Genomic DNA, 72,089 nt, shown 5'->3' on the forward strand with positions numbered 1-72,089 from the left:
GAGGAAAAAGTTCATATCTATGCTGCTGTAAAACTGGTATTTCATCCACATTTCTGCTTTGCTGCTAGAACACAGAATTATATAAGGTACCTGGAGAGGTCACAGAGGTCATACAGATACAGCAATGAAGCATGAATCACACTTATGTCATCTGTGATCTAACGTTAACTACTTCCAACAAGAGAGGCTCCACAGCTTCCCTTAGACAGGACATCCCTTGGCAACCCTTCCTGCAAAGGATGCTTTTCCTACTGCCTAACTTGAAGTCTTCCTTGCTTTGATTGCTTGTAATATCTCCGGGTTTATTCATTGTGGACATGAACAAGTAACCACCTTTCTCCTTAACAACAAATCTACGCAACTAGAGGTCTCTCCCTGTCTTTTCTCTGGGCAAAAGAACCTCTATTTCTGTCTTTTCTTAGAGGTCATGTTTTCCAGACCCTTCAACATACTTATTACTCCCCCATGGATCCTCCCCAGGGGATGCACATCATTCTTGCAGCTCTGTGCCCATGCCCCTAAGCCAGCATCTCCTGTATGCTGCCTGTCAATACAAAAGTGATACCTGACTTCTCAGCAAGTTATCCAGGTTGGTCACAGTCCTGAAACTAACCTTTCCCTTCTTTTCCCCAAATGTGGTACCAAAAGTACCTGATCACTACAGCTGCAGATTGATAAAACAGAAAATTCAGCTCAGGCAGAAGAAAGATTAAAATAAGAAGCTTTAAAATAGAATCTAATATAGTTCACTGAGTTTTTTTCCTCCAAATCTTCTATGCATAACATCAACAGCTTCCTACAAGATCCCTGTAGGCCCCTGCAAAAGGCTCTTTTTTCATCATCGTGGCTAGTTTGGCATCTGCTCTACACTGCAAGTTCCCAGCTACCTTCTTGAGCTTTTCCATATATCCTTGTGCAATTGAAATCCTTGTGCAAGAGAAAGCTCTCAATTTGCCTCCAGAATTGTCTCCCAAAGAGCACCCACAGTTGGTCCCCATGAAGTAGCAGACTCTTCTTTCCTCTCTAGACCTCATCTGGCCCAAAATGCAGCAGTCAGTACAGCCTGCACAAGCCACCATCCTTTCAGCTGTCCAGCCACACCCATTGTAACCCATAATAAAAAGCTGCATACACTGATCCATGAACATATAAATCAACACTTCCATCTAAAACAGTTGTGCTCACACATCAGGTAGGTTCACAACCTCGTGGGAAGATCTGGGGGCAAGATGCGTCTGGCACAATTTTGATACAAGTTCTGTCTAGTAGATCAAAGTTTAAGCTTTGGAAAGAGCTGGGTGTTTTCATACTGGTGAACAACCTCATTTTGGAGGGGTCTGTAGTGTCCTAGCATAGACCCAGCACAATTAATTATGAGACTTGGATAAAGAAAGCTGCCTAAGATCAGGAAGTGAACTGCAAAAGTGTGAATTGTCCTTGGGTACAGGTTAGCTAGCTTGGCTACAGTGGCTCTTTGAGCCATACCTATGCAGAAGAACTACAGAGGTCTCTGTCACTCGAGCAGACCTTGAAGGTATTAAGAAAGTGAATGAGTGCTTAATATCACTCTCCTCCAAAAACATCCAGAACAACCCTGGAATATTATAAGTAATTGCATGGATAACGCCAAAATGGCCATTATTTTAATCCTGACTGGACTGCAACATTACATGGAGGAAACGCAACTGTGCCTATTCAGTGTTATGTTTGACATTGGTATTATCCAGAGGATGCATTTCAAACAGCCTGTGTAAACCCTTTTCTGGTAAAAGTTGGAAGCATGATGTGCTGTTGGCCTTCAAAGCATACTAAGCAAGCTGTATTAACAGAGGTAGCTAAGCGTACATCAAAAGAGAATAGTTAAAACTTGACTTAAAATTTGGTATCGAGCATGCAGGATTTCAATTAGTGAGTCACTGCATAAAAAAGATGCACCTCTAAAAGTGAATATTAAAGTGTGACTTTAGTTCAACTGAGAACCTCATTCTACTTCTACCAGATTTTTGCCCTGCAGCCAGATTGAAAGATTTAGGTCAACTTTAAAGAAAAAAAAAAGATGATTTTGGTCACAGTTTACTACAGAAACACTAGATCGTTCACAACTTAATTTTAATCCACTGCCTTTCTTGTAACACCAGTATTGAATACTGGGGCAAAGTAGTACCTTTACCGTAAGGGAATTGCAGTTTTCAAACAAAGAACCTGATTTTTTTCAGCCCTGCAAATAGCAAGTTACAGTAGTCCATTTGCTCTTAATACTTTGAAATGAAGAACTGTTTGAAGATTCCAGCGCTACAAAGCAATGGAGCCTTCCAGTGCCTTGCCTGGCAGGAGCAGTACAGAATTTAACAACTAAGCAAACACAGCTTCAAAAGAAGAAATAAATCCATAAAGTCCTCTTGACTTTTCTATAGAGGTGGAATTAGTTTAGTTGCATCAAAAGGAATCAGAGTTCCTATCCCACTTTCCTTGCCAGTAGTAACTTCTGAGAAGCAGAAAGGAGGCAAGGAACTGGAGAAGGGGTGTAGAAACAGAGTCCTGTAACTCCAGAAAGGGCAGATGACCGGAATGGCAGATTCAGTCTGTTTTGCTTTTGCACTCACTTTGTTGTAGCAGTGTTGGTGTGGGGGTAGTTTAATCTCTGCACATCCGCAGCTCCTCTCCACCTGTGTTTCAGTTCACTTCCTGCGCACACCAAGGGGAACGGTGCTCTCGCCCTCACTGACACAAGTCCACATTTGGTATTTTTAAAGCTAGTAATACAAGTGAGCTTGAAACTCTTAAGCCAAGAGATTGGGAGTGGTTGATGGAACACTGCTCCATGCAAGTGGCAGCACATGGGTACAGGGCACTGCTCCCACCTTATTAGAAGATGCAATCGAGTGCAGGTCTGAGTACAGCCAGGCAGGAATAGGGTCAGCTAGGTGTAATACTACACAAATCCTTCCAAACTTTTCATCATTACTGCTACCACCAGTAACTACTGCAGTGTTGGAACATGTTACAGCACTTAGATTTAAGGGTGTAGTTGTGGGGGGGAGAGGGCTCTGCTTACACTCCATGGCATACAGTAGAAAGGAATCTTATTTCTTAACCTGAAGATTGAAGATCCATCCAAGCTACCCCAGAAGATTTTGCCAGTAGGTTTTTAGATTGCTCATACCTTTCTATATAGATGATAATTAAGATGTTACCATGTGAGGCAGTTAACATTACATCATTGCTCAAAAGCAAACACTGGTTTTAAAAGAAATATTCTGGCCCATCATATTATATTTGAGAGAGTGAATTTTAGTTGAAGACACTTCTGTGTGCAGCACAAGACAAAGAATCACAGTCCAAAATAGGGATTTTATAATTCAGAACTGTTCCACATAGCTGCCCATTCAATTCATATAATTCATTACCAAATCCCAACCCTGCTTGCTCATTGTCATGTACCAGCTATGGGTTGGATTTAGTTTAAAATGGTATTTAAATGGACACTAGCAGCATTTAAATATGAATCTATAGAAGTTTGGCTATACAAAGTCCACATGTCTGTAATCTAAAGACCTAACTCCATTCCAACACCTGTTTTGTATTTAACAGCAGGTCACAGAGGGTCACAGCTATAAAGGTTGATGGAATACCAGAATAAAACAAAATCCTGGGTGAATATGCTCTCTCCATTGAACTACTAGCAGATGAACTATTAATCCCATGATGAAATTAACAGGACACTTGTATTTCAAGAAAAAAAGATAGCCTTTATGTTCATAATTTGCTTTGGTTTATATTCCATTAACAGCGCAGACTTATTACCTATCTTGACTAGATCTGACACTACTCAACCCCCTCCAAAAAACAACTTTTAAACATCTGGATTAAATAGTCTCTTAATAGCGTATTTTCCTGAAAAAAGTTTCCAGTAGAGTCTTACAGATCTCATGGAAAGAGCCTTATAAAACTTGGAGAGCTAGTAACAGAACCAGTTAGAGAGCGCTCCCCTCATTTTGGTTTCTGGTCACTTTGGTCAATCATTAACTCAAAGACAGGAGAATGATTCAGACTTGACTGCACTAATCCTCCACAGCGAGCGCTCCTGATTCTACAATGCTGAGTCAGAAAGACACGAGGAGCAGACACATGGCCCTCCTGAATGGTGCTGCCATCACCAATGGGAAGTCCATGCCTTTGGCATCAATTCCTCATCTGGAGCTCTGGAACAACTGTTCTGCCTGACACAGTGCTCCTGATCCCCAATCTATGGAATGAGACAGGCCCACAGGTGAAAAGCAGATGATATCTATGCTGCTCTTGGTTACATCCCACTGCTATGGGACCTGCTGTTGTACTTCTAAGATGTGTGCAGGGCAGTTGAGTGGCAAGAGGCCACATGTTTCAAGCTAGAGAGTTATGTGAGCACATAGGCATGAATGCCTGACACATGGCAAGCCAGGAAAAGCTCCAGATACTAAGTGAGAGAGATACCGCTAGCCTGCTCCAGAGCAACATGTACCACTACATACCACTTGGTCTGGGAAAAGAAACAGATTTCTTTAGCATGGCTAGGCATAGTCAAAGCAAGTCTAGAAACTAAAGTGAGCTTAGACAGCTTGAGAAGTGCAAAGTACACTCTTATTCTTCCATCCATCTGATCTGAACATAAGCAGTAGGGTCTTCTATTTCTATTAGCAGATTAGAAGCAGCCAGCTAGACGTTGACCAGAGAACCTTTTTTCATTTCATTAGAAAAACTAAAATACAACACATGCCTGCTCCTCCCTGTGAAGGAACCACACCATAGAGTTTGCTGTCCTAGCAAGGACTGGAGCCTAAAGGCTCAGCCTAACCTTGAATCTGCAATACATGTTGCAGCCTTCACTCATCTGATAGTCTGAGAAACACTGAATCCAAGTGATTGGAAATAAACATGCCCTCACAATGAAATTACAAATTCATAATGAAAATTATGCATTATGTTTATAAATCTGTTTAATGTATTTATATGTGTACATACACATGAAATTATAGTCCACCACTCTAGAGGAAGAACATCTAGAACAAAAACCTAGTGACATTCCTCCTGAACTTCTGTCCCTGTTAGTTACCATTACCTACGCTATAGCTGACACACTTAATGTTTGTCCACACTGACACACAGACCAGAACTGTTATCTTAAAAAACAACGCAAGAAGTGGACAAAACTTAACTTCAACAAAGCACCTAATCTGCAGCAAAATAGTGCACTTTGATTTAAATTGAAGTAGCCATTCCGCCTAAAATACATACCTCAGTCTGAAGTACTATGCAAATGCAAGACTGTCTGAAGATAACTGTATATAAGGCAAAGTCAGGAACAATAAAGACAAGGTTCTACTGAAATGAAGATTTGGAAAGTTGGTGTAAGTCAGAGGCAAGTTCTTGCCTATTTCTGTTCATCCGTGGAATTCCCTACGGGCAAAAATGCCTGAGTTATTGCATGTGTGATTATGTGATAAAATGAGAAAGGTATTCTGTACCAACAGCTCCTTAACATGTCTGCATCACTGAACAATATGAAGGCAGTTTAGATTCAAAACATCCTACTTATTTTTGGGCATACCTGGAAACACAGAAATCACCTGACAAAACCCTCACACATTTCCGTCTATTGAAATAAAGTTCCAGCATCACATTTGTAAAATATCTGAAGAGCAGAGCAGGAGGCAGTGTTGTCTTCAGAGAAGTAAAGCATCAGAAACTCAGGCTGACAACTGGCTGGATTTGTTTAGTGTTTGGAAAAATCTGGTGGAAACCAAAGGAATTTAGAGCCTGGAATTGCTTTTGATTGTTATTTTCCAACTAGAGCATGAAAAAGTAACACAAAAGAATCCATTGGGAAAGATGCGACACTATCAGTTTTGGATCAAAATCATTGTCTGGTTAAAACTGAATGTTATTTCAAAATCATGGTCAATGAAAAGAGCTCAAACACCCTTTTTGTTGCAGGTGCTCTGCTCAGGTTTTTTATTCAGTAAAGTTTTACTAGTTTAGTGAGGGTTTTTAATAATCTTATCGAGGGTTTTTGTAAAAGTTACAAAGGGGTAACCTGACATCTAAATCAAAAAGATTGAAATTTGGAAAAATGAAAGGGTTTTTTGGTTTGGTTTTCTTTTTATACAGCACCTGTGTATTCTGACAGACAAAGAAACAAGTCAAAATACCACATATCACTCATGCCCTGCAGTCATGCCCTGAAGTTGAAGGCTTAAGCTTCAGCCCTCATCCTGCAACACTCATACATTGTGTACAAGCAATTCCCTTTGAATTCAGTAAGGCTCAGCCTGGTGGTTTGGGGTTTACTGTGTGCAAAGCACATCCCGGCTCATCTAGTGCCACAGATGCCAGTATATCATGGCAGTCAGAACCAGAGTTTTTACAGTGACTTTTTAACTATATCTTTTAATTCTTTCCACTGCAACTGGGAAACAGTTTGCACTTTCCATTAGACAACCTGGACTACCAACTGCTTTGGTGCTAAGCCCATACCCCTATCCCTCCTGTCCCGCCATACACTCAATCCCAGCACTCACTGTGGCTGTTGGACAGTGAAATTCAGGTGTTCACAGTCATCCTCTCTCCAGCTACAAGCCCTCTTTTCTACTGTAATGACACCATAATGCATCTAGACTGGGGGAAAACCACTTGGAAAGCAGGAGCTCCAGAGCTGTTTAGACATTGCTCATGCCCTCTTTCACTTTTTAAGCAGAGAGCTTGGAAGGCACCTGGAAGGCAAATCCTGAATCATCAAAATCAAAAAAAGTAGTCCCCGACATTCTTGGAGAGCAGCTGTGCAAAGTTACAGAGGCCCCAGTGGAGGCTGCAAGTACATAAAGACACTTTCCATGGTCAGGCACACACTTCACTGCCCTCACCTTCACAAAACAGGGTTCATGCCTTCAAATGGTACCACACACTTCCATCACCCTAATTCTGCCCAAGTCTGATTACAAGGGACACAACTGATCTGGAGGATCTAGAATTGCCCAAATCCTACTTTTGCCCTAACTCCCTACTGGGGAAATCTGTGGTGCCACGAGAAGAGATTAACCCAAAATGGCAAGGTGCACATATTCCCAGAGAACACAACTGCTGACTCAAAACCACTTCCCAGTTTTTGTAGGGATGCTCAGTTTGTCCCTTCAGCCTACTGCATGATTGTCCCAAAGTCTCCTTAGGAGTAATAGCCAGCTAGCTCAGATGGGAATGCACTAATGCTCTGCTGGTACTCCTCAAGACCAGGAAAACACCCTCTACCCCCTCACAAAAAAAAAACCAAACCAAAAAAAGACAAGGAGACAGGGTCTCCCATAGGAACACAGGAGATAAGCTTCTAGTTACAGCCTGGCTTGGCAAAGAGAAATAACAGCTCTAGAGCAGAAGGGAAGAAGTGAACATGAGAGTTGTTATCTCAACTACACAAGGTTATAAAAGGCAACTGGCCTTTCCATTCCTTCAATAAATAATATCAACAAATATTTATTCTTTTAAAAAATTGATTGGTGCCTAGCATAAAAACAAAAAGCAGTATCTTACAGGTTAATGTGATGATTTAGAGCTGATACAGCTGCGCCACTTCGTTATCTGTTGCTTTTTAGTTCATGCAAACCTCTCAGGCCACATTGGTCATCATCACACATGGACAGGGTGGAGGGGCTAAGTTCTTTACTCCACTTAGCTAACTTGGATTTCAGACACCAATATGCAAGGCAGTGAAAGCATTTCCAAAGAACAGGAAGACATCAAGTATTTGGACTGCAGTGGTCTTGTATCATTGAGGAAGTTTGTTTTTTAAGTGATAAAACCGTATGACAACAGCACAGCCAGTCTGAATCTTTGGAGATTTATAAGTAGGTAGCTATAAATTGCAGTATATTGTGACGTTCTTTACCAAATACAACATTAAGCTGACAAATTATACTAATACAGTATGATTTCAAGGTGTATCCACATTTGCAACATGTGTAAATTTCTCAAACAGAATCCGATGTTTGCTAATATGGTACGATCTAAGTTAATAAGATCAAATTATGTCTGATCATACTACATTAGTAAATGTCACATCAAATTAGTCATTTTCAGAATTATAATGAAGCACAGAAAGCAACCAAAAATAACTTGTCCAACACAAGTAAGCAGTGCTGAAACTGAAAACTGAGCTAAATACCAAGCCCCTAGAGAATGCTTTTTGAATTCAAGGTTAGCTGAACTTTCTTTTCAGTCTTATTTCAGAGACCTCTCATACATGATTTAAATCAAGTAGAGTCTTGTCCAAAAGTCAGTAATAGGGGCTGGAGATAAGGTCAAGAACTAGGAGAAGTTGGCAAAATCTCTACTGAAAGGCTGTTAGTTCAGGGGTAGTCATCTTTCTGCATGGTTGTGCTCACTGCAACAGTTCCAAGTAGGAAAATTCATGAAAATCCACGGAACAGAAGTTTTGAAAGAGTAAGCACTTTAAATAGGAAGTTGCTTGAACAGTTATTAAACTTTCTTCCTTTCAGGTGTGTTATCTGAACTGTTGTAATAAGTAAGGCCTCGTAAGATTTTATTTTTCTTTTCTGTCACTGAAACCAAGTACCTGTCAGGCGTACATTTGGTATAATCTCAGTTATTTGCAAACATACAGAGTTTGGTTTCTTTGAACACAGTAGGAAAAACAAACAGCTTCTTGGCTCAGAAAGCCCTGAGCCTGCCCTCAGCAAGTTCCTCAGCCCGACGGTCCCTGGCTATATGCTGATTTCAGAGCCACAGTTATCTTTTTCCATGTTCTTCCGCCAACTTTGAAAGCTTCCTACAGATTTCCTCCGTGTCCCTACATCTAAAGGTAGGGAATATCTCTTGAAATGCCCACATTAAAGCTGACCTGTCATGCAGCAGAGGCTACCCAAGTAGGGTGCCTATAATCTCAAAGCCTACTCTAAAAATAGAAGGCTGAAGTGAGTCCTGTCAAGCCTCAAGGATGTCTCACACACAACCTTAACCAGAACATTTAACAACAACAACAAAAAAAAAGATCCTGGCACATGGCAGAAGCAGAAAGAGCAGGAATTTGAAAGAACATTCAATGGTCCAACATTCACTGGGAACATGGGGAACATCAACCTCTCCAAAGCTCCCTATCATCTATTTCATTGTGAGAGTGCAAAGAAAAGAGGAAAAAAAAATAAAATCAACCCAAGACAGTCTAGTAAAGGCAGCATAGGACAGGAGAGATTTCTTTTGTAAGGCTGAGCACAGTCTCCCTGATGGGAAGGAATTTTGCCCCTTTACCACCAGGTAAAGCAGAGTCTAGGATTTTCCTAGGCCATTGTATCAACTCCAAGAGACAAGGCTTTTGTCCCTTTTGATGAACTAAGAGACACTGAAGGGAACAAATACTTCAGTGATTTCATTTCTAACTTTACTGAGTTAAAATATACCCAGCTATCCAAGTCTTCTGGATAAATCACCTTTATCCCCAGCTGAATAAATTAGTGCCAGCTGAAAGCATTTCAAGCTCCAAGCAAGAAGCATTTTTCTGTGTACAGAGTTTAGGGAATTGAAGGCTAAAGTGGTTGTGAATACCTAAGTTAACAGTTCAGTTTTTTTTTTAAAAGTAAAATTTAAAAATACACTAAACAAGATGTCCACTGTTGAAAGGAGGATTTCTAGCTACTTTCTCAGAAGATAGAACATATGTTCATTATTGTGACCTGTAGTGTTTAATATTAATTTTCTTGATTTAGTATACACTGGCATATGCTTCAAAGACTATTTTTCCCCACAATGGCTTTACCAGGCCCTGTTGCTCATGACTTTTGTTTATTTGCTTGATATTTGTTTCTTTTTAATCCAAGCTGTCTGCATGAATTTTAACTCAATTATGGGTGTTTATATAAGGCAGTCTGTTCAGGGACAAAGTTACCGATCCCCAGAGAAAGCATTGTTCCTATCCTGTCTGTATTTCAGCAGATTATGTTTAAACCAGACCTATCATCAGAATACACTCACTAGCACACAAGCTTTACATGTGTTTGGTTTGAATGGAGTTGTTATAATAGACTTCTGTTGGATTCTGGTATGTCAGTGGACTAGGAACCCTTTGTTGTCTTTAAGCTAATGTCTACATTATTCTGCATTTTCTTCTTCTAATCCTTCCTCTAATAATAGACCAGCCTTTTGTTATTAGTAATTATGAATACTTTTGTTGGATTCTGGTATGTCAGTGGACTAGGAACCCTTTGTTGTCTTTAAGCTAATGTCTACATTATTCTGCATTTTCTTCTTCTAATCCTTCCTCTATCCTGGAGGATTTTAGCAACATTTTACTGTCATTCTGTTATGAAACTTGTTTTCCCTTGAGCTTGTGGCAATTTCATTAGGTACCTGAGGATTGTATAAAAAAAACCAAATAACAACATAAGCTCAGCCAAAGGAAAAAAAAAATGTTTCTACTTAGCTCAAGACAAAAATAAAAGCAGATGGGAGGAGGAGGGGAAAGAAAGAGGGGGGGGAAAAAAAGGGAAGCATTATTTGCTGCATTTTGTTTAACTCCTTGCTGGCTATGTTTTGTGGTGGATCTCAGATGGCTGTGCAGTAGAAGCAGCCAGGCATCTCACTCCTGCTGCGCTCCGCGAGCCCTTCTCTAGGCTGCAGCCTGGGATGGGGCACTCCTGAGGCCAGGAGCATCCCCTGGAAGCAGCAACAGTAAGTGTAACTTAAGGGGGGCAGCCGTTCGCTATTTTTGTATGGGTGTCTTTACCTCTTTCACATGGAAAGAAAAACTATGTCCTAAGAGTGATGTCTTTCCTCCACCCTGCTCTCCCAAAAGAAAAAATATCTTCCTTCTGGCTGAACACAGCTTGAAAGAAAAGTGTTGGAGAAAGCCAAGTGTTATTACACTCCTGACAACCCAGGAGACCCTTCTGATCTTTTCCCAGGGAAATAGGCTTAGCTAATCCCAAAAAACACACATTAGAGTCACATGTCACAGACTATCCTATAAACTCCAGTCTCTGACTAAATCAGACTGCCTGGGACAGTCTAGCCATTTTGATGGGACAGGAAGACTTTCCACCATTTTAACAGGACAACAAGCTATTCTTCTCACTATATCAGGTCAAACAAGAGGTTCCTTCTTCTTGGGACCTGTTAATTACATACTTGAGCATTTTCTGAAATATTATTTGGCTATACATGGGCATGACTGATGAGAGGCATCCTATTGACCTCTGCTTGTAGGACCCAAGCACCACTCTTATTATCACCTCATTCATATTCATTTGAAGTAGTCATTCAGAAACTCAAGAGCTTGGACATGTAGTGTTTGCATTTACCAGGTAAGTGATCTGAATCTAGCTAACGTCATCTAAAAATGGGTATAAATAAGGAGTAAGCCAACTCAAGCCAACTTTGTGTAACATTACTGTACAATCAAAAGTTTGAATATACATACAAGTTCCAGCTAATTAAGCACAGTTCATTGACACCAATACAGTAAGCAGCATAGTGAAGCTGGTAATGAAGAAAACTACTTGGCAGAGAAGGCAATGTGTGCTGCTAACACTGTACAAATAGCATTTTAATCAAAGGCAGGTTTCCACAAGTCACAAGCCCCGATCTCTTGGCTTTGGCCTTGTGTCATTTTTCTGTTACACCCAAGCCCATCTCTGTAAAATTATAGCAGTATTATATCTTCACACACACTCCCCTGGAGAAAAGTAACAACATCAGTAAAACAAGCTTTTCATACATTTTTACATATACAAAAAAATTTAATTTATGGCCACAACGCATGGACAATACCACACAGGCCTTTGCCAAGCACAGGAAGATGGAACATAAATTGGTCTTTGGAGCATGTCAGTACAACAGCTGTGATATATCACTTCTTTCCAAAAAGGAGATTTTAAAGTTGAAAATGGCTTATATAAAATCGGCTTAAAATTAGTTAATGCCAAATTGAACTGAATAATTTCCTTTTTTTTTTTTTTTAATAGTGTTAAAAGATAGCAGAAACAGTTTTGCCTTGTGTTTGAGTATCTTGACTGGAAGTTTCAAAGCAAAAGATATTTAATTGGCCAATGCCCATTATCCCTGAGTGATAACTGGGCAAATGAGTCCTTGAATTGGCTTTGATTATTGCAGCTTAAGATTTAAGAGTAGAAATAAGACTTCTTTTGTTTTTAAAAGGGAGTCATGCTTATGAGCAAGAAAATTAAAACAGGACTTTGTTCATCACAGGAGAATTAAGATATATTTGAAGACAGAAACATGAAAAAAACCTTCAGTTTTAATTCCTCCAGGGTTACCCACCCTCAGTACTTGCCCTGCCTGACCTCTCTCAGAAGCAGTCCTCCCCTCTAAAGTTTTTTACACCCCTTGGACATGGGGGATGCCTGCATCAAGATAGACATCTAGGAACAGACCAGCATTCAGGGAAAAGCAAGATTTACTGAAGAAACATCTTAGTGAACCGAAGAGTTTTCTTTACTGCAAGCTCTGCACTGGTTTGTGTGTCCTGGCTAGCCTATGCAGACACCACGAGATCTCGATTTTATTATCTTCAGCATTATTGAACAATCGATTCCAGTCTCACCTGGTGCCCTTGAATTAAGGCATGTAACAGCATTTTCATCTTCACTTCCTAATGAGCAGCCCTCAGTGACCTTCATGAGCCAAAGCTGGCCAAGTGTATTACTCTTTGTCTGAGCACATTACACAACTCAACAGGACAGAGAAGACTAGTTCTATTGCTCCACTTACACGAGCAGGATCCCAAGCAGCACCCCAGAGCTTACTCTGTAATAGGCTGCTTGTCTTAAAACTCTTCAGCCACTGAAGCGTCTTTCCATTTTAGCATTAGATGAGATGCAGACCTGTGTTTAAGGCAGTGGTAGGCAAGGGTAGTCTAGGATTTAAAAGGCCATCCAAAGCCTAATTATTCTTCTATTTCTTTGCCAAGGCTAATCCACAGCTGACCTGTGCCTAAAGCACACCAGGCAGCCACAAGGTTCAGCCCATTCCTTGGGCATCTGCCCCAGGGTGGGATTAAACAAACACATACAGCACCTGTTTCCTTCTGTAGAGCTGTTCTGCACAGAGACAAAGAATCTCCCTATTTCCCTCTTACACATGTGCATTGATAATTAATGACCCCTATACAGTCAATTGCTCCTTCCAAGAGACAGAAAAACCAAGATTACCCACTCTTCACTCACACTGTAGAGTTTTTGCAAGGCAGAGACAATATGTGGCCAGAAGAGTTAAAATAAAGCCCCTCTCCCAGCCTCTCAGCAATTCTGAGGATTTATCTGTACCTTATAAAACTCCACGATACCAGAATGCTTTTGAAAATCTGCTTTCTGCTTGCAGAAATGAGCAGCCAGGTGGACACCAGCCTCCTTCCCTGCAGGACAGATAAAGCACAGAAGGGTCACTGTGAGGTCTTGTTACCAGGACTGAGTCCTACTCCGGGGAAACTACCTCTTTGCTTAAAGACATAAGCATCAACAAGGACCACTTATTAAAAAACAGAAAGCTGAAGCCTGGAGATATTTTTGCGTAGAGGTTTCTATTCAGATACCTTAACTTGTCTCAGATCTATTGGGCTGTTTCATCAATATTTGTTTCTTTTCCTCCCATTCCCTTCTCTGGTTGAAATCTCCTAAAATGTCTTCTAACCATTTGATTTTTTATTTTGTGGAAGAGGCACAGGAAGCAAACAGAGCTTCCTAGAATCAGCATCCAAATAGTCCCCCCCCAAAATGAGGCAACTAGGCTTAGAGCACTGCAAAAAAAAGGCAACTTCCAAAAAAAGACTCTGCTACTTTACCAAACGCCAACCGCCCTCATAAGGGGAAAAAAAAGGGGAGGAAGGAAGAAAGCACAATTTTCTCCCTACCCCAAATCCTCACCACATCCAACCTCCACACACCTCAGTTTCAGTCAAGCAAGCTTGCTGGAGCAAAGCCATTTTATGTGTAAGGGAATCCCTTAATTCAGGACAGCTGTCCCTGCCCTGACACCCCCATGTACTTAGGGCATGCAGCTGTGATCTCTCTTCTGCTAAAGAGAAGCACTTAACCCCTTCCCTGCTAATCCCAAATGAAGGCTACAGACACTACAGCAGACAGAAAGTGAATGAGACTGATGACTTTTTATGAAACCTTGTGCATATGATTGCTATCAACTTTACAGCTGAAACAGATTCAATTTCTAAACAGTAACAGTTGCCAGACTTTGCTCTTCCCCTGCAGAGTGACCACACCACATGCCATTCTGGTTTCCCCTTTTAATTTCAAATTTCTTATTTTCTGGGATTTCATAACCTGGCAATGAAACACAGTCCCCAGAGGTTCCTGAACGATGCTGAGTTCAGTAGATCTGCAGCATGCAGAACAGAGATAACAGATGGTGCGTTTGCACTAGTGTGATAGTTCAAATCAGATAGACACTTTAAAGACAATGCCCCAAAGGTCCCCAAATTCGGTTCATGCTGCAGAGGGATGCAGGGGCATGTGAACTGGATTGCTTGGGTAACTTCAGAAGTATTACTCCATGTGCCAGAGAAAAATATCTCCCTGATAACAAGGGCGTTGCCAGTAATTGCAAAAACCAGGTGGCAGAGGAAGAGGGGGTAGGTATTGATATGGAATGGACCACGTTCTTTGGTCAGGTTAATGTGCTAGCTGAAGAGGGAAAGGAGGTTTATTAATGAGTGTGCATCCCCCACCTTCTGTGAAGGCATTTTGCTCCCTCAGCCTCAATGTTTCCCACACACATGCTCACTTCTAAGCCTCCTGACCTGAATCTTCTTTAAGGACCATATCTCACCCTCCACCACACCACTGTACGTGGGGAAATTTATTGTTTTACAGTGGTTTTACTGGAAGGACAAAGAGCCTTATGTAGAATTACAGAGAAAGGATTCTGAAAAAAAAAAATTCTTACAAAAACATGGGGCCCAGCCTGAAGCTTACTGTAGCCTACGTGAATCAGGAGTAACTTGGTAAGCTGGTGAAGTTAAATGGACAGAAGTCAGAGCAAAGAAGAAAGCAGACCTTTTAGCCTCGTAAAAAGCAGTATGTGTGTGTGTGGATTTATCCAAAGGCATTGAGGAGGGGGTCTAGTCCCCCATTAGTGCCACCAGCTGCCACACACTGTCACTTCACATGGCAGCAGTCATATGGCCTCAAGACACCTTCACTCTTCCATCAAGACAGAGCTGCATCTGGCATTAGCACATTTCAGATATGATTTTGGACTCTGTATGTGCAGGTTTGCCCTGCAAGCTTCTGCATGCCATTTGGCAGGGGTTTATGTCATTATACACAATTAATCTGTAGCCTTCTCCCTTTGGATTGGGAAGAACAAGCTACAACTGTACTCAGCACACACCCTCACTGGGCTGCAGCTTTTATCCTACATCTGGATCTGCTCACTAAGGAAGTCAAGCCCTGTAATATATTTTAAAAACACCAAGACTTGTAAACGCTGCAAGAAACGATTACTGTCTCTAAGTGATCAAGAAGAAATATGCCCTTTCATAAATGTGAACCATCTGACCCCAGAAAGGAAAAAAAGAACAAATGAGGGCAAGAAACTGCTATTGCGTACAGTTGGCTTAATCCTAACTGCGCTACACAGAGACCTGATGCTGTTAGGGTTACACCGAGTGTGTGTTGACCCCACTTATAGATGTAAGAGGTGGGTGATCCCTTCATATTTTTCAACAGCTGGAACTTGCATGGGCTTAAATACTGTAGTCAGGTGGGCAACAATACTAGAGGCTTCCTGGTACATGGCTACACGGGAATGATTAGTTTAATTTCTGGGTCATTATAGGAATCAATTCTGGTGTTGTGGACCATTAAGCCAGTTTGGTTTGTCCCAAAGCACTTGGTCATTATTAGCTCAGAGTCAATAAGCCACATCACACAACCATAATCAATAGATGAAAAAGAATTTTGAAGGAAAAGAAAGAAAAGGATGGATTTTGATCTCACATAGATCAATAATTTCCCAGAAATTGGTGGAATTCCCTGATGTAAAATCAATGTGAGCAAGTTCAAAATTGAGTTGTTTTGCTTTGTCAAGAAGATAAAATGGAGAGCTTGGGCTGTGCCTTTAAAGACAGACATTATAGATTAAATTTTATTTGCAATAACTTGCACTCCAGAGGTTTTCTCCCTATCTATAACCTTGAAATATCTATGTTCAGGGGGAGAATAGAGGGATTTTGCACATCTGCCTGAAAGGAACCTTTGATAGTACTTCATGTCAATCATTCACAAAAACATTTACCCTCTGTCCTCGCATAGAGATAGACTAACTGGTGCACCATTTAAAAACAGTATTTTCATTTAGCACACACGATTGGAGATGTCTGACATTTATTCCCCATTTTTTTAGCATTGACCAAATGTGTAGCCCGGCCCAAATTTCACCCATGGGGATGTGAACATCTTCAAGCGAGCAGCCCCGTTGCCCCATGCATTTTGTGGAAGTATGCTATCATTGCAGATGGGCTTCTGAGCGCTGTTAGCATCAGACTATCCCACCCTGGGCTATAACACTCCTCGGGGGATAAATCCCAGTGTGACAGAGCTGGTGGCAGCCTTTAGGGACCCCTTGAGAGAAAAGCTGTTGAAGGATATATAGGTGGACCAAGTCCATGCAATAGGAGTTTCCAAATCTTAGACTGAAATATGTATGTAGGTAAAATAAACTTTTTTGCTAGTGATCCTTCAAAAAAGTTCCAAGATGGTTTTAGATTACTAATTGGCAAATATTGAAACACATTTCACATAGGACTCCAAAATGTGTGTAAAAACACACATAGTAGGTAAATGCATGCTCTGCTGAATTCAGATATAATTAGTTTGTATGGCACCATTCAGTAAAGCAAACAGCAGGTTGTAAAATCGTGGTTATATGTATTAACTCTTAGGCTATGCACAGGCAAAAGAGGATCCCTTTATGCGTGCAAGTTAATGAGTTATAGAAAGCTCTTCTTTCAAGTCCAAGCAGGACAGGGGATTAGTGAAACCGGTTTTCACCTCCAGAGTTTGAACTTATGTTTGACCAGTCATCCAAGCAAGATGTGAGTAAGTCATATGGTCTCACCCCTGTGAATGTAATAAAACCAGTGAATGTTACAAAACAGCGAAGCACACCTTGATGTAATGATCTGCCTCTGCTTAAAATTTCAAAGGAAGCTTTTGGTGAAAGAATAACATGATGTGCTGACTACAGTCTCTGAGAGCTCAGTATATCTCTGAGTCCACGGTATCTGTGCAGCATGTCAGAGGCTGCAATCTTCAAAGAGTATGGGCAGGGGTTACTGCAGGGTTACCCGCAGCATGAACCTCTGGGCACTCAGTTATTTTGCAGTAATTGCCTGTTTCTAGCTGCTACAGCATTTCCTGCATATAAGAAAGTTCACTTCTTAACTGAGGTATTGCTCATTTACTGGGTAGCTGGTAAGAGGCAGCTCGTAGGGGTAGTCAAAGAGCTGCAACTTCAGCGCCCCATTTTCCCTACAGTGACCTGTTCAGATCCTCACTCTGTAAGAAAGTTACAGCTCCAACAGCAATTTATAATCACTGATAACTGGTAGTGTTGCTCCTCTGAGCTTCTCTAAAAATCCTAGCCAAAAATGGTCATCTCCTTTGGCTATCAACTATCCCATTCACTTACAATGTAAGCCCAGAAGATGGAAACACTAAGAAAAGTCACTCCACTAGAGTTGGATTTTTCTTTTTGCTGTAAAATATTACATCTGTGCCTGGAGTAGTTCATTTTAGAGTTGTGACATTTGGCAAGCCCCCAGAAGCCCCATGTTCACTAACACCACAAGCTAAATGCTCAGCAAGGGGACTGACAATGTTACTCTCTGAACCCACCTCTTCAGGCTAAATCTTTTCAAAGAGGGAGAAATGTGATAGCTTAGAAGAGACTCAGATAGAAACTTCACACCCATTCTGACCACCTAACTGAATATCTGTTCCTGTCCCTATTTCAACTCTTCTCCAGTTACTGGTTGCTTTTTAATGAATGTCGTCTGCTAGGATGGGAAGCGCTGTCAGCATGGAGTAAAGGTCGTGATTAGGAGCACAGATTTGTTTCCAAATTATCTGTAAAAAATACTGGAGCGTCATTACAAACCTCCAAGGGCTTTAGGCAATTCAATCTCCAACACCATTTATAGACTGCTTTGCTACAGCTACCCAAAGAACGATAGTGACAGCGAGATGTGATGACAATTTTTGCTCTGTGGACACTTGTGGTGGGATTCTTTGCCTCTACCTTTCATCATCTAAGGAAGATGGAATTATTGCTGTTGTGAATTTTATGCGATTGAGGGTGACAACAGAAAGGTTGAGTGAGTCCAGCTTTGAAGGTAGAGATAGAAGTTGGGCACAATAAGGACTTTTTATCAGACATTTCAGAGTGCCAATCAGTGCATGAAACTGAACTCTGCCATGAGGCAGAGCAACAGCGCTATTGCCTTGCAGGTGTATCTATTACTGATGTAATGCATATCTGTGCTTCCAAAAAGTCACATGAATTGGTATTGTGTACATTTTAATGTTTTGCTTGTTATTCTTCCCTCTAAGAGAATAATTATGGTCTTACTTCCTCTCATTCATTAAACAAAACCTTGTTCTCAGCACAATGAAGAGTATTCCCCACCGGAGACACTTGCTCTTGTGCTGAGACCTTGTCAGCTCAGTTTCAGCCTAAAGAAAAATTTTCTGGCTGGGTTTATAAGCTCTTCAATATAAAGGGTTTATAATGGAAACTGCAATTTTGCCGCAACTCTGAGAGCCTGTCTGCCCTGCAATGAGGCGTTCAGTACCCTACCAGACTAGCGCACGTGCCCTCGGGCAGTATGAAATGACCACTTTCCTGTGTGACAGCCAACCTCATGACTCGATACAACTGTGTGGTACGTTGCTCCACTGATTTGTTTTTATAGGAGAATAATTAATTCACAGTGACTGACATTGTTTTATTTCCACCCCATCACTGACATCTTGTCTGAGTTACATCATATCCCACAAATTGCGTATCTTTTTTGGCCGCTGATGCTCTCTATTCCCTCTTCTTTAGTATGATACTCATTATAATCTGCTCTCTTATACTAAGGCCAAGACTCCTGCTGTGTTTCCAGGTAATGTATTCTTTTACTGAGTGATTCACTGGGGAGGAGAGAGGAAAGAGAGAAGGAAAAACCTTGACAGGAAAAATGTCCAAGTTTCATGATTTCTGATTCTCTGAAATAGTTCCAAAATTCCTTGGTGTTCTGGAGCTCTTTCCCTGCACGATGAAAGCACTGGGCTTTTGTATTGTTTGTTTTATTTTGCAATATTTTATGATTGTCATATATTCTGAGTTGTGTTGATTTGTGACTACTTTTTCGTCATTACCCTGGGAGGAATTTTCTCTGGAAACACAGGAAAGAAACAACGCCCTGAAGTGAGACACTGCAAATGAGCAACTGCCATCAGACGATGGATTCCTTTATTTACCCGGTTCTTGCAGAATACGTATGACTGCAGCATCTGATCACCTCCCAAAATGATAAAGTGAAAATAAAAGTATCTTTCTCCCCCTCCCTCCCCTTCCCATTTACCTCCTGCATCAGCTCTGCAGGCTATTGCATACTGAGGAAGAGCCACAGTCTTCCCCAGCCGGGGAAGCAGGCTCTGTGATTAAAGAGGTAACCATGGATGCAAAACATGTCAGCTCAATTCCATCCTCCAACACACATTTTCTGGAGCAAACTGCCTACTACAGAGCATCTAAAGTCCCTTGATTTGTAATGAAACCAATAGAAGTTATAGATTTAAATCCTGTTAGACTCCAGTCTCTCTCTGTCTCAGATGCAATCTGTGAAATGAGGATATTAGCATCTACCCAGCTCACAGGCAATAATTGATCCATGTAGATATAGAAAGCACTCAGATTCTGAGGCCATGGGAGCTGTAGAACATCTAAGAATGATGACTCCATCTCCTTGCTCTGGGGTTATTCTTGATTTACAGAAATATAGATGAGACCAATTTCTCACCATTCATATTTGAGAACAACTCCACAAAAACAGTGATTCCTTGAGCACTAGGATTCGGAGACGTAATTTCCTATGGATTTCCATCTCTATGCTAGGAGTCCCTCTGGATCCTCTAATAAGCACTGAATTCATGATACAGCGGTTCTTTTAACTGGGCACTAATAGGATTTCTCTTCTTTACCCAGCTGCCTACATTCATGAAATGTGTTGAGCTTATTCTCCCTACCTGTCTGTCTAACCGGCCACCAAGGCTCGTTTCCACTAAGAAATTGCCTTCACTAATTTAAAACATTCATATCCTCAGCTGCTGTAGCAGAAAGGGTATAAAACCTAATACAATTAGTTTCAAGCCAGCTTTACTTACATCGGAAAAAAAATACACTTTGCTTTCAGTTCTGATCTCCCAAAAGATTTTCATCATTTCAAATTCTGTTTGTATATCCATGGAACTATACTGACATCAAATCAGCATAAGTTGTGAGAATCAGTTAATGGAAATTTAATCTATATCACTTAAAATTTTGTTTATCAAAATCTTGGCTTCACTATACAGCATAAGGGGTAGATACAGAGTATTCTCACTACAGCTGGTAGAACTACTCCCAATGTGCTAGTATAACTAAAAGCAAAACTGCAAATATATCCATATCTAGGGAAAGTGGGTAAAATCCTGGTTTCAACTTTGTAGTTGAATGTACAGGGCAATAATTTCACTATGAGTTTTCTCTGGAGCAAGAGTGATTCCACCAGCTTAGAAGGGTGTTTTCATGTACCATATTGTTCCATAAAGGAAAAAAAAAAGCAGCAAAAGCTAATTTTCATTGGAATTGGCTTGACTGGGTTTATAAAGGCTTGTAATAAAGAAGCACCAACTTTGAAACATGTATACAAGCCCAGTTTTGAACAACAAGCTTCTGGTGCAGTCTGCATTTTTTACCCATTCTTTTGCTTCAAAAGCAAATGGGCCTTTTTTTGGAGTATATATGGAACAATGTCTTTTGGACAGCTTTCACATTAGGTGTCATTTTATGAAGCTGAGTTTCTTATTCTTGGCTACTCACACTAAAGCTGCAGTTCTTATGAGCACATTTTAATATATCAATTTATATTCAGAACAAAGAACCTAGGGTTATCCCATCATCAGAAATCCTTATGAGCTTGATTTTTTACTGTTTCCATCATGTAGGATTATGGTTTCCATAGAAAAAGAAAACAAGGTTTTCCTTTATTTTCTTTTTTTTCCCCTTCTTTTCTTTCCTCCCACAGTTTATTTTTAGAATAGCAAATACTTGTGGGTTTGTTTTAAAAAAAAAAAAACAACAAGCATTTGTTGTATATTATAAATTGGAATGGAATGTGCCTTTTCCCACAAATGCTTTAACCTGCTAGCCAGATGTGTAGTTTGGCACACTGACTGAATGCTGGTTCTCTCATGTAAAGACCCACAAGACAGTTTGGGTCTGATCTATGTTATCTAGTAGGGAAAATTTCCTGCATTATCAACCAGTACCAGGTAAGGGTTCCTTTCCTCCGTGTTTTTTTCAAAGCATTGAGAAAACCCTATAAACTCTAAACAATTTATGTGAAAGTATTGAAGTGCCTATTAAAGATGCTCAAGTAGGGAAATTTTCACTAGCATGAAGTAGCCAAAAAAGAATCATCTGTTTCTTCTCACCGATACTCTGAAATCTGCTACTTATTCACAAGACAATGAGATGACATGTCAGTATTGTACCATTTGCCAGAATGTATATGTGTGTTTACCAAGACAGCATGAGTCTATAACTCTCAAGGCAATTTTTTTTTCCAATGAAAAACTGCAAAAAGGCATCGATTCCTCCACCTTCAGAAATTATATTTTCTTTTGAAAAAGCATTTTAATGGAAAATTCCTACTCAGCTCTTCTTTGAATAAATTCTTATAGGAGTAGAAAGAGTAGTGTGAATTCTTTCATGCTTCTCGGTGGGTGATAGCATCCCTTGAGGGCAGAACCTCTTTGCAGCATTTCTTGTACAGAGCTACACCGACCTCCGGGGGACGGCTCACCAGCATATAGCTCTGTGTGTGTCATGGTCCTTGAAGGCACAACCAACTTGGTATTTTGGAGTTTTCATTTATATAAGCATCTGTGAAGGAACATGCTCTAAGTATTTTGCTCCATTTAGGCCGATAACCTCAACTGAGGAAAGGGGAGCAGAGACAGAATTTACACCAAGATAGAAAGGAGCTATGCTTTATAAATGTCTCTGTCCATCAACTTAAATTTGTTTGTCTTTTTGTTGCCTCCTACACTATAATTCCTTTGCACAGCAAACTCCTTAGGCAATACCTTCAGATTTTAAGCTGTTTGGGTGTAGTAGCACTCTGCATTTTTACAGGGTGCTCCACCTCTTTCCTGGAGTCTTGCCATGGTTTTGCAAGTCAAAAGAGATAAGAATGGACCTGGGAATCAATCCAGCTGTGTATTTTACATCAGATAATGCTGGAAAGATTTCATCCTGAGACTATACTCCCCACTCACTATGCTCAGGAAAGAGAATATATGCTGTATCTATGGGGAGAAAACACATTGTACAGAAAGCTGGAGTCCAGAAAAAGATTCCTAAACCCCACCCATAACCCATTTTAAGTGAAATAGCATTCCAGCTCTTAAAAAAAACCCCAAAACTACTCAAATGTACCAAAGATCTTCAGGTCCATTTTCCAGATGTTTGCTTTGGTTGTTTTCAAATCCCAGGGCTTGCTTGCTTTGCTATGTCTCACTGTTAATCCTTTAGTTACTGAAGCTGAGATAGAGTTTGCAAGAAACTTCTTGAATGATGCCACCTAGAAAAATCCACGTGCTGTCTTGATGCAGTTCATTAGGAATTTATCCAACACTGACAGCAGAAACAGATACTCAGCATTCAATCCAAACATGTGACACTGCAGGAGAGAGCAATGGATGTTGAGTATTTGTATTTATGAGGAAATGAAAATGGAGAAAACCTCAGCTTTTGGCTTCTGTCCACTACTTTCCTTCACTTTAAATGTTTGCCCAGGCTTCACTGTATCTCTGTATATTGTATTAGCCCTAGACTTACATACCTCTGTTTTCATTATTAGCCTACAGAGGAATTACTGGAAGACTGTGGTGTGTTATGTTACATACCTCTGTTTTCATTATTAGCCAACACATGAATTACTGGAAGACTGTGGTGTGTTATGTATCACATAAACCCTCACAGGGCTGCTATGGCAATAGGCTGTACACCAGCATTCATTTTTTAATGCTCTGGGGAATGGACTGATATTTCAGAGAGACTAAAAAAGTTGTCCCAAACTAAGTTACTTAGAGCTCAGTATAATTACATTTTTCCCTGCAGAGGTGGTAACAAGAGACTGTTTGGGGCTTCACATTCAGTAACATCCACTTTTCTGCAAAAAACAAAGTCAACTTCATTGTTTATCCTCATTTAGGATTACAAGAGATGTTCAGGTTTCTGTGCAAGATGATTAATGTCTTCAGCTGCCAGCGAGGCAAATGGGAGTTGAAGATGCTCAGGTTTTCACTTTAGTTAAATGGATTTCTGCCTGGACACAGCCACTGGACTGCGATATCCGCTCCTGTGGGATTGCCAACGGCTGTGGTTGCTTTGCAATTAAGGAAAAGCTCCTAAAACCAGCCAGGCTGCACCAGAACAGCATACCAGGACTACCTGTTTCCAGCAATGCTCAGCAGAAGATGCTCAGGAAAAGTGGCTAAAAATGAGGACCCGTATGGACCCACCTTTCCCAGATACAACCTCCCAGCCGCCATCCAGAGCTTTGATTCTGCTTTGTGAAGGTGATGCTATTCTCTCAAATGTCCAGTCTGTTCCATGTTCATGGGGCAATGGCATCTCCCTGCAGACAAAGGACAACATTCTCCATTTTGATTTGTCCCTCTAACCTGCACTGCATGTTTGAATCTTGTACCATGCACTCAAAAATCTGTCCTTAGCACCAGCAGCGCAGATAAATAATATTTCCAGCCTTCCAAGAAGAGAAAGGGAATGAAGGACAAAAATGTCCCTTCATTTGTCTTTTGCATGCTGGCTTTTACTGCAGATTTATTAATGTCTGGGCAAAATCATTAGCATTCTTTAAAAAGTCTAACTCTCCAGCCAAAACTAAAATTAATTTGATAGATTCTCCTTGACTCTCAGTTATTAGGTGAGTGCAGAAAATGTTCATAAACATGAAGGACCTTGACACTGCAAGCTGAAAATTGCCCTTGTAATAAATTAAAGATTTTTTTATCATATAATTGCTCATTGCACGTTTTGTCCTGCTCCTTCTTCCAAAGAAGTTTTTTGTATATATTTCAAGCTCCCTCACTTTCTCACAGTTGCAAGAACTTTTATGTGACTGAACTGTGTATTTTGAAATATTATCTTTGCCAAATAGTTCTAACAGCAAACATGAAATAAAAATGTGAGCAGTACTGTTCAGCATCACTTCAAGACTTCATAGTGTGCTACAGTTTACTTCAGATGTTCACGAAGATATTCTAATTAAAAATCCCAGTGGATTTGCTTTCTAAGAAAACTATCATTTACATGATAATGTTGTATGTCTCAGAGAGAAACTGCAAATAGGCACTGAAAAGAGAAAGAAAGAAAAAATGCCTGTGCTGCAAGGACATTTATATATGAAAACTGGGTCAGAAATCACTTAAAAGATTACAGCTATAAGAAATACTGTGTTTTCAGCTGGAAAATTGGGTTTATCAAACTGCTTTTTAATTTTGATGATCTGATTGGAAATCTGACATTGTAACCTCTGTATGATATCCTTCGGTCCTCCCATTTCCATGTAAATGAGAAGAGACTTTAGCCCACTGACTGTGATGGGAGTTTGCCTTAATAAGCAATGAAAGTTTGGGTCCAATATGAGAGACAAATCTGCGGGGGAAAAAGCAGGATCTTGCTGGGTACAGGTATGAGATGTTGTCACTAAAATAATCCTGAGATATATTCTTCCTGAATTTAAAACTGTAGAACCAAATTGTACTGTGTAGCCACATACATTTTATTAGATTATTCCAAAGTCCCTGTAAGTGGAATTTAATTATTTTTTCTCTCTCTTTTTATATTATCCTTGGTGATAGTATCCATATGTCTCAAATATAAGATAATTTTACAAACTCTGTTTTGTCTTTTTATAAATATTTACATTTTCTCATAGTGCTGTTTCTTTCGTGTAAGTCGCACTGTCTCTGTCTCACTGTTGGTCACACACTTCCGTTGCTTGTAAAACTGTACAACATTTTCACATATAGGATGAAAACGATAACATTTCCCTTTTGCTGGTGTCAAGAGCACATCGAGTTAATTTACTTCAAGATTCTTGCTTTTTCAATTTTTAACAGTTAATAAATTGCTATTTTGCTTTAGAGATTCTAAACATTTTGCTTTCTCTGACAGAGTGTCAGAGGCTCAGTGTTATCCTTGTTTACCAGAAACCACTGGAGATCTATTGACTTAGGTGGAGCTACATCACTGTAACAACTGAAGACCTGGTCTCTAATGTGCTGTGAAAATCAAGTTTTCCCGGAAACGCAGTACAATGATCTTACAGGCTAAATAGGGAAAATGTGATCCTTCGCTGCCTTTTTTACTGCACAGTCAATTCATAAGGCACCTAGCATTATGGCAACCCACAAGCTTTATGTGGCTGGTTTAGAAGCTGAAAGAGACACCCCAAGTAATAAGCTTAAACTTTCAACTTGATCATATCTCAACCAGTTTCCCTACATTTTCAATACTTTTTTCCACAGTGAAGACTCATACTACGATGCTTTTGTCTTGAGGCATTTTAGCCCAACCACTCTAAAACAAAATTGAAAAACCTATATAGACAGAAGTTCAACCTGTATATATATGTATGGGAAAGTTATTCTTTCTCCAGGCTCTGCAGTCTTCAAAGTGGCTGAACTAGTTTAGTTCAAGTTGCCAGAAATGGCCTTTTCAGGCACACAGAGAGGTCGTAAAGTGGTAAGTGAAGTTTTGAGCAATGGCAGCAGGGGACTGGGACAGAAGCTGTTAAGCCACCCTGGCTGTTTTCTGTGCTTGTGCTCCCACTGTGATTAACCAGTCAGCTGTACTGAGCTGGGATCCCAAAGCCCACAACATCTCATTTGCTCCAGCAGTTCTTTCAAATCTGCAGAAGTTGGAGACAAAATAGAAGAATGAGTCTGGTGACTTATTGTAGGTGGATGATTAATTGTTCCGAGATTGCAGCCATGATTACAGAGCTTTCATCTCAGGTGACGCTAATTAGGTTTTTCATTCTTCTGCATGCATACGTGATATCAGAGCAAATTCACTGCAATAGCACTGGGAAGGCCACACGCAAAGCCCCTCTATCATCACCAACCAATCAGCCTTAAAAACTACTCATCACGTACATGGTTTATTGAAATAAGGCACTGTCTCCGTTTATGCGGTGTCTAAAGCCCAAGGCCTCTGCTCAGGACAGTTTGCCAGTTGGGTTTAGGAATCACCTATGGTAAAGCTATGCCCAGGTATGCCAGTCCACCCTGCAGCCAATCCTCCAACTGCAGAGCAGACAGACAGACAGACAGGAGATAAATCTGGTGTGTATGCAGCCCAGACAGAGTAAACACAAGCACTTTTCTTATCAGCGTTTGGGTAAAGCCCAGGCAAAGCCAGAAGCCCTAGGAGACATCCACTTCTCCCTGCTCCCATTGAACTTGAAGAGGACCTGGGGTAGGTTTGTAAGGGATCCAGAGGAGCAGGCAATTAATGCCTCCTAGGCTGGGATCCACCGGTCTCAAAATGCCTGGCAGGGGGTGAGCGTGCAGTCCCTGCCCCAACTTGCAAATTCAAGTACAGTCAGAGGGAGCTGCAGAGGAGTCGCATGCCCTAACGGGGACTGGGATGGGGCTGCTCTCTGCCTGCACACCCAGAGGTCTGGAGAGCACAGGGAGTTAAACTGGTTACGCCACTGATGTGGAATCAGGCTGCTAATGCAGGAAAACAAGGAGGAGGGAGGAGGGCAAAGCAAAGCATTGGAAAGCACATGGGAAATTTGGGAAGAAAAGAAATAAAATGGGCTATAACTGCTTAGTAAACATAATTATTTCTCACCCTGGGAGAACCCTGTTTTTCTGAATGTATCCTACATCATAATGGCACATGGAACAAATTAACTTGAAGCCATGACCTACATTAGGATCAGAAAAAGACTGTTCTAGCTAAAACAAAGTTGAGAGCTGATGTTGTCAAAATACTGAGCTGTTGTTTTCTTACAGCCTTTAGGATGATCCCCTGCAGCAAAAGGCTTCAATGTATTCAACAGCAGAGCATGTCTGCTAATAGCTTTCAGGCATTTAAGTCCTCAAATCCCTGGGAAGCATGGCTATCCCTCAGTCATTAGCCTCATTTGATCTAATGGGACAAGCACAAACAAGAGCAAAAACAATGAATTGCAGGAGTGGAAACAACGTTTCCCAGAAACATCCAGTAGGTGTGAAATATCTGTAGTCCCCAGCGTAACCACATCAAACTAGTGAGATATATATGTACTTGGCACATCCGTACTAGTTTTGAAATTGCTTTAGCCCTTTTGGATCATATCCAAAGTAGGAAAAAGCCAGTACAATCTCCTCTTATGCAGAAGAGGCAAAGCAATATTTCTTTGTTCAAGTGGCCCTTGCACATAAACGAGTGATGCACACAAAACTTGCTGGCAGAATGGCTGGATCCTATTTTTGAAGCCATATTTTTTGCAACCTAAATATGCAAACCTAAGAAGGCAGAGATGGGTCTCAACCAGGATGTTGAGTCCCAAGCCCAGGAGCAAGCGCAGAATCTTCCCCTTCCCTCTGGCTGGTTTTAGTCTCGGTATGTTTTCAGCAGTCTGGCTCCTGTGTTCTCTTATATTCCCCATGTCCCAAATTCAGCCTACACCCTGTATGTGGAAATTAGCCTCTTGTGAAAGGATTTGCAGCAGTCTCCCATAACAAAAAGCTCCAGCGTGCTCTCCCTGTCACTCTATTCTCTGAGGCTGTTGAAGTGGATATACTAACCCATAAGCAAACAACCTTTGCCAATGAACTTAAATATCAAATCACAATTAGGAGGCTGCGGTTGACGACGCATAGCACAGAAAAGCATGACAAGACTGACAAAACTGAAGGAATGCCACAAAATGTCATCACACATTATCAACTGCCGTTGGGCCTGGAGTTTTCCTGGGGAAGCCTGCCAAGGAGGCAAGAGAGTACGATGTCTGAAACTCAGTGGCAAGTAGCCTCCGACAGTGTAAGAGACCCAGAGTTGTCATATATAAATCTCCAAAGGCTGGTGAAAAACAGCTAGTGAAAGCAAGTGAAGCAGCAGAGAGAGAGCTCTGGAGGCAAATGTTAGAGCCTCACCGAACCATATGCAACCCTACAAAGATAATGGCCCTAAATTACCTCTCACTTGCATTGGTTCATTAAGAAGTTGATAGAGCTCTACTGGTGCCACTGGAAGCCTGTTCAGAGAGCTAAGTGGACTCTGCATCAGGCCCTAGGACTGGAAAATATATTAGGTCATAAAGTACACTATTACATATTTTATAAGGGAACAGCTATCAATGTCTGCTCCACCCGGAAAACATACAAAAAACAGCTGGAAATAAGAACAGCTGTGCATATCCCAGCCTCTCTTTAGCTGCAGCTTCCTCCAGCTACTCCTCAGCTCATGTTAGAAAGACATTTCTATGGCTCCCTATCTGTAGGAGGAATCTTAAAACACTGAGAAAACAATTATGTTCAGTGACATATGTGAGTAAAATAATTATAGCATAAATAAGATATGCTTGACATTATTGTCAATTATTTGAGCTAACCTCTGGGTATGCAAATGTGGACGATGAGAGATGTGTTTGCAGGCATTTTTAATTAGTGCTTCTTACATCACAACTTTTCAGCCAAGATTTTGGTATTTGCTAGCCAGATTTAAAACTATTCTATGAATACAGTCCAAATCAGAGCATCCGTTGCTTATACATAAGATTCTTCTGTTAAGGTCTTCACAGAACAATGGGCAACAGGGATAAGTAGTGGGTGGAGGTATTGCTAATGAGACTACTACTTATTCCCAAGGCAGAGATTTTTAGACCTGTCTAAATTACCTGCCTCTTGGGCAAAATTCTTCACTCTCACTTGCATAACTGATTTTGATCACACGTTCTGTGCTAGATCCATTTGCAAGTCTACCACAATGTCATCTGCACTTCCAAGAGGGAAAAAGAAATATATTAATCTGTAGATGGATGGATCCATGGTGCAATCTGGACAATTTTGCGTTTAATTTCTTTTCCATCATGTCTGGGAGTTGGACCCAAATGGTCTTCTTTCATCATGATTTTCCTTCTCTTTTAATCATATAAACTAGAATATGTGTTGCATTGAACTGGCTGCTTGATCATTGAATCTAAATATCCTTGATCATTGAATCTACATACCCAACAATTGATAAAGAAATTGGTTTACTTTTCTGGCATATAACCCCGGCTCCCTGGGAATAGCAGACAGGTGTTTAATTGTTATAAGGACTTCTATTTATTTTCCTAAAGATAAATGATAAAAAATATAGAATGCTGTACTTCGCACAGTGCCCTTGTAAAATATAATGTATCTGAGTGGAAAACTTACTCAGGGTTTTCCATAACACATCAAATTAAATACAATCTCTGTTTGGAAAAGATTTACAGTGTGCCTAAGGCTGTTTTTAGTACTGCTCACGTGGAAACATCACACCATGCAAGTCTCCATTGTAACCCACGTGAAACTGATATTGCTCCCCAGGAATGCAATCTTATGGCCTGTGCTGGTGGACTAATAGATGTCAGTCTGCACGGATAATTGGAAGATTCCTGGGTTTTTAGTTCTCTGGAGTAATGCTAGCCTCAAGTTGCATATAGGACAGATTCTAGTAATTCACTGTCTCTTTGACTATGGCAGAACTACAGAAGTCTATACATAAGAGATGACTTTTGGAAACTAGTGTTGCTAATGCATATATATCACACATAGCTGTCCTGAAGTTTTAGGTGAAATGCTTCTCCCGTCTGATTTTATCCATACGATAAGAAGTAGAACTAAAACAATTGCTCAATCATGATAGAAAAGCCCGAAGGTGATAATATCTACCAATTTAATGTGAAAGTTGCTATGACGTAGAGGAATTCTTGGGTGACATAGTGCTGTGATGGCAGTACCCCCTCCCAACGCTTAATAGGAAAGCTGTTGCCACTGAAGAGGAAGGGCACAGAGAATCCCAGTGACGTTAAGTGTCTGGGCCACAAAGATCGAGCCTGTTGAAATTAGTTTTTAATAAATATGCTAACATAAAGGAAATTCCTGAACACTGGACAACAGCTAGTGTGGTGCCAAGAGTCAAAAGTGGAGCTGAAGTGTGAGCCAGCTGGCCATCATCAATGCCAGGCAAGGCGATGGAAAGCTGATAAAAACGTCAATTAATAAAGATAATTAATTAAAATAATAAAGTATAGAAATATAATTAATGCCAGTAATCACAGTTTTATGGAAAACAGGCCTCATCATATAAATCTGATGTCATTCTTTGATGAGATTACAAGTTTGGTTGATAAAGACAACTGCATAGATGCAACACACTTGGAGTTTGGTGAGTCATAGAACTCAGCAGAACACAACATGTTGATTATAAAAACATTATGAAACATCTGTAGAAGAGAGGTTGTTTGTAGCATGATATGGTTGTGGGCCAACCACAGTCAATGGTTGCAAAGCTTCAGCAATGTGACATGCAGGAATCAACATCAGAAAATAAGAGGTTAATCATGGAGAGCAATGTGCATTATTTAGCAATTTTGGGCACTTAGGATGCATTTTAATCCAGCCAAATGCAAAGTTTCACAGCTATCAATGAGGAACGCAGGCCATACTTGCAGCAAGGAGGACTACATGGAAAGCAGTGAGTCGGGACAGAGTTAAGCAACTGAATATGAGCCCTTATTCTAGGAAAAGAAAAAAAAACCCAACAAATAAGCAAATTTGACCTTTGGATACACTAAAAGAAGAGAACTGGGGGGTGGATTTTTACCTCTGCACACAGCACCAGCAAAACCATCCTGTTTCAGAACTTGCATTTTTTAAGGCTGTTGAAAATTGGAGTAAAGAAAGAGTCTAAAATAATTTAGCAAAATGTTTTACATATTATTTATGGAATTCAATCAGTTTAATTAACCACCAAGACAATGGACAGGTAACTTGGTTGCAGCATGTTTGAACACACAAAAGAAGAAAACACTGGGTATCAAAGGACTCTTCCATCTAAAGGAGCAAAGACTAACAAGAAGCAAGGTCTGAAATGTGAAGCCATACAATTTTAAGTGAGCAATTGACAACACGTTTTAATAGGAAAAGTTATAAATTGCTTGTAGAAAATACAGAAGAAATAGTGGATTCTGCAGTTCTCAGCATATACAAATCAAAACTAGATGCTAGTTGCTTTTCTGGAAAAAAAATTAACCAAATATAAGTTTTCAGGCTAAATATAGGGGTAACTGGCCTTCATTAAACAAAATGTTGAAGTAAATGATCTAATGGTCCTTTCTGGCCTTAAACCAAATGAATCTCTGAAGAAACGGAGACCGATTTTTCTTTAAAAAATCGCATGATGACTTCTGGTTTTCAGCCAGTTGAAAACATGCTTTAAATTTTTCAGAGTTTTGAGTGGTTTTCCCATTTTGCCTTGAGTATTTCAAGCAGATCGGTATAAATATTGATAACACATATTTCCCACCAAAAAGGAGATTGTTCAGCCAATAATTTCCATTGGCATTCATATATTTTTACACGTTTATGACTGGCTTTACAAAGTGCTGGATTCCTCTCAGCATTTCCTGGTGAAAACCAGAACACTTTGTCATTGTTCCATTTGTCCATGCAATTTTGTTTTGTATTTTTTTCTTACCTGTATTTAATATTTTGTGAGTAATCGATGAAGAGAAAGAACTTGTCGTATGAAGTCATCATTTATTCCTATCTTTGCAGCCAGAAAGAGTTACATCAGTGCCATATGCTAAAGTTTTTTCATTTCTGTAGCACATGACGGGATCATATTAATGTGGAGCAGTTTCTCACTGCAGCACTGTATGTGGTGTCACATTTTTTTGCATACCTCCATTGCTATATGATACATTAGCTTAACAGACAACTACATGGATTTGTGCAAATTTTGGATCCAAAGCACATGAAAGAAAATGGATTAATTTAATTGACCTAATGGGGTGGGACCTCCAGGACCAGTTTTTCCCAGCATTGCTTACGGTACATCTTAGTCCTTCCCATCATTTTGCCATCGTGATGGGAAGGCACTGTGCTGCTGGACCACGTGGCGCTGATTCACATGGTCTGAACCGCTCGACACAGCTCACACCCACGTAGCAAAAACCTAAAGAAACAACACCCTTTTGTCTCACCAGCAAGGTTAAGGCTGCTTTTTTTTAGTGATATGGCCAAATACGAGTTGGTTTATCTCACTAAGGAATTCCACTTTGGGAAAAGAAAGGATGAAGCAGTGTTTCCTAATGAAAAGCATACACTCTGCTGCGACCTACAGGCCACAGCCTGTATGCGTCTGCCAAGAAATGCCTTTTTTTTTTTTTTTTGGTAAGAGATTTTTCACTCGGCTTTCCTCTCGGTGATCTACTGATTGTAATGGAGTTATTCCTGAATTGTTCAATATCAATGAAAGGTGAATTAGGTGCAGTCTGTTTCCAAAACTCTTCCCTAACAAGTACCAACATATTGTCCTCCATCCATCTCCCACCCACACCGGGCAATTACAGCCACTGTCTTTATCTTTCTAGCACTATATTCACAAAGTAAAAAAAAAAATAAATCCTGCTCCATACATTTGCTTAAGGTATATTTGAAACAAGTACACAGCAGAGTCGCAGTCAGAGCTACATGCTTCATACTAACCTTCCTCCAAATGAAGTGAAGGACCCAGGGGGCCAAATTACATCCCAGGTGTCAGTTTGGAGTAACCTTGGGCACCTTCATGAGATTTTCCCCATCTATCAACTTTGAGAAGATAATTTGTCAAATAGCCAAGTCTGTATTTCAACTCTTTTACTACAGATGTGAAGAAGCACTCTCCTCTACCCACGGGGAGTTGACAGCCCCTTGGTTTTGCTGATGACAGTCAAAACTCATTCCACATTCCTGGTCAAAGCATCAGTCGTAATTATGAGAAAAATCAATCTGGGACCCCAAGGAGCAAGCCACAGGCTTTGCCCGGCTGGTAGTGGTCTGACTCGCCATCTGTTCTTCCCTTAGCATCATCTTCGTGTTGGGGGATGGCTGCAACCACCAAATTACAAAGTAAAAAACAATGTGGCCAATTATGCTCCACAAATAATAAATAACCAAATCACCTAGAAGATGGTACACGTAGGACGTGGAAGCTGTGCTTTTCTGGTCTTTCAATGCTCGTTTGTTGCTCACGTATCCTTTGTGCTTTTGAACATCTCCCTTTGTACATGAACACTTCATTAGCTGTCAATGATTTGCTTGAACCATACACATTTCCAAATAACTACATGGCCCAGCACCTAATGGTAAGCTCAGAAACCAGAAGCAGTTTGTAAATCATTCACAGATCAACCAGAGAACAGAGCCTTGTAAAGTACTATTTGAACAGCTATAATACACTTAACAATATTGCAACAAAATGTTGATACTTGGAAATCAATAGGGTCTGACAGACTAAGTATAACTCTGCGGTCACAAACATGAGTTTAACTAACTTCAGAAATATTACCTAGGCTGGATGAAGATGAAAATTGGCCTTTTCCTTTATTGAGGGAAGAAAACAATTATTTCCTGCACTGTGGTCATGTAGAGATTTCACCTCCCTGCTGCCGCGCCGCTCTCCTGATAAGAAACTGTTTAATCTCCCTGATCCAGGGAACACCAATTCTGCTGATTTTCTGAAGAAAGTCAAGACATGCAACATCCCTTCATCTCAGATGTGTCCGGAGCCCTGAACAAAGCAGCATGACAGGACGTGCAGCAGAGCTGCAGTGAGGCATGAGTCAGCCTCCTCCGGCCATAAATCTAAGTCATTGCAAAACTCCCTTCCATTTATTCCATCTGATCCTCTCCCCTGATTAATTTTGCAATGGTGTAATTTTAAAAGCACAGTGACGCTCTCTGAAGGAGGTGGAGGATCTCTCGGGGAGTCTTGGAACAGTGTTGCCAATTCACATGACTTTTATCTCGAGTCTTACGATTTCTGGGCGTTCTTCAGCTTTGGCTGCCAGAAGCATGCAATGACATGAGAAACTCAGCGAGCTCTTCCCTTAATTTTTATTAATAGTATTTTTCTAGGCTTTATGATTGTACCCTAAAGACCCAGAAATCAGAACGCAAAGGAAAAAGGGGCAAATTTAGTCATTTTAACTGTGATTTTCAAGATTACTGTGTAATTCATGAAAAACTGACTCAAGATATTTTTCTATTGAAGTTGGCAGCACTGTTTGCTTTTCATCCTCACTAAACCACCTCTTAATATTGTTCTAATTTAACTAAGTTATTAAAGAAACAGGGAATACAAACTCTCTGTATCCGGAGGCAGAACAGCAACCCAAATAATTTTTTTCAGGTGCTTGCAAAGGACTTGTCAGGACTGGATGAGGAACGGGGCCATCGGGATGGTGGGGAGGACAAGGGAAGGAGCTAGGTCCTAACTGGAAAAGCAGGGAAGAGAAAGAAAAGATGAGTTTGCCCTCCCTTAAGGAAATGCCGCTCCATAGAGCCTCCTGGAGGCAGGACAGCCTCTTTGGCTGCTTCCTCCAGGATGAGATGAGATAGGCTGGTGAGAAGCAAAGGCACCTTCTGCAAAGCAGGTCCCCATGCACGTGGCTGAGTCTGCTTTTCTTCTGGTTTCCACAGGACTGCAACTAAAGCCAGCTCAGAGTCAAGGAAATACTGTTCTTGGGGCAAAGAGGAGTCTGTATTTAACTAGCTTTGAACCCAGAGGGGTAAATTATACATATTCTTGCAGTTATCCAGCCTCCAAGCTGGGTTTCTCCTTTGCCTTTCCAGGTGTCAGGGGCTGTACACACAGTGGGTGCATCCACAGTGTCACTGCTCTTCAAAACATAAAGGCTTGCAAATAAATGGGGTGTTTTAATACTCTTCTTGGGCATTCGGAAAGGGTTTTGCTGAAGTCTATTGTGGCCAAACCATGCTGCTGAGAGGGCCAAAATGTCTATGTTGTTAATACAGCAGGCAAGCTCCCATAAAGGAGAGCTTTGTTAGGGACAACTAGTTTTGACCCTGAAGAGGCATATGACCATCAGAGCCGCTGTGTTTTTCAGGGGTAGGCAGGAAGTTGTGCACAAGTTGCCTTTTCCTCTCTAAGAAGAGCTGCTTTGACACCAGTTAGGCAATAGGGACCGTCGCTCATAAAGGAAGTGCCTCTGCCCAAAAACGTCGTGGCAGAATATTCTGTGGGTGTATGTTCCCTTGCTGAGCTGTAGCACGGTTACTAGCTGGTGGCCACAACATGAGTCCTGTTATACTTGGCATCTTTCTGAAAGTGTTACCTACTGAAAGCATTTAATTAACTGATAATTTTAACCTTCAGAACAAACAAAACAAAACGCAACTGTTTAGCTCTGATGACTTTGGAGAAAACCTCAAAAACATAACCTGGGCATCCCCTGTAGGCACCAAAGGCAAGTGGAAAGGTTGCCAGACTTTGTATTTTGCTTTCAGATACTGTGGTCGTAAAGTCAACCTCCTACTTTTAGAGGACCTGACATCATTTTTGCATGGGAGGAGGCATTAACGGCTTATCTGGGCATTATCTCTGAGAGAAAAATCATTTAGCAGATATTAGCTATGTCTGGATAGTAATGGGCCAGTGAAGAAAAATGTGTTTTGCTTAAGTGTTCATTACCATTGCAAGTTTCACTTGCTTTAAAACAACTTGCATATTAAGTAGCAATAATGTAAGCCTCATTAGGGGCTGCCCATATGTCTGGCAGTGGAAGGATACATAGCTCTGGTACTGTGAAAAAAATAGACTTGCAACAGTAAGCTCTTCCCAACCTTTTCCACTGGCAATCCCACCCTGCCAAGATCCTCATCCAGGTGGAGGCTCCCACTTCTGCTACTGGGTTGACCTGCAGTCATTCCTCCTCTCCTTTACGAATAACTGCTCACATATCTTTCCATCTGACAAGTGGTATATTACTCTGTAAGTGCAAAATAGATTACTGGTATGTCCATTACTAGATTTGACTACTAGTGAAATAAAGTGATATTCAAGGAAGATGAGTAAATGTATCAAAATGCAGCACTAAGAAAGCATTCATCCCAGTACAAGTGGAGAATTATGCTCAGCTGTACTGAGCTGTGCCCCAGAGAGGAGGAGAGAGACCCAGAGAGCTAAGCCTTATAGCTTGGTAATATATATAATATTACTGGGAGAAGGGTTTTGACAAATTGAACATGTAAATATGCAAATTTGCATTTGTAAATTTGCAAATGTAAATTTGCACACAAAGATGTAGATTTCTAAGTGTACTGAATATTCTGGGAATGTGGAGATTTGGCTCTGAGTTTAAAAAAATCAAGATTTGGTGTATTAATAGCCAAACCCAAACCAATAATGGAAGAATTTCACGCAAAACTGTAAGATGTGTTGTATTTTTCATGCCTCTAAGCAATGAATATTGGTATTTCCTGCAATCTATAATACAAAATAACTTTAATTTCTTCCAAGCATGCATTTTTATGAAGTTAGAGGAATAAAAATTCTGACCTTGAAACACAGTCATACCAGCAGTAATAAACTACAAAATATGTACGATCCAGTTTATCATTATGCCTCAGTTAGATGAGATTAGCTAATCATGCAGCTTATTTTCCAAACATCTATATGCTGCTATTGTTTGTTTGTTTGTTTGTAGTGCTGGCAGACAAGCCTCAAAAGGATGAAAAACATGATTAAGGATTTATTTACATTTTCTTTAAATATCAGCAGCATTATATTATGAACGACGCTTTTAATCACCTACCCAATTCCGTGTTTATAACATTGCCCATAAATTCTGAGCACTGATTTATTTTTTGACAAAGCATTGCTGGGTTTATGTGCAAACCTACAGAGCCTGATCTAACCCTCATTAGAGTCAAGAATCAATGGCTTTTATAGACATCTGGGCATTCAACCAGGTCCCATTGGTATCTTTTCAATCACTAGCAATCACGCAAGAGCAACAGAGACCTTGCAGCTTCATCTCAAAATCTAAAGTCATTGTTCAACCTATAGTTTTAAAGTCAGTCCTTGGAGAGGCAGAGGTGAATGCACTCGCTTTTACAAAGAGCAGATCTATTCTTGCGGGTGGCTTTTTAGCAGTAGCTCTGAAACCAATGTACAGAGGAAGCATCTTTATCCCTAAATTTCAGACAGGCAAACTAAGCATGAAGTTACATGGCACACCTGAGCAGATCCATCTGTTTACCATTGCTGACTGGGAATCCTGCTCCCTTTGCCATCACTGTTCCTTCCTCCCCTCACCCCCTGCTCCTGCCTGCGCAGCTCCAGTCTCCTCCTTGCACAGCCTGTCCCTCGTGAGACACCCCACTGAGCCAGTTCAATCCACCAATCCGGCAGAAAATGATCCAATTTTTCCATCCGGTTAGCAAGGTTGCAGCAGTTACCTTAAACCCACGCTTTTGCACCCCCAAAGCCAACTTATTGCCGAGGACTGCCATGATATTATCACAACATTATGTAAAATTATCAGCATCAAAAGCCTTGAGCCTGATTTTACCCCCACTCACACAAACCAAGAGGAACCACACTAGCACATAAAAAAAGCCGTAAGTTAGGGGAGTCTCAAGGCTTCGAGATCCCTGGGTACCCCAAATTGCTCCTGCCTTTGTGGGCTGCACGCAGGCTGCCCACTCAGCACCTTGGATGCTGCCTCTGAGAAGGGAGGGAAAAAAATCAAAGGCTGAGAACAAAGAAGGTCATTCAGCAGCTGTTTCAATCCTATCTTTATTTTAACCATAGCCCCCAAGAACTAAGAGCTGGAAATACTTATTAGGTCATCCTAGTCAACTGCCTGCCAAAGCAGGAATACGCTCTGTAGTATTTTTTTGAGGGCTTTTATCCAGCTTATATTTAAATGATTCAAGTAGTGCGGATTCCACGATCGACCAGACTTTGCTGTTTGGAAAAACACACTGACAGCCAGCTTACATTTCCTTCTGCTCATTTTCATGCCATTCCTACTCACCGTACCTCCTTCTACCAACCAACACAACTTTTCCTGTGCTTTTGGAGCAGCTTCCCTGTCCCTGCTGTGCTGCACTAGGGACGGGACGGACTGAGGGGAAAGGTTGACTTGTGAAATGCAGCTTTAAGCACAAATTTATCTCCAAGATCTTGAGAATATTTGCTCCTTGGCTGCTGGCATAAAACACAGCAGTCTTGGGAATGTCCTGAGAGGTTTAAAGCACAAACTGGTGATCTTAACAAACTAGATACCCTGCCCTGCTGGGTGTCTCCAATGTCACTATTGACAGCTGAATTATGCCCCTCCCTTCAGCTTTTATTTAAGCCATTCAGGCTTCTTTTAAGCATCCCTCCATTTACAGCCCTCCCGCCCTAACTGACATCCTTCCAATCTGTCCAAGGGAGCCTTTGTTCCCCCGACCCACTCCAGAAAAATGAGGCCCTTTGCAAATTGCAGACCATCCTTTCAATTATATTTCTATAGTAATGCTGGCACATTAGTTCCACTTATCCTTGGTTAATAGTTCAGCTTATATTCAAACAGCCATTAAAATAAAATCAACACAGCAATTTTGTATGAATTCTTATATCATTAATCCATTTAAAGTGGATACACAGTTCACACTCCAAATTCACTTAATTATTGACTTAATAACATTTAAAGAGCCCATGGTCTTTGGCTCCATTGGAATGCAATCTTCCCCCCCCCACACTTTTATAGGTTTTCTGCAGAAGTTAATTTTGCAAGGTTTGGGTAATGCGTGGAGTTGTGTCACCTAATTATAGGTTCAATCTCATGAGGAATAACCTTACAGAGCCCGTTGGCTGGTTGGTTGGCTCAGCTGGGGGAAAGAGGGGAAATGTTCATGATGGGCTGCATAAAATGGACCCCATTTGCCCAAACCCCTCTGCAGGAGGCAGTCCCGAGCATCCAGCCTGGAGCATCCCGGGGGGGCTCCTTTCGGCCTCCTCCATTGCCGTGGGCTGCAGGAAGCCCTAACCTTGTCCGCTCTGGTGGCAGCCATGAGCCCTGCTGAGGAAGGGGAGATAATTATATCTTCCGCTGTATCTGATACAATTAGCTCTCTAGCTCTGGCACGGACAGTGGATATATCATGATAATTTCTAAGCACTACACACAAAATTAATAGTTTAATCAAAATTGTCTGTGGAGAAGCTTGTTTTCCTCCATAATTTGATTCAATACTTCTTTTTTCTCACTCCTTCCCCATCCCTCTCTTTTCTCTCCTTGTCATCATCCATGGCGAATGATGTTTGCGCTTCAGCTGCTGTTACAGGGCAAAAGCAATCAGCAAGCAGCAGGTCTTGCATTTCACTTTGAAAAAGGACTTGTCTGAATCCTTGCATAATTTGTGCCACTGTTGGAGGCCTTTCCTGGAGACTTGTCTTCCTCCAGTGGCTCTGGTGGGATTTGGGAGCACGAGTGAAGATCTGGGGAAGATCAGAAAAATATCTGAGAGCCGTGGAGAAATGTGTGCATGGCTGACACAAACCATTGTCCCTTCCAGCCTCCCCGTGTGGCCTGGGCACTTCCCTGAGGGCCTCTGGTGACAGCAGAGGAGGCTGCCCAGCACCACGCGGTGCCCTGGGCTGGATTCCACCTTGCTGTCATGCAAAGCAGGGCTATCAGACTCAAGCAATAGGTAAGTGCATGCTGGACATGCTGTTTGCCAGAAGTCCTTGAAAACTGCTTTGAGCCATCCCTGTGATTATGGTAGCTCATTTCATTACCTTAAATCCACTCCTGTTTGCCCTGGCTACATGGCAAGCCGCATCTCACAGTACAGACATATCGTAAACACCCTTTCTTCTCTCCAAGATATCAGGGCAAGCCAGGCATCCCCGCTGCCTGTAATCCATTCATAGCCTATATTGGCAGGAAAACTTCACTATAATAGACACCAGTGGAGACTAATTGCATTAGGCTTTCTGCTGGAGAAGGGTCATTGGAGCCTATGAGGCTACTCTGCTTTTCCCTGCCTTTCACAGAGAAGTGAATGCTTGGAGAATCATATCAATGGAGAGGAGCCAAATTTTATTAATGCACTCTTGCCACAGACATCAGCAAAAGCACAATGAGATGCACAGTGCTGCAGGTTATAAGCAAAGGTTTTAATTCAGATATTGTAGTAAAGAAAAGAGCAGAACATCCCAAGACAGACGATAACTGTAGTGTGTGGTTTTTCTTCTCAATTGTGCCTTAGGGTGTTTCCCACATCTTCACCACACTTAACACTGTTCCCTCTTAATTCAGGCACATGGGAATTCCCAGGTAGGGTTTGCTTGGGACTGCCTTTAAAAGAATGGGTAGGTACTTGATAAAACTAGGTGCAACTTTGCACCCATTTTATTGCTTGCTTGGTTATCACTCTGAGAATACGTGTTTCTTATTTGAGATTTGAGACTTATTTGCACCAGTAAGAGCAATGTTTCTTATTTGAGACTTATTTGCACCAGTAAGAGCAGTCCTTTTTTGTTTAATGTCTCCTAATGAATCTACTTATTTTATAAGGTAACACTAATCCTGCTTTTACTATAAAATGCAATAAAAACATTGAAAAGTGTCGTAAAACTGCCCCTGAAACTCTCTCTGACATTTCACAAATACCGGCAAACATCTCCATGTTCTTCCTAAATTTGCCACAGATTTTCTAAGCATTGTGTTTAGAAAACGTAGTCCTCAAAGAACAGCTTCTCTAAACAAGGTCCAGAGCCTGGTTTCAGGCATTACGCAGATCAGTGCTCTCACTGCAGGCATTTATGTGTTCTTTGGGACCATGGCTCCTCTTGCAATTACTGGGGAGATGAAGCAATTGAGCACTTGCCTGTCCCTACCTGCGCATGCAGCAGCGATCACGACTCCTGGCAATTTGAAGGGTATGACAGGACAGGAGAAAGTCTACTGAAAAACATAGACTGCTCCTAAACAGCCAGATTCACGTCAGGATATTCATTATATCGCCCAGGCAGTGCACAGTGTGCAGCACCCAGGGCAGTGCGACTACAGCAAGGGCTGGACCTTGCGGTGGCCTTACGGCTCAGCCCTGCAGCTGAGCTTACTGCCCTACGGCACAGGCGTCATACAGGAGACTTGAGAGTGCGACAGGCTTTGTAACCAAAACGGCTATATTTCTACCTAGCATTTTTAAGACAAAAACCAAACAAACTCAAACTGTTTGGGTACAGCACATGAACAGGTCAGGGTGCAGAGCATACCCACAATCTGCCCAACAAATCTGCATCAGACAAATCCCCCGTGCGGTGACTCAGACAGCGTGTCCCCTGAGCAGCGGGTCAGTGCATACACTGCTGGCACAGGCAAGCTTTCCGGGCAGGCAGCCCTGCCAGCGCTAATGGTCTCACTGTGCTGCTGCTCATCCTCAGACGCCCAACCTGGGACGTGTCTGGACAAACAAGGCTGCTGAGCTCTAGCCTTGAGCCAGAACGGACTCAGCAGCAGGAGTGGAAAAATACCTCTTTCCCACATGTATCCATTCACTCCTACCAGCTGCTGCTCCTACCTCCCCGTTCCTCTCCATGCTATACATGAGTTAATATAAACTAACTTGGAGGGCTGCCCTGCTTTGGAGATTCACATCATGCTTCCTGCTGGGCCCCTCGCCATCCTCATAAATATGTACTAAAATTATGGTCATTGTTCCCAGAATAGATCACGTTGTAATTAGATCTGGAGCAATGAGGTTAAATATTTTCTCCATCTTACTGGTCCAGCTATTTACTGTGGAGAAACACTATTGGAGGGGACAATTCAAGGTTAAGAGATCCCAAATTTAACACACGCACCTTTTCATGAAAACACTTAAGAGAAAGAAGGGAATTGAGTCACTGCTGGGCTCCTCTGGGGCATCTGCCAACGACGCTCAGCTGGAGGGACACACCTGTGGATGCCCCAACTATAGCCAACTCCTGTACACAGCTTCTCCCTTCCAAGGTGCTGCCCGAGAGGAGCACTGAGATGCTCAGAAATACCAGTCTCAGAAATAAAGGCAATTTCCAGCAAGCCAGCTATCTACATTCCCATCGACTTTGGTGGGATGAAGATTCAGAGTCAAGTTGTAGGCCTGAAGACCACAAGAAAGTCCAGTGATGCACAAGTTGTAAACCAGAGAACAAATGCCAAGAATTGTCTTTATCTCTGGAAGGTGGAAGTTATGCAGACACATTCATACACACCCTGATGGTGTTTGCACATAGCAGGTATTACAAGAAGGACGCTACAGCACAATCTGCTTTGTCTTTCTTGCAGAAACAGAACAGAGAGGAGCAATACTTTGTCTAATTTCCATGTTTGTATGAAAACAACATAATCCTCATTACTGTATACACTTCTTGAAAGGTAGAAGGACACATCTACGCCTACATCTTTTTTTAATACAGATGAAAGAGGAAAATGAGAAAACATGTTCATACTAATCAACAAGACAGATTAGGATTTTATGCAGTGTATGTTTTAGACAGATGGGCTTTTCTTCATGCCTGGGATTTTCCCTCTCCCCACTTTTTGCAGTTAAGTTAAAGATGCCCAGCCAACTATTGAGTCTTTTTCTATCTGTGCTGAACCACGCTCACTCCCCAGAAAAAAATACCCCAAACCCCATGTCCAGCCTTGCTTCCCAGAACTGAGAATCCACCCTACTTTTTATAGAATCATGTCTCTGGTAATTGAGTTCTACCTCAAATCTTTAGATCCTCTCATGATTCTCATCCAGAGCTCTATGATCTACGTAGTCCTGATCATTTCCGCATAGATAAATGAGGTGCAGAAAGACTGAACTACTTGAATATAATGTAAGAAAGTCTGTGTTAATGAAAGGACTTAAAGCCATATCCACCAAATCCTTGACAGTGCTCAGACCACTGGAGTTTTATCTGTCAGAGCATTTTATTGCAGCCCCAGGGTCACTACCAGACATCTTGTTTCATGCAGGATATGTTCAGATAAATTTCTCTTCCACATCAGAACAAAACACCAACATTTCAAAATTCCTTGCAACAGAAATTTTGGAGGAAATAGTTGCTTTGGATTTATCAAAACATTTGGTTTCTGCATGAATTACTTATTTTTATTTTTGACAGTTTCTATGACGGTAGGAAAAATATAATTTGAAATTCCCCAAGGGGTAATTGAAGTGTCTTGTTTTACTACTGCAGACATGGACCATTCAGAAGCTGCTGTAATTTTCTTGTGTCTTTTTTTTTTTCCTTCCCCCTCTACACCAGAAAAAATTGACTAAACATGATTTCACAAACAGTTTTGATTCTGGTGGAATTCAGTCCCAGATAGAAAGATACTCAGTGAACAACCCTATGAACAGCTCTGTCTTGTTGTGAGAGGTACCAATCAACTGAACGTCTGCAGCTGAACAAGGAAGTTTTGCTCTTGTTTTTTGTTTGCAGATGTCCACGTATTGCCCAAGCACAGGGCTGCTGTAGTACCACTGCCTCTCTCCCATATCTTTTTTCTTTCTCCTCCCCCTTTCTTTGCTCCATCAACACAACTTTTCTGTGGCAGAGTGGGATGTAAGGCTTGAGTCAGTCAAGTTGCAGTTCAGCAGGATCCTAGAAGTGCTGGGGTTCTCAGATTGTGAACAAGGATTTCAAACAAGAGGTGTTTGCTGTAACATGAAGCAGACATAGTTTAAATGGACTTTGACTTTTTGGAGATGGACAGGAATCTCAGCTGCTCTTTAGGAAGAAAAGCCCATCAAAATTGTTACATCAGTTCTGCAATCGGGTTTCACAGTACTCATGAGCTACCTTGGGAATTTGGGGGGGATTTTTTTTTTTTTTTTACTGTGCATCAAGTATGCATTGCTGTCCACGTGGTGTTTTGCCGTAGGCCACCACATGTTTTGCTATTGTCTCTTCCTTCCCCCAAAGCCATTGAAAAGTCCTCTGCCTCATGTTTTACTTACAAGTTTTTGTGGTTTGTTGTTTTATCAGTTTGGGGGGGTGAGGGAAACTCAGTTTTACGGATTTTTTTTTTTTTTTTTTTTTTTTTCAAAAAAGGGTTCCAGAAAAGGGGAGAAAAGCTTCTCTCAAAATCTCATAGTAACAGTTTGCAACTTGTCAGGGACTATCCTGCTTTATGGAAAATAGAATATAGGTTCCTCTGGTTTGGGTCCTGAACTGAAACAAACTTTCCTCTGAGCAGGCTGTGATGCTGAGTGTTCAAGTCTGAACACCAGAGAAAAAAAAAGCCAGCGTTGCAGTTCTGGTCATGCAGTAATCTGTGGCTGACAGCTTGTTTTCCACAGTTGTTTTTGCCGTAGTTACTGGATCAGGGTAAAGCTCCTCCTATGCTGCTCAGGAGTCAAAGATGGGAGGCAGATTTCTACCCTCAGAGTATCAGGATCCAAGGAAACAGCAAATGGAAAAAGACAACACCTACATAAAAAAATAAAAGTTGTATGCAAAGAGCTTAGAAAATATGGTGGCGTGCAGCACCGTTTCCTTCTCCTTGGGTAAGGTAAAGGTTATACAATGATTATCTCTCTTCCTGGTCCAATTCATTTTAGCAGAAACCATGGCTCCACTGCAGCATATGGCACATCAGGTGATAAGTTGTACCAACCCATCTCAGAGCAATTCTTCGGAGATCCACATGTTGAACAGTCCTTCCCAGCCAACACACAGGAAAAAGCAGCTGTTTTTTCCACACTTGGGGGCTGGGAACAAACAACACTCAGGACCAGAAACATTTGCCTCTTGGAGCTAGCAAGGGGAAGAAGTCTGCATGAAACATTGTTTGTGCAGGTGGAAAAAAGCCTTGCTCTAGCTGAGAAGCCACCCATACATTTTCGGCTGCGTTCAGTACAATTTTATATTTGCATTTAAATCAGCAACGTTGGAATAGGGTGGAGTCCAGGTTTGAAAACCAAGCGTCATTTGAATACATCTTTCTCTGTGAGCCAAACTTTTATTTGATATGGCCAGAAAGAGGGGAAATGCTTTAATGGGGCCTTGGAGTATGGAGTTGCTCAGTGTGAAGCATCCTTTGAGCCTGCGTTCACACAACAGCTACGCACTGCTCACAACGCTTGCTGCCTGGTGTGGGTGCCCTTACACCAGCAGAAGAGTGCCTGCCTCAGTGCAGCTTATTCCTCCAAGCCTAGGACTGGCTTGCATTAGGAAGGATGTGCTGGTGCAACTTGACCACACCCCCCCCAAGGGAAATACAGCTCACACCCATAAAAGAATTCATTTGTCAGGATATCTTCAGTTGGTTCTCTGAGCAAACAAGCTATTACAGCAAAAGGATGCTGTTGCTGTATAATGTACCGTTAAGGCTCTTCTCCAAAATTAAAAAACTGAAGAAAGATCATACTTCTGTGGAAAAGTAAAGTGAGGGTCAGCATTTGAGAATTTTTTTTTTTTTTTTTTAGAAGGAAATATATATCATCCTGATCGTTTTTCACTTCATTGAAAGAAATCGTGGGTGGATACTGTTATGAAACAGTTTTGAAGAGAGGTCACAAAAAGGTGGTAGAAATTGGCTGTTTAGAATTAGAGAGAAAAACTCATGTTTAAGTACAGTACAATTTTACTCAAGGAACTAAGAAAGATGGGTGATAAATATTAAATAACTCATAATACTATTATTATTATTTATAATGCTTACTACAAACATGGGACAGTTTTTTTAGAGAAATATATATCATCCTGATCGTTTTTCACTTCATTGAAAGAAATCGTGGGTGGATACTGTTATGAAACAGTTTTGAAGAGAGGTCACAAAAAGGTGGTAGAAATTGGCTGTTTAGAATTAGGGAGAAAAACTCATGTTTAAGTACAGTACAATTTTACTCAAGGAACTAAGAAAGATGGGTGATAAATATTAAATAACTCATAATGCTATTATTATTATTTATAATGCTTACTACAAACATGGGACAGATTTGAAATAGGAAATTGAGCCAATTTTTTAATTGCTAGTGATAAAATGCTTTAAACTCTCCATTAGCTGCAACCAATACAGTGCCTTTGATTCCACTAATCGATCTTAATTGATTAAATGAACGCACTTCATCTTTGGATTTTATTGCCAGCATATTCTGCCACTTTCTATTACAATCCATTTTGGAAGATACCTGATCGTACCTGAATACCCTTCCATTTCATTCTCACTTTCATCCTCTGATTAATTATCTGGTTTCAGCAAACCCAGAGCGCATGTGTCCCACTTCTCATGAAAAGATGGCCCGGTTGGCTGCCAGCCAGCTGCTGACAACCCAGCTTTCCTGCAGTGAGGGACTCCAGCACACAGACACATCTAAAACATGGCACATCCAACCTGACCAAGAGCACATCTCTTTTCTACTCGAGTCTCTGCCTCGGTCAAGTGTTGCACTGCATAGGAGACCCCTTCAGTTCATCTATTCCTTTCCATTAAAGGATCTTTGGGCATTTTTTAACGAGGTCTCAATATAGAGCTCCTTAATAGAGAGTTTTGTATGTGTTTTAATATTCTGTTTAAATCTAGTTAGTATTAAGGTGTTTTTCCTCTGAAATTTACTCTGGGTTTCAAGGTGCAATTCTCATTCTCTAGAAAATCTGCAGAGTGCCTATATGAAGGGGAGGGTGGTAAAAAAACCCCCGAGAATTTGGATAATGTGAAAATTGCAACTGCGTTATTCAAGTTAGAGACAAAAGAATTTATTCACCTAGAAGGGAAATATTGCCTGAGATAGCAGACAGTGCAACACCTAAATTGTATTTTGCATAATATTAATCATGAAAGTATAAGTACTCAAGCACTCACATAATGAGCAGTGTATTACAACCAAGTTACTAGAGGAATACAGGCCTGTATTTGGGTTATTTGTCTCTAGGGACTTCAGTCAGAGCTCATCATGTGAACTCAGAATACAACCTGACCCATATATGCTATTAGAGTATTGCACATAGCACCGACTGGATTTCTGAATGCAAGGGAAAATGTGTTAACACAATCCCTAGAATCCATATTCATGAGAGCAAGTGAGGTAGATAATATGCAGAGACCATCAGTGCAGATAATTAAGAGGAAAAGGAAAATAAGTTCTGCAAGAGAGAAAAATGGACAATCTCTCTTGCTCTGTCACTGTTTTGAAGAGGGAGTGTTCCAAGAAAAAAAACACCCTCCTGCTTGGTTTTGAGTTATCCTAATGGCTGGGGATGCTGTCATTACAGCGATTAGGTAAGGCTGAAAAATGATAAACCTGCAAAAGGTCTTTTTGTCCTCACCACAAAACAGAAACTCAAGAAATACTCATCCACGTAAGACACAAGCCTTGCGGCCTAAGGTCAGCAATTTTTGCAAGTGATAGCCTTCATGCCATGTTAACATGCATAGCAATCTCAGAGCAAACAACTAAACTTCCCCAGCCTCCAAAAGCTCCGGAGGGGGAATTACAACCTGCAGATGATGCCTTTGTTACAATCCACAGTCTCCAACAGAAAGTACATCTGGAGCCAACAACTGGGATTTGCTTTTACTACCAGAAACATAATTCCTCTATAACACAGTATAAATCAATATCTATTTTCTTTTTCAAACTGATGCCTGTTAAGGTTTGTCTCCTAGAAAATGGCTCTTCAAGTTCCTGCTGCACTTAAGTTTCATCTTATATATAGATATTTATCTTATCTACTGCGTAAGTCAAGTAGGGGAGGAGGCTTTCTTATCTTTCTTAGCCAACAGGGAAGAGCTTAATGAAAAAAATCCTATTGTTCTTCTGTAACAATCTGCTTGCAGCTCCCAGCGAGGCTCTGATACCCGATGGAGATACACTGATACCCATCACAGTGCTACAAACGTTTCTTTAGATCCAAATCACACATCTGAGTTATTCTACAAGAGCCCAGACAGCATTTTGCTGTATTTTTCCTCCACCTTCTGGACTTTTGAGCATGCAGGTATTACTGTATTGTAATCCTTAGCTGGAAAGTTTCTTCATTAATATTAACAATTGTTAAGTGTGATAAAGTTAACCATGTTTACACATGAAAGGTGATTCAGATTAAGACAGCAGTCTTCATACTGTCATGGCTGTTGCTCAATAACTCCTCGTGCAGACAGCTGTCATTCCAAAACATCCTCTCCAGAGCAGACCTTTATTTGGGGCGTTTGTTGAATTCAGAAGTTAATATCTCTGCTGCCACAGTTTCAGGAGAACTTGAAGACAAATTAATCCTTCTAAAGAAATGCTTTAAGTTTAACACCTAAAGGAGAACCACCGAAAGACTATTCCTGCTGAAGTACTAGGAAGTATTTTGACTTTGCTAATTTATTCCTGCAAGGGAAGGCAAATAAGCTATCCCAGCATATATTAGGCTTTTATGTTTTTAAAACTTTCACACAGGGATTCAGGCAGATATAAGTTTTTCTTACTCTTTCTGAATTAGGGACACCAGAGAATCAATTCATCAGGTGTACCGAGGGCCACAGCCCTGACTGGCTCTGTTTTCCTTTATCAAAAAGCAATTAAAATACCAATTTCATCTTCTCCTTACATCAAATTTGTGAAAAGGAGCCATTTTCTTGCAATAAATTCCTAAAGATTTCATGACATGAGCAGCAGAGCATAGTAGAAATGCATAATAAATCAGTCCAAATTCTGGCTGTGTCTAAAGGGTTTATAGAAAGCTTTCTATCCGTTTTTCACACTCCAAAATCTGAATTATAATTAATTTCAGGAATCAACCAACCTACCCTTACTTTAAAAATGTCAAGCTGAGGAGTGCATTATGTGAGATTACAATTAATCAGAAGTGCAGGCGCGCACACACACATCTTCCCACTTAAATTCTTTGACCAAAAAAATATTACAGCAGCCTTGACAGATACTAAATGATCTTTTCAAATAATACTCGCTGGTGACAAATGTTACAGTTTTGCAGCCTCGTGCTAATACAGAGCTTTTGCGGCAGCAAACAGGCATCATTTGACAACTCCTGCATCAACTCTAACGACATGCTGATGGCCGTGACAGCTTTCTTTCTCTTGCCTTCGCTATCCCATCTGGAAAGAACTCCAGGAACGGAAGAGCCCAGCACGCTAAACTATATAAAAAGAATTATCAACATTCACAAAACATCAATGAAGCATTAAACATAACTGTTTCTTAGGACAACATTGTTATTTACTCATCTTCTTGCATAGATTAAATGAGTTATGAATAACTGCTGCTGTCGTCGGCCTCAGTGGTGTTTTCTAGTCTTATATTGCCCTGATGAAAGGCTATGGGGCTTTCTCTGCCTGGGTCTAATACTCTTTAAAATATGTGACCGCAATCCAGGCTACCCAAATGTCCTCACAAAAAGCAACTTTGCATTTACAGCAGAGCACTGATATGCTTTTACATATGACAGGAGTGGACACAAGGGACAGGGCTGTGTGGGCACCCAGCAGGTGTTGCCCCTCTCTGGGCAGGGTCCTTTCCATGCACTATCTGCTCCCTGACTCTGCCCTTCAGTGGCTAACCAGCCCTACATGCTGGGAGGGAGGAGATCCAGGCCAGGAACACCACCCATAGTTAAAGCAAACCACAATATGAGTGTCCATGAGCTTTCCCTTCCCTCCTCTGCAGCAACGCCTGACCTTCCCTCTCCTCCTGCCTGGCAGTCACGCCAAGGAAAGGCATCTCCTCTCACCTGCCTCAGCTCCCGAGGTGCTAATGAAAAGGCTGGATATAGTCTGTACAAGGCAGTAGTCCCAGAAATATCATTTTGCTTCACTGTCACCTGCAAGGGGTGAGGAACAAAAATAACTGCTCCCTAATTTAATACAGAATTCAAATAAAAGCACCTCCTCTTTCATTTATCTACCCGCAGAGCTATTTTTGTCCAGTTCACTGGGAGAATTGTTACATTCTGTTGTGCCTAAAATATTTTGCTTCTTTAATCACTGCACGGGGCTCCTACCTGCAAGTAAATGAACTGAGCCAAGAGAAATTTATTACAGCCACCAGCCAGAGACCAAATTCTTCTCTCATCAATTATTTGGGCCACTACTGTTTCTAGCAGTTTCTCCTCTTAATAAAACTGATCACAGCTGAATGTTTGGTTGCTTCTGTAGGAAATGCCAAGACTTGTTATTTCATTATACATGTATTCTCCTTCCTTGTATAGTCTCTGGAAGGGTTTTATATATAAGTGATGAACATTGTCTGGTTGACAAAGTATGACTAAAGTACAAGCTGAAGAGCTGGAAGATAATTTTGTCCTTGCAGTGCTGCTGCTGATTTTCTATGTGACAATTAAAAAAAAGCATTTTTCTTTTGCCCCTCTATCAGAGGCAGAGCTGGCAGTTTGGTTTTTTGGAGAGAGGAAAAAGAGTAAAGGAGATAAAGTCTGGGCAAAGCCCATCCCCCTAGGCCAGCACTGAAAGGAGGACATGACTTCTGTACAACCCTCCAGGAAAGGGCTGATAGAGCACAGGACAGTCTTGTCCCTAAAGAAAGCTTTTCCATACACTGGGAACCAAATGTAGCGATCAAGTGATATGGACTTAGTCTACATTGCTTTTTTCCTTCTCTTGTAGGGCACAGTTAAGATGACCTCTTCCAAAAAAAAAAAAAGTCCCTTTGCAATTCCCACCCCACCTCTAGAGCAGTTCCAAGGGCCTGTGGATGAGAAAGCAGAGTCAGCCATAGCAGAGGCTAGGAGCAAAACAGGAGAGCTGAGAGTGAACCTGGTCTGGCAGGGAAGATGCAACAGCACTAACCTGGGAAGGACTAGAGAGGAAACATGGGGGGAGCTTCTCTCAACTCAGGAGGGGCAGAAAACCACATCAGGAGTCACAGCTCTGCAGTGACATGACTCATGTGAGCTGGGGAGCAGGAAGCTGAAGGCAAATGCATCCCTGGCCCCTGCGTACAGGGGGCTCTGGCACAGGGCATTATGCAGAGAGGGACTTTGTCATGTCAAGGACGAGCCAACTTGTTTCTAAGACCCACCAGTTCAAAACCTGCCAGTTGCTGGAAGGTGAAGCTGGATCATAGGATTTATCACTAGAAACACAGATGATTCTTTTGGAGGAGCCATCCTGACAGCTTCACAGAAACAGCAGATCACAGTGGCATGCGGGGAGATGAGCAAGGTCTCCTTGCCACTGTGAACTTGGCACCGGTGGAAAGGCAGCAGTGAGGGAGCTGCTGGGAACAGGCCTATTTCCATATGTTTCTTTTTGAGCATGGCATCGCCTCAGGAGGGATTAGTGTGAGAAGTCAGGGCTCTTCCCCAGGCTAACAGGAGCTCAGCATTTCATAAAAAAAGAGATGCTGGCAGCTTTGGGGACCCTCGGCACACAGGTCCAAAGCAACGTGCTGCAGGACAGACACTTGTCCTTGAATAAAGAGCTTTAGCATATTGCGTGCTGTACACACAGGCGGGATGCTCCTGTTGGAGAACTAAAAACCATACTCTCACCTCCCCAGAATGAGAAGAGAAACCTATGAGAAGGAACTGAGAGCCCATAAAAGCGTTGAAATACAGAGCATATTCCTAAGGGTTATAAGCCTTCGCTTTGGCAGAGGTGCCTTGAGAAATCCTTGCCAGGGATGGGCACGGAGCAAGCTAAAGCAGCACAGAAGTAGAGAGGCCTAGTTGTATCTCAAGGACTTTCCTCATTTAGCCTAAAAGCAGCTTTTACAGCAGTTTTCCTAATGGCATTAAGGCAAACATCTCATAGCTACACTAGTTCAGACTCGCTTCATGTATTTGCCCTGAAGTCTAGTTCAGCAGCCTTAACCAAAGATCACTTCAGCAGTCTCTAAAAGAACAAGTTTCCATAATCCATATTTTTCCAGCTCTTTCCATTGTCTCTACAACATTTACTCAATGGCAATTGAGAAATAACAGTCAAAAAAGCAGGTGCTATAAAACTTCTTTTGCCCTGTGCTTGCAAGCCTCATCACACAAGCAGCCAGGAGGAAAGACAAAGCAGAAAAGGTGCTGAGGGCAACGACTCTGACACCAGCAGGAAGATTCAGGGCTAACCCATTAGGGCACCTCGGTGCTACATTGCTCTGCCAGGGCATGTGAGCTCTCAGAAAAATAGGATTCAAAAGCTAGGAGATTTAACATCTCTACTACTTAGTGAACTGAAATTTTATTCCCATAAGACTTTTGGGTCCCATTCACGTTTCTGAAGACACTTCCTGGCTGGAAGTGAAGCTCCCTTAGTAACAGCGTAGATGCAGCTAACTGTGATAGTAAATGCCATGAAGTGACTTAATCTGCTAGCAAAGTCATTCACATCCCTAGTGGTGTAGCACAAGATACTCTTAATCTTGGTTTCATGGATTGTAGGGCTCCACACGATGATGAAAATCTTATTTTAGACTTCTTGTTTGTAGAATTGGATTTCACAGTTGCTTTGTGACATGGAGAGAGAGGTGACAGTCATGTGCATGTTTGATTCCTGACAAACCATTTTTATATCTGTTTTTGAAAATACATCATCCTGCAACCCCAATCCAGGATTTCACTGAAGTCAGTGAAAAGTCTGATTTGAAGAAACTGTCTTTCACTTGATGACCTGAATTTTCCTCCCATGTTTCTCAATCATAAAACTCTTATTCCCTCATTTTCAGCTATGGTTCATTGAATTAGAGGTTTCAGAGGTCAAAACCCAAAACACCTCAAAGCTCCAGGTTTCTTTTCATTCTTCTGTTTCTAACCAACTAGAAAAGGAAGGAAGAAAGTAAAGGCAAGACTTAGATCTCATTCACCCAAAACGTAGAAGGTGGGTCTCCCCTTCGAGCAAGCTCACCCTGCCTGGCTGAGCACCTGCATGCACATAAGCAGTGTGAAGACAAGTCAAATTATGCCAGAGAAAAAGGGTTGTACACATCCTCCACTGGCTTTGAAGATATATCATTGGGTCTCGTTTGTCCTGATTCAGAAGACTAGCTCCAAAACCACTGAAATGAATGGGGTCTTGCTATCCACGATGAGGACTTTTGGATTACCTCTATTATCTTGCACAAGTCATTTCACCTCCCTTTCATTCACTTTATCACTTTGGAAAGTGAGAATAAAAGCATTCCTCTACTTGACTGAATTACCTTTGAGATCTCCCAGTTTACCTTTGAGGTCTCCCAGTGGAAATTGCCATTCTGTGTTACTACAGTTAGATCAGTTTAAGACCAGCGTTGGCAAAGCACGTCAGAAGACCTCAACCTTGGAGGTCTAATTAGAACTCCAGGTTTTAGTGGGAACAGAGTGCTTAATCTAGAATATGAAGAAATTGTCTTGAATCTACTATATAAATTGATTTAAAAGATAGATGAAAAATTAAATGGTATAATTACAAAGGTTAACAAACTCAAGGGAGTCATTAGACAAACTATGGGAAAGATCATCAGTTTTAAAAAAGAGCACAATCAAAGATAATGCAATTCAACCATTTCAACTCAGTTTTCCTCATTTTCCTCAGCTGAGAAAACATTGTAAGCCCATGTCAAACAAAAGTGTTAAATGGTAATTTCTACAGCGTTTATCTTTGAGTATTAGGTTTAAATGAGGCTTTATAAGGTAAAGGCTGGTGACTATTTAACCTGCTGTAGTAGAAAAGTATTTAAGATATTAAACATGATCTAAAATTATTGCTATAGCCCATCATTTCCCAATCCCTTAACTCTTAGGGAGGATTGAAAATAAGTTATATAAGCTTTAGTAAACAAATAAATATACCATATATGAAACTAAAAATGAAGCAGACTACCTGAGAAGGAAACATAGATATTGCAAATGATGTTTAAGGGAGAGTTTTCCAAAGTACCTCAATGAAGTAAGAAACTAATTCTCATTTATGGGAACACTTAGGAGCTATGATAAAGGAAAAAATTTTCCTGGAGAAAATCTTAACTAAAATTACATGACAGAAGTACTTATTTTATGATTTTTATGACAACAGAAATACACAGTGCAAAAAGGCTCCTGGAGCTCCTGATTGCTTTCATTTCATTTCTCACCACAAGAGTGAAACAAGAGAATGAAGGGAAGATTATATTGCCAGGTTTCTCATTATTAATGGTGAAGGAAATAGTTGCCTTAATGCATTTGATTACATCTTACTAATCACAGTCACCCAGTTCCTTTTTAAACATGCCAAATTCTGTAACAGAAAAATATCTTTACACCAACCGCAGACTGTTTGGTCCTGACCACTGACAAGTTGTGACAACTGCACCGAGCCTTCTGGGAGAGTGTAAATATAACCGGCTTTGCACCCACGTGAGTATCATCTGTCAACACGAGAGCGTTATCGAAGCTGCAAGGAAGGCAGGGTCGTGCATTGCAGAAGTTTCCTGAGGTGCTTCAGGAATAATAAAAAGAGCAGTGCACATGCATACGCAGGGAAGAGTTGCTCAGTAAAAGTGTGCAATGTGAGAGCTGCCCTCTGAATTCCTGCCGCTCCCAGGCTGTCCTCAGGGATATTCCTGGAAAAAAAGTTCTTTTTAATACTGGTAGAGCCAGTTGAGAAAAACTCTGCACCTAAAGAGTGCCCAAATGCTGAGATAGGGCTATCAAGTGTGCCAAGCTGTTAAAAACCTGATCTTTAATAGAAGAATAAAAATCAATCACTAGAATGTAACTGAAACATCCTAAGCCTGAAATGGGCTTTCTTGGATTTGAGCTAGAGCACTGCAGAAGACTTTCAGGAGCTGCTTCCCTTCTCTTTTTCTGTTTTATACCTCTCAAGCTTTTCGGGTCTCTCCTGAAAGGCTTGCAGAAATTGCAGCATGGCTTGTAAACTGCATCAGTCTTAGCCTTTTGTCTGCTGCCCAACAGAACCAAAATTCAGCATCAGAACTGAGACTCCTTTGTGAGGACCGAGTCAGCAGTCACACGGAACGAGCAAGAATGCAAATCCACCACCCAGCTTCCCAGGGAAAACACGGACCTTTCAGCAACAGCTCTGACCGCAGCTTTGTCTCCTCTATCCCTTACTGCTAAGTAAAAGAAATTGGAAGTTTGAAAATTAAATGTTTCTTTATCGAGACGGCTTTTTTATTAAAGTCACACGCACAGGCTTGTATACTGGGACTTGGCACTCTGATACCCTCTGATGAGGTATGGCAAGGCAGAGGCGTAGAATTTCTTCTACCCACCAGACTTTCTTGTTGCCTGAAACCCTAGGAGCATAGTTTCAGCTCCCTTCTTAGTCCCTCACAGGTGGTTGTCCAGAGCAAGATCCTAGAGGGATGGAAATGAGGGAAGTGTGCAAATTTGCAAAAAATATGCAGTAAGGGAGATGCACATGGAGAAACGGTAGTTCAGCGCTGCCCTGAGACTGCTGTAAAAGGATGCTGCAGATGGGAAGGGAATAATCTATTCTTCATGTGCCTGGTAGGTTAGACAAGAAATAATGAGATCAAATTACAACTAGGGAAATTCAATTCGGACATCAGGAAATACTTTCTAATGGTAACGACTGTTATGCCCTGGAACAGATAGCTTAGGGAGACTGGGAATATATGGTGCTGGTGGTTTAAAGAGACAGATGAACTAAATGACCTCCTGAGGTCCCTTCCAAGCCCATTTTCTTTAATTTAGGGTAAATAATTCCAAATTTCTCTGTAGGGTCTTGCATCTGTATGACCTCTAACTTTCCAGACTTAGTGGATGTGCTTACTTCTGAATTAACAGTGCCCTTGGGTTTTTTAAGAACAGTATATAAACCAAGTAATAATAATTATAGTCTTTTATAATATAGTTTTACCACAGTTGTACACAGATTATAGCTCCATTTAATCCAATAATGTCATTAGGCATCTGGCTATGCGGCCTCCATTCAGTCAAGAACATCAGCCATTTCAAATAATATTCTTCAACTGCTCCCAAACAACATTCACAGGTTACAAGGCATCAGTCTCTGTATTTAACTGCCTCAAACACTTTAGTGTTGTTAACTGGAGTGGCTCAGTTTGGCATTACTCTGGGTGAACAGTTTCTGATAGTGTGCATTGTAAAAATCCTGTGAGATGCACTTTTGGGGGGTGATTTAGTGTCGCCACTTATTTTTATCAAAATCGCAACTTGAAGAGCAGGCCTGAAGAGGCAATAAATGAAACCATACAGACCTCCTGCACGCAAAAACCAAAGCAAGAGTCTGGTGATCACTACAAATCTGATCTTGCCCCCCATTGCACACGCTGGCATCAACCCAGCAAAGCACTTAAGTTCATGCTTAATTTTAAGCATACAGGTAGTGCCATTTAAGCTAATGGAATCACATAAGTGCTTTGTTGGATCAGGGCCAGTCTCCTCAGCATCTTGCAGTGTCAAGTACACAGAGCAAGGGCTTCATCTAATTGCATCAGACTTTAATTGACAAAAATCAAAGTAATGCAGCATTCAGACTGAACCCATCTCTCCAAGGCAGCTATTATAATCACAGTGAGCAGGACAGGATTTGTTTGTGCTGTCCCAGTGCCTGAAGTGTCCTGTTGGATTTGATCCACGATGCCTCATCTCTGGTATAAGCCCTTTCTCAGCAACTCTTGTCTAAGTTTTCCATCCAACATGCTCTCATCGAAACAATCGATTTGTTCACCCACCCCAGATGATTACACTAGCTTCTCACATATTATGTTGTCTTTCATACCAAGTATGTTCTATCATTTGCTGTTATCTCCTCTTGATGTACACTCATGCTTAGGCTGTGGACTCTCTTAGAAAGTGTTTTTACTCGTGCTTTGAAACTCTTCATGCATCTGTGGAACTACAAAAAAAAATTAATCAGGTGAAATGCTATTGATGCTGCAGCACCTGAAGAGAGCAGATCACATAATGTACAAGCCTAACATCTCCATAACCTGAAGAACAATACTCCTTATATATCTAACTCATTACTCAACTTCCAAGCAAAGGAATAGCATGTACATAATGACCCATTAACTTAGGTAGTCTCACCTCTATATAAGCTCCTACAACAGCAACATTGCAGTTCTGAAACAGTCCATTTCAGCAAAAAAACCCCAAGACATCTAATTCAGCATGGATGTAGAATTAACTTCTCACCATAAACACAGTTATGAAAGGGAAAGAAATAACATGTCTAGGAATTTGACAGACTATTGAGTTTAGTTAATGCAATTACTGAAAAAGGGTGGTTGAGAGCTTTGTTAGTAGTGTGGATAGAGCATGGTGACAGCAAAGTGCGGGTGTTCCTGCATCTGTATGACCCCACTCACATGAGCAAACCCTTTGCTTTAATTGCCTTCACCTAAGCATGAAGTAAGTGCAGGGTTGAGCCACAAGCCAGAATCAAGATATGGCAACCAAAACAGTAATTGGGAAAGAGGGGAAGAAGTTTCCAGAAATGCAAGGGGAGTTTGTGACATCTTTTGTCATTGTATTTTTCCATGGTCATAGTTAGAAAATAATCATCTTTCATCTATAGCTGCTGAATAGACCTATGTCTGAAAAGCACATTTCCCTATCGAATAGGGAAATATTAAGAAGGAGGTGGGGAGGGTCATGTAGTTGGACCTTGCAATGGCAGTATTTCAGTAGTAGCTCTCTGAAACGTAACTATGGCCTTCAGAAATGCAACCGCATTTTCCTGTGCCTTCTGCAGGAAGCATATTTGTGCAGTTAAGAGCTCAGGAAGCAGTTTTTCACAACGCCTAGAAACGATAAGCCACTTGAACATTGACCATCCTCACAGCAGCTGAAGGAAGTGAAATCCCCCAGATCTGTAGCATCTCAACTCCTTATGCTCTGGTAGTACCTGTGCCACAATCATCCTGTAACACAGACAGGGAGCCAGGAATAAGTCAAATACAGAGGTAATAAACACCTTTATTAATAAACACATTTAAGTTAGCATGTTTGCAAACAGGATTCATCTTCTTGCACAGTCTGAAGAAACATAAGTCTCCCCTGTATTGGAGAAGTTGTGTTGAATTTCTAAGTTCTTACCCACTCCAGAATCCTGTTGAAAGTCAGTCACGTGCAGCAACTTGGAAGATGTGAGATTTCAAAAACAACTTGGAACAGCTTTTTCTGAAGAAAGACTTGTTAGCAACTTAGCAAAGAATTTTGTCTTTTGTAATGACCTTTTAGAATTTGAGCCCTCGTATGCACTTATAAAACATGTAAAAATTAGTGATCCTCGATGAACATACTTAAATGCACATTAATTTGGATACAGTAGCAATTTTGAAACTCTAGATTGGAGATGCACCTTCACATCTCACTGATAATACACAAAGTCATTGGGACCCTCCTGCGATTGAGTTATTCATGGGGTCGGACCCTGAATGAATGCATGAACTTTCCAATTGCCCTTTGCAACTATCTCATGCGTAAGGATCACTTTCTAAAATGCATGGGCAAGACAAATATGAGGATATAAAAATCAATTCAAGAAAAAACTAATTTTAAAGTGTCAACAAGACTATCTCTCAGCATTTACTCAGATCTCATATCAAGTCCTACAACTCTACAGTGGCTGTCTCTACCAGGGTGTTTTCCCTAAAAACACATTCTAGCTGCAAAAATAATCCAAACACATTTTTCTCTTTTGTGCCTGTCCCACAGAAAAAGGACTGTCAGTTATTAACTCAAAATTTAGCTTTTAATCATATCTGCTCAGAACAGGGTTGAAGCTGTGATGCAACGCACAGCTTTCCTGCAAAGCATATGGTATTTGAAAAGCGAGTAGAAGGGAAAAACGACAGACAGGAAAAGGTTCAGACTTCTGTAGCCTCGGTTTTGCACTGCGTGGTAATTATACTGAAGAATTCATGACTCACTTTGGTGCACTACTGTGCGCTGCTAAATTAGAAGTTTGGCAAGGACACCAGACAAATGATGAAAGATATAATATTGGTTTCTCCGGCATAACTCATCACTACAGTCTCATGGCGTTTCAAAGGTCTTTTTTTAGCACTAAGAAAACAAGTTCTTTTTTAAACAAGAGTAACATATTGAATCAAAAATGCACCGTATGGAAGTTGACAGAAATAGGTAAAATTCCTCTTAAAAAAATCAGCCTTTCAGGTAGTTTGGTCAACTGTTCCCTAAAACTTATTTCTGAGTCTACACAGAGTATCTTACATGGAGACTATTTAAAACTGTTGTGCATTAAAGCAGAAGTGTGATGTGGCGATGAAGCTCTTCCACTATGTAACATTCATAAAGGAAGAAAATGTTTTCTTTACACCAGCTTACAAATGTGTATTGTCAAAATGATTTACATAAAGGCTCCCTAGCCTTTTGACAGCTGCAATGGGGCCAAGCACACTGGAAGATGTACACATTGGGATAGCACTTAAATTAACTCTTAAAGGCAAATCCTTTTCTCACAAGGATTGCAGTCACTCTGGAGTTATGCAGCACGTTGGAATTAATCCAGTTTTGCCAGATGCAGCTAATCCTCCATGTAATGCTGAACTAGTTATTCTGATTTGTAATGAGAAAGAATTGGTACTAGTCATAAGAAAGAGGCACGAGCACTAAAAAAGTTTGTTGTGTGACCCAGAATTAACTTCTCAATTTACCCAGATACAAACCAAATAAAAATGCCCAGCTCCCCAGTAGGGCAAGGATGGGAACTAACTTCTATTAGGCATTTGCCCATCTTTTCACAAAAGTTACTGTAACATGCAAGTGGTCATAAAGATTTTTACAGCTCATAGCAGTCAGAGGGTTTGAACATGGACAGAGTGCTTAAAATGTTAGGAGAAATCCTGTCTATGAAACTTGTCATTAACTTCAAGGCCCCCCTACATAAACCTGGCAAACTGTCAGAAATAGTGGAGGCAATTATTAAAGTCTCCCTATGCTAAACAACCACTGCTCTGTATATTACGTATTTTGTTTAAAGGCAAGCATAGAGATTGCAAACAGTTATTTTTAACTCTTTTCAATATACAGTACATCTGTTGTGTTTTTGATTTCCATTAAAAATCAGAGTCATTTACTGATCTGGCTGTCATCCAGATTTCTACATGAAACACATGGACTAAGCACAAAATAATGCTGTTTTATGTGCATGGGTGCATGCATTGTATTTATTATCTGTCATGATAATTAGAAACAGTTAAAAATACTGGGGGGGCTTTGAAGGAACAGACTATCATATTTACCTTCTCATTACCTCGAAGTCCCTGGGCTTGAAAACATTAAGAACAAGGCTGTGAAACCTTTCTTTACTTATGTTTACATGCTGCTGCTGTGACATACAATCCCATTGACTTCGCTTACTTGAGAAGGGGATCCTGAAGCTGGCTGTAAAAGGGACACAGATCAGGGTGTACCAGATACCTTGAATATAGCTTTAAAGAACACACATCGAGAAAAGCCTCCAACAATAATGAGCTACTGAAATATCTGCCAACATGGACCTCAGCCAGTAAGTCAAGCAAATTAAAAGCTGCAATCACTTCTCTGACAATTCTCCAGCAAAACTTGTCCTGAGTTTTGCTTCCCTGGTGAAAAACAGAAGATCATCAGCATGCACCAAAGGTCAGTAAGTTCAGACTATCTGAGAACAGCAAAGGGAGGAAATTAAAACACTGCGAGGGCACCACAGAATGCCTTGCCAGCAGCCTTTTACAAGCTCGCTCCAAAGCCTGCTGAAGTCGACTGGACTCTTTTTGTAGATGCCACCAGCTTCAGGTCACATCCTGGCTCGTTGCAGGGCTCCAGTGCCCTCCTCTCTGCTGATTTCAAAGGTGGCAATGCAGCATTAGAGAAGAGGGACTCTTTCAAATAAGCACTGAATTAAGGCTAGAGAGGTCGACACACGACAACACTGCTCTTACTGAAACTTTGAGCTGAGTGGAGAAAATATATTCACTTGAATTTGAAAATTAATTCCAAGGTCATTGTCTTGGCAACCTTTCAGCATTTGTTTTCCATGCCTGCATGTGCAGAGACCTATTTCTAACCAGGATCCTTATAAAATCAGCAGGCCTAAAACACAGTCAGATGTTCAGAAAAAGGTGAAATCCAAATTGTATATTTTATTCCTGATGCAATTACATAACCTGTCCAGGAGAAGACGAGCCGATACCCTGCGGCTTACGCAAGCAACCCAGATGGAGCTTTGCTCGTAAGGCAATTCCTGTTATTATTAGCAAAGGCACATCTGGCTGGCCAGGCCATCCCAGCCACAGCCAGCCCCTAGCACATGTAGGTCCCAGCCCACTGCCATTAGGGGACAGTCCTCAACAGGGTGAGTTATAAGGCTCATCTACCTTCAGCGGCAGATCACGACACATAGATGCCATCGGGTTCCCTCACCCCCAGCAGGGCAAGTGCTCACAATGTGCCCACTCACCCATCAGGCAAATGAGAAAGTACAGTTGTTTCAGATGTGCACAGTCTCAAATTTTTCCTCTTTACGGACAATGTGATCTTCTCTCACTATGATTTATTCCCCTGGCCTTTATATGCCGGCTGCATGTGGTACTAATTTCACACCCATTTTCAGATGATGCAATTAAATTAAATGACATGGCCATAGTCACACAGGGATGGCAGCGTTAATGTGGACTCTGGGAAGAGCTCCTTGGTTTTTTGCTTTAAATATGGGTGTACCATTTCATTCATATTGTGTTACCACTCTGTGGCTGTCAGACTTGCCAGACTGACAATACCATCTTATGTTACAAAACCTACAGTTCAATTTAACTTTAGTGTCCTTCAGAGGTTAAACTTCCATGGGAAATTATTGTTGGAGAAATATGACTTGCGTATGTTTGTGCCAGAAAGCCGTTTCTGCTGTTTTTCTCCACAACTGTGATTCCTGCATATATTTTTTTTTTTTTGAATCATGACTCAGAAGGACTAAATAGAAGTTCAGCTTGGGTTTCAAGAATGCAAATGTGCATATTCAGCACCCAGGGCAAGTTTTCCCACTATTGGCATTAGCCTGCCCAAGTTGAAAGAATAGCACTTCTGGAGGATCTGGCTGGCAGCAATTGGAGTTGCCGCCTGCCCTTTGAACGCCGAGGTCTGCAGAGCAAAGAAAAGGAGAAAATAATTTTCCACAGACCTTTCTACTAAAAGACTTCAGAAGCGATTGCCACTGCTGTGTCTCTCACCTCTCTAAGCCTCAGCCCTTTTTTCCTCCTCGATCTCCTTTTCTGCTGTTTGTTTCTCAGTCCTTCTGGCTGTCAGGTGCCAGTAAGCGAAGAACTAAATTACTTTAGATGGCACTTACTGTGGGGGTACAAACAGGAGTGCATTTGCAATCTTCACCCATTTCTTGCTGCCACTGCAATGAAGGAGCAGATGAGAAAGTGCTGCTGCATCAGAACACAGCCTCTATAAATTTAATGGTGGAAAGAGGCTACAGGGGCATACAAACTGCCAATATTTCCCTCTGGGGTAAGGCTATTTGTATTTAAGTGCCTTCCAGCATCCTTACCCCTCCTGAACTGTTTTGCAGCAATGCTGATGTCTCCCTTCTGAGAATAAAACAAAATGCCAGACCAAGTATGGAGGGGGATGTTCAGCTGGTTTCTTTGAAGTCCTTTACGAGGAAAACAAGTTTGGGTCTGGCTGGACTCACGAGATCCATTGGTGATTTCACTCCCATTTTGCCACAGGTTTATAACACAAAAAACAGGTGGAAAATAGAGTGATTAAGCTCTGACTTTTGTGCTGCCTTTGTAATGGCTTCACCCTGGAGTGTGCTTGGGCATCTGTTACACACCGTACACCCGCAGCAAGCCTCATCCCTTACCCCAGCACTGCTGTCACTATGCCCTGAGCATCGGTGCAGGGGGAGCACATTTGGAGCAGCTGCACAGCAGGACCTTTTGGCCCTAATTTATATGCTGATCTCCACATCAAGTTTTCAAGTAGAAGCTACATGCCAAAAGTCTGGGAAATAGCATCTTCATTAGTGCATAAAGTAACCCTATGGACTTTATTGGCAGCGGTACATCATATGTTCTTCTGCACCTCTCCATAGGTAGCAGACGGGACAAGTCACACATTGTCAGACCTCCATCGAAGACTCCCTAGGGAAAGCAACCTCCTCCCCACCCTAATGCAGCTGTCACCCTACTGTTATGCACACCTCCAAGTCCTACCCAAACTCAAGCACATACTAGTGCTCTGCCCTTTGCCATCTGCAACCCCCCTGCCCACTTCTGCCACTGCCAGTGGTACAAAGCAAAGCATCCAAGCAGTTCTTGACTACTCACAGTGCTATTTCTGTGTTATCCCTAGAGACTAGAGGTAGAAGGCACAGCCTACCTGTAATTATTATTAGAAGGAACCATGATTATCTTCTCTGGGTTAAGGAAGAATAAAATGAAAGAAAATAAAATAGGAAGCATAAAGCAAGTGTTCATATTGGACTGTGAGCACCTATGCAAATGATACTCAAAGCTGCATCTCACACTCTTTGTTATTCCCTTGTTTCATTATTTCTTCATGTCCTTCATTTTCAGTCCTTCTGTATAAGACATTTTGTTCTTTTGCTTCATAATTTTGTCTTTAATTTATTTGCCCCTATTTCTTTTTGTTCTTCCTTTGATGTTTATCCTTTTAATGTTTCTTTCCAAAAGCTTTTTTTTTTAAACCCTACCAGTTTCAATGTGCTGTCTTTGAAGCATTTTTGGATTTGCTGTTACTTTGCTCTTCATACAATTTTTATTTTTCTTGCTGGCTTATTTGTTATCTGTGGCACAGAAGCAATCAGATACCAGGAACCTTATTGCATCACTCCACATCTTAACTAAGTACAAACATTAAGTTTAATTTTCACTTTATTACCCCTAGCACTTGACTTACCTACTCATTTCCATTTGTAGACTGGAATTCCAAAGTGGGCCTTATGGATTACAAGCAAAAAATCTTTGTGGCCTTACATTATACGAAGGTCTCCAATATTATGAATGTGGGTCTTGCAGAACTTAGTCCAGCAAAGTGTTGAACATCAGTGAGTAGAGCAGGACCTCTACTCACATTGGTGGTGTTATGCACAAGGTCTCCACCATGAGCTGAGCAGGACCTCTACTCCTGGTGATGGCATTATGTGCAAGGGCTTCACCAGCCTTTCAATTAAATCTGTTCAGTCCTTGGATATCAAACTGCCAAGCTGAAGATCCATGATCAGAGCTTCTGTTGACTTCAGTGAGCAATCAAGGAGGCCAGCCAGGTTTTGCTGCCACCTCAAGCTGAGGGGAACTGATCCAACTGCAACAGCCTCTTCCCTATCACATCAAGGCAAGGAGCTCCAGGGGCATAGCACTACCCCTTTGGGGATCTCAAGCACTAGCCCCTTTTCAGAGTTTTCTGGCTACATCAGTGCTGAAAGGACTAACACCTATGCAAAAGGCACAGAGAAGTCCAATCCCTGTGCTCTGACTAACCTGCCAGAAGGGCATGAGATATATTTGAAGACAGCTGGAAAGGAGAGAGGGAGATGCATACCTTCATGCAGCAAAATGTGAGCACAGCAGAGCTTTGCAGCCACTGTCCCTACAAACCCCTTGTGCTCTTGAAACTATTAGCTCCAGTAGAAATAGCAGATATGCCATTTGAAGAAGGATTCATATTTATGAGTCACCATATTAGCATTTGTATGTGTGGCAGTCATGTCTACAGGGTCCCAGCTGCGTACTGGGCCACACTAGCCCTGCTCTAGCTAGCTTTACTTGAGTTTCCAAAATATTTTACAAGACAACAGCTACTGCACTGGCTTGTACCTATTCTGCATGTTTTCCTATGAGAAAGGACAGAAATCAGAGCAGACAGCCACGTACAGAATGCTAATCTAAAAGATAATAGGAAAAGCTTTGCAAGGAGAAAATTCAATTCACTTTATAACAAGAAAATGTTCATTTCTCACAGTGACACCCAGAATGGTCAGTGTTTGGTTCCTGCAGGCTCAGCTCTGTATACAAAGGTCGTGATATTTTGTCAGGAAAGAAAACAAAGGTGCTGAAATGGGCTAGTCAATAATTGACTGAGCTTCGTTACTCACTGCAATCTCTATCTTGTCACCATGTCCCTGTCTCAAAGTTTTAACTGAAACTAGTGAATCGCTTCATTGAAAAAGCCTTCTTACCTTGAAAAAAAAAAAAAGAAATCACCATCACTGACAACCACAACAAAGACTTCCTATCTGGTTTTGTCAAAGGTCACTCAGCAGTTAGGTCCATTTACACTGTGACTTCTATCAGCTGTGAAGAACATAGAACAAAGCACACACTAATATTCACTCCTTTGGTTTCAAAAATTTCCATGGAAACCTTTTTTTTTTCTTACCTTGAAAAAAAAAAAAAGAAATCACCATCACTGACAACCACAACAAAGACTTCCTATCTGGTTTTGTCAAAGGTCACTCAGCAGTTAGGTCCATTTACACTGTGACTTCTATCAGCTGTGAAGAACATAGAACAAAGCACACACTAATATTCACTCCTTTGGTTTCAAAAATTTCCATGGAAACCTTTTTTTTTTCCTTTTTAAGTTACCTCAATCTTCAAAGAGCCAGAGAAGGAAAAAGCCTGCACTTGAAACCACTTTCACTTTGCATGTCTGACATTCATGTTTGCAGCCCACCCGAGAGTTATAACCTTGACACATTTCTTGGCAACTGCCCAAAGTTTTTATCTTCCAGCAGAGAAGGTAAGTGAGCAACTGCTTTCACCACTGGATTACAGGCACTGTGCATATATATTATCCCCATCCTTCTTCTAACCTGTATTCCACCCGAGGACACTGCTCTCTTGCTGTAGGCACTGTACAAACACAGAATAAAGGATAGGCCCTGCCTCAAAGCATTCCCCCTCTGAAGAGACAGAGCAGATAAATCAAGTCTTATTACTCCAACCTATATATGGAAATCTGTGTTGGTCTCTCTCAACTAAACGACAACCCCAAAGGCAATTAGATCTGACTTACAAGGGAGTCTATGGTAATTATGCTTCCAGCTCAGGCACCTAAGCTGGCTCAAGTGTTTGAACCCATCCCTAGGAGAAGCCCAAGACCTGACAAGAAATAACAGAGCCAGAAAACAAACCTGCCCCCAGCACCCTGACACACTCCCATACTCATAGATCATCCCTCCTTCATAACAGCACGGCTGCTTTACCATGAGGGCTACACACATCCTCCCACCTTCAACGGCAAATGCAAAATAACCATATTTAATCACTAGAGTTTACTATCGCAGCATATCAATAGAACAACCCAAGAAAGTGAGACTGTGTGAAAAAACCCTTAGGGAAACAAAGATAAATTTAGGACCTAAAGAGTAGAAATCACTGACAACAAAACAGTTCCAGGAAACCCCATCCTGCTCATGGGAAGGGAGGAAGAGAGACACCAAGACCCTCACCACCTCACTTGGCAAGCCAACAGCAGACTCCCCACAACTTCATCAAGGGAAAGGCCAAGCCAGCCCTGGGCCCACCCTAACTCAGGCTAGAATGGTTTAATTCAAGATCTCAAGGGTGTGTAGCAGGAGCTGTGCAGGCTGGGATTAGAGCTGCTGCCTCGGCAGGGTTACAGCAGCACTGGGATGCCCTGGCAGAATGAGGCAAGGAGAGACCCGAACCACAGGGCAAGTGGCAATTCATTAGAAAGGAATCTCACACCAAGCTAATAAATTTTTTTTTAAAAAATACATATTTGTTAGTGACTAGGAACACCAAGAGGGTACATTTTTAAATTTAAGTTTTTACAAAATTATGTTTTCACTATGACCTACTAAGCAACAATTCATGAGGTGGGAAAGAAAAAGGGCTGCTGAAAACTCAAACACCTGCCTTTCACATGCCTTTCTCTAAGCTTTCAGTGAGTTTTACGGCAAGGCTTGATTAGACAATAAAAATATCATCAACTGTTGGGAAAAGAGGGATATTTTTTTTTAAGTGACAACTATTGCACAGGAATCCTCCATGGTCAAAGTTTAATATCAAATATCAAATCACCAGAAATTGATCTGTGACTGTGTCTGAACAGTGTTCAGGAAAATACTTTAAGGACAGGGTTCAAGAAAAACATGGGAGAGCAGGAAAAAAAGAGGGGACTGGAGAAAAAAGGAGGTGCAAGGGGGTTCTCACAAGCCCCTCTCTCACTAGAGAGACTCACTGTGCTTTGCACTTCCAGTCACATCATGCTGTCCTTAGGGATACATGGTTGCTTACATACATAAGGACATTACTAAGTTTAAGGGGTTTCGTGACTCAAGGACTCACCCGAAGTCCCAGTGTTTCAGACCTTCCTATGTAGAATATTCTTAAGAGTTTGAGTTTCTTGTGGGGTTAAAGTCAGGAGTATGAATTATTCTCTGAAGAAGCGAGACCTAAAATATTGTCTCCCTCCTGTAGTGGCTTTTATTAATAGATTCTCAAAAATGCTCTAGGGTATCCTTCCTATCAGATGAGGAAACAGAACTGAAGCAGATTTCCAGCACCACATAGCCAGGGAGCATCCAAGCTGGGGAGAATCCTGGTGTCTCCTGGGGGCAGAGTAATTCGCAGCCTGTTAGGTTACACTGCCTAGTTGTGAGACTCTCCCCATGAGGGTTTTTTATTAGTATTTTAATTTCTATTTCAGGCTGTGGCATGCTTAAAATGTCTTTGTGGTTTGCTCTCTTACTTCCTCAGGTTTTTTAAAATTATCTGATTTGAAAATTTAGCCAGCCAAGAGGAAAAAAAAATCTTAAGTCAAGTCAAAACATCCATACAAATCAAAATTAGACAGCAACAAAAAAAGAATTCCCAGAAGAGCTTCTACAGTATACAATTAAACTGTTCATGTGTGCGCACATTCATGTCTTTGTATGCACTCAAATGGGTCTGTGTGCTACTGCACACTGCAGCATGCAGAAGCTTCCTGTGTGCATGTGTAACTACATCTTGTTTTAGCATTAGGACACATTTTCTCCAGGCATAAATCACGTAGCTCCATCAATTTCAATGAATCTGCCCAGCTGCTTTGTGTAATTTAGCAAGCCATGTTTTATACACTTTAAAGAGATTCATGCACTATTACCTGAACTCAGAAAGTCCACAAGGAATACAGGTTATTTGATCACAATTCTTTTTAAAGAAATCAGTTGTTATAGGAAGATGAAATTATGATAACTCAAGTAGTGCATGCTTTTATGTCATGCACATCAAGATAATTTGTTTTGACTAGTTTAAATAATCATTTTTAGATAAGAACACAACCTCCTAACAGCTAATTTTCTTTATGACATCCTACCACTTAAGGTAATTTTCCAGCCCCTCCGCAACATAGCTATATGCAAGATTACTACTCCACTTAAATGACTAGAGCAAATGTGATCCCTCCTCAGACCAATCACATTGCTCTAGCAACAACAACAACAACAACAGGTTTTGTTCTTGCATTGCCAGGCAGCTCTTTGTTCCAGCCAATGGAAGAATTAAGCATTGTGGGCCAGATCCTCAGCTGATATAATTAGATGGCATTTCATTGAAATCAAGACCAGCTGATGCCAGCTGAGGAGCTAACCCTTGATCTGCAGCAGCAACAGCTAAAGAGTAATAAACAGGAAGGGAAAAGCCTTCTGTTTCATTGCCTTAATATAATAATGAGTTCTCTGCTTTCAACAAGTTTATCAAGCAATCCCTGGGTTTTTGGATCATCCAGAATATTGTACCCCAAATTAAAGAATGGGGACACTCAAAGCAAAAGGCTGAAGCTGAAAGCTTTGGCTTTCTGAAATCAGTTGAGGCTGGTGATGCGTTTCCAGGATGAGCTACTCTTTGCCCAGCTCTGATGATTTGACAGTACCAGCCAGCTCTGCTGGTAACAGGGGAAGTCAATCACATGTCCCTCCTTTCACCACTATTTAGCTCAAGCTTGCAGCTCAATGCCCTTCCAGTCAACCTTAGCAAAACCATTACGGGAAGGAATGGCTGGCCACACTGCCTGTTTGATTCGGGGGAGGAGATTTGGTCAAGAGTTGTTCAAAAATACCACGTAGCTAACAAAATCCTGGGCTGGAAGGCAACCAAGACAACATTAGTTTGCTTTATTAAAAAAAAAAAATAATATTAGCACACTGCTTCAAACAGGTATCACTGATCCTTCACGCACCAACAAGAAGCTGACTATGAAATCAAGCTTATGGAATTGCCTTCTGTTCAGTATCAAGCATATTACTTAGCAATAAAGGTGATTTTCAGTGTAGGAGATTAATGTGCAGTACTCATTAGATTGCCAGTGTGATCTGTGTTTATAAGGTAAAGCACCAATAAATTGGGTCAGCACATGAATCTTCAGAGGGAGGAAAGAGGGAGAGCAGAAAAAACACCCTAGGCAGCATCGCCGCAGGGGCCAGGCAAGGCATGTGATGCCCTCAGGACTTCCAGCATCATAGATAGATGTTTTCAGAAAGGAAAATCCATTTTTCCATTAGAAGAAACAATAAAAATATTTCGTTGATTGAAAATGTGCAATCAGGCCTGACTTACAGTTTGCCCTGCTGCATTCAGGCTTTACATCAGAAGGCTATAAACCGTTATAACAGAAAATAATAGCTAGGTATGTTTACTCACCCAAAACCATGCTTCATTTATTTACCTGAATACATTATCACGTACACTGACCATTGTCACTGCTCAGTGAGGCAAGCAAACAAAAATGGGGAGAATAAACATCTACACAGATTTCACCAGCAGATAAGCTATTAATTCATGCACAAAACAATGAAGAAATGCCAGGATATACGACAATAACCACTCCTGAATTCTTGATTGTATTATTAAATAAAACCAAAGGTAGAATATGCAAAAAAAAGTGCTTTGTGTTAATTTGTAATACCAAATTAAAAAGCCTGTTAGATCCAAAGCAATCTTGGCTTGTGATCGTAGTAATTCAATGTGAAATTTCCAATAACATTCAAATACTTCCAAGAAAACAGAGAAAAGATATTTTAATTCAGTGGCCAAAAAAGCAAATAAAGAGTTGATGTAAGGGACTTGATTTCATTGAAATTATTGAAGTGAGCTGTATGCAATAACTTATTAATGTCATAATATTCCATTAAGAACTTATTATTTCCTTGTTTACATAATGCTAGCAATTATAGGGGTAATGCTAGTTCAACACACAGCACAGCAGAAATGAAAAGCTGTTTGCCACGTACTGGAATTCCATACGAAGGCCTAGAGTTTAGATAGGGAGAAATATTTACATTTTTCTTACTGAGCCCAAGACCTTCGAAAGTAAAATAATAAACAACTAACTTCTGAAACTACCCAAATCAGGCATTATTACAAAGACCCTATGGCTCTACGCACACAAGTTCCGTGGTTAAAAGCTTGCTTGAGGAAAAGGTTGAACAACAGTCAGCAGTTACCAAAAATTTTTGTTTTCCCATCAACTCCAAGTCTTGAAGGCAAATGTTTGAAACCAGGGGGAGGCAACTTTCAGTGCAAGTGCAGTGTTTGCATGCAAGTGAAGGGGCCAGGGCATCAAGGTACATAGACAGGGAGGTAGAGCCAAAATCCAGCTGGCTGGACACAAATCCCCATTTCTTCCCTTGCAGCGGGAAAAGGGAACCATTCCTTACTGGGGGTGGGTCACACACACCCCAGATCCCAGCACAAAAGCTCTCCTGCACCAAGCTCACACTTGCCCAGAGTCAGCAATGAAGTTGTACTGGGAAGCTGCACCAGCCTTGGTAGCCCTTAGACCTGGTCCCTGAGCCTGCCTGCCCCTTATCTTGTACCTGCCACCCGATTTCCAGGTTACCCTGACCTGCAGCCCAGGTCCTGACTTCTCAGTGGCTTCACACATCTATAATCTGTGGCTTCCTGACCACAAGCCACCTCAGCCCTCCCAACCCAGTAGATATTCAGGTTCCCATCTCCAGCCTGGCCCAAACATCAGGCTCCCTGCCAGACCCACAGGGCCACCAACAGGAATGCAAACGTGAGTTGTCACTTAGTCTGTGTTCCCAAACAGATGATTAGAGAGGCAGGAGGAGCTCCTTCACTCACACCCAAGGCACAGTGGCTCCAAAACAAGAGTAAGGTTGCATTCTTGCACCTATTCATGGGAAAGATCAATGGGAAAGCAGGGAGGCTGGTATCCTCCTTGTGTTGAGAAGATGTGCTAGAGATGAAGCCCGCACAGGAAAGGGAAAAGCTATGTGTCTTGGTTTCATTCACTTGCTTTACCAATCAGCACAGCTTAGAGGCACAGAGCAGCTGTAATATACTACTGGTGCTGATCATTAACAGACAGTCTCCAGGATGGAGGAAGAAAGGCTCCGGAAACAGAATTACACATTGCCCCTTAGTCCAAAGCAAAGCCACAAGCTCACTCTCTGCTAGTGTTTGCCAACTAGCCCATGCGTCTTATTTCACAGATGACCACATTAACAGGTAAAGGTGTTTGTAGATACTGAAGTTGAGAAAAAGAATTATCTGATGTTATTTTCCTTTAAAGCTTGCTTTATTGCATTGAATAAGACGACAAAAGAAAAATCTGATTCAGGTAACAGCATCTGCTCATCCCTGCTGTGAAAGACTGAAGCCTGAAAGATATCAGGCAATTTAAGAAAAAATACCTGCAGACTATCAACTGGAACAGAGAACTTCACACTGAAGGCAGCCCAACTTAACCAGTTTGTAAGATATTTCCCAAGACTTTGAGGGGGCTGGGACCAGAGCTGAGAG

The sequence above is a fragment of the Aptenodytes forsteri genome, unplaced genomic scaffold (genome assembly GCF_000699145.1).
Source record: "Aptenodytes forsteri isolate BGI_AS27 unplaced genomic scaffold, ASM69914v1 Scaffold55, whole genome shotgun sequence".
NCBI lineage: Eukaryota > Metazoa > Chordata > Aves > Sphenisciformes > Spheniscidae > Aptenodytes > Aptenodytes forsteri.